Here is a 72,089-nt window from a genome sequence, read left to right as displayed (position 1 = left end):
CTGTAAATAATATTTGATTGAATTACAAAATGCATATTTTGTTGAAAAAATATTACTTGATCTATCTCTCACTGCATTCAAGCTACGTCACGTTGTAAGAAATGACGTCATATTGACAAGTGTATTGCGATCAGTGACTTGTTTATAACTTGTTATGTGGGATTTAACTAAAGACAAAACAACATGCTGTAGTAAGTTTTTATGTAGTTTGATGATTTCTTACTGGTTGAATAAGCAGATAAACTAATTTTGTGGTATTTTAAAGAAATGTTGTATGACGTATATTAAGTATGATGTCATAGTCAAGTTTTCCCGTACAAATTAGGCTCCGCCTCCTTTTTGTAACCTTAACTGTGCTGCGTAAGGAGTTGAAGGGTCGGCCCCTAAATATTTCTTTTGCGAATAACTCGAAAACGAAAAAGAAGCTCTGAATAGTTTTTGAACAAAAAGTGTTCAAAATCATAAGAGCTTTAAGTTGAAATCAATAAAAAGGGGCTGGGCAGTCAAATTAGGGGCCAAAAGGGGCCATAAGTCTTTAATCGATAACTCTTTATCTTTAAATGTTTTGTAAAACATTACTGAAGCAAAGATGTTTATCTCAACTATTTACAACTATATATTATGATTTTTATGTCGTATGGTACATAATTAGGGGCCACAAGGGGCCGGAATGCTAAATCTCTGACACATCTTATTTCGAAAGTGAGAAATATTTTGATAAGTAATATTGAACAAAAGATGTTCAAAATCATGTTCTGAACAATATGAAACCTTTCATTTTTCACTAAACGTCCCCATTAGGGAGTTGAAGGGTTGGCCCCTAAATATTTCTTATGCTAATAACTCGAAAATGAAAAACAATCTCTGAACACTTGTTGAACAAAAAGTGTTAAAAAACATGAGATCTTCAAGATGATTTGAAGAAAAAAAGGGCTGGTCCCTTACATAAAGGGCCAAGAGGGGCCAGAATTTGAATTTATGACAATTCAACGTTCAATATTTAAAAAATACCATTACGGCAGCACAATCGTTTTTCTTAAGAAAATTATCATTTAAAAAAAATCTCAATCAAAATCTTATCTTATCTCATCAAGAATCGAACGGAAGACCCACTCGTTGTTCACAACGAGATCTCATCTAGTTATTATTAATTATTCTTTTTCTCTGCACAAATTTTGTGCAGAAGATTTCTCAGTGATGGCTCGATGGATTTGCTTCAAATTTTCAGGGTTGATGCAGGATCATCTGAAGTTTATACCATTTTAAGGATTTTTTGAAAATCACTTCCGGTCTAGAGTTATCGCCCTTTTATTAAAATTTAGCGGACCTTCTTGTCCGTCATTGATCTCAGAAACGACTTGAGCTAGAGCGCTGAAATTTTCAGTGATGATAGAGGACATGTCCCCATGTTACTGGGAGTTTGGATAGTTTCCGGAAGTACCTAGTATGGAAGCTCGGTAGGGGTCAAAATTTAGGTTACAAATTATGACTGATTTTTTCAGACATTTTTAATGATATCTTTTAAAATAGAATTATTTTGTTAAAACATACTGAACAACATTTGTGCAGAATCACAAGATCTTTCATATGATTCCATAAAAAAAGTGCTGAGTCATCACATTAAGGGCCAAAAGGGTCTAAAAGTCTTTTTTCAATAACTCTTTTACAGTCAATATTTTGTTATACATTAATGAAGCAAAAATGTTAATCTTAACAATCTACAACTGTTTATTATGATTTTAATATCGTTTGGTACATAATTAGGGGCCACAAGGGGCCAGAATGCTAAATCTTTGACGCTTTATATCTCGAAAGTGAGAAATATTTTGACAAGTAATATTGAACTAAAGATGTTCAAAATCATCTTCTAAACAATATGCAACCTTTCATTTTTCGCTAAACGTCCCCATTAGGGAGTTGAAGGGTTGGCCCCTTAATATTTCTTTTGCGAATAACTCGAAAACGAAAAAGAATCTCTGAATAGTTGTTGAACAAAAAGTGTTCAAAATCTTAAGAGCTTTAAAATGAAATCCAGGAAAAGGGGCTGCGCAGTTATGATAAGGCTGTCCGAAGGCCTAAAATGCCTTAAAAACATACATTTTATTTTGAGCTAGATTTTAATTTCAATATGTAAGCCTTGTTTGAAATTGCAGTCAACTTTAGTTGACAGCTTAATCAGGTATTATAATAAAATATTTTTGTGATGTCACATGACTGTGTTGATCAAGTGACGGAGATTTATGACATTCCTAAACGTTGCACAAAAATCGCCTCGGCACAAGTGCAAAACAAAAATATTGTGCAAAGTTTGTTACCTTGATCGATTCATCGGGATCTCTGGTACATAGAAAGTGCTGGGGGCAGGTTTAATTTTTACTTGTTAAGAAAATATTTTACGAGAAATTCAACTTACCGACAAATGAGGGGGTATTTTCCATGCCTTCTCGCAATTCATACAAAAATGGAAAATTTACACTCAATCCCCCAGCAAAATTCAGTTAGAGGACATACTTCTCTTGTAGATTCACGCAGAATATCTTCAATTTATCCTTGTCTTTCACTTGTGCCAGTCCAATATAAACACGATTCTTAAATTCTAACTCTGTCTACCGAAGTGTGAGGGGAGAGTTTCACACATAGTTTTTCTCTATTGTTTGATTATGTGCATATCAGACAAGGAAAAGAAATAAGAATATTTAAATTTCAAATGTTCACCTTCATAATAACACATCGGAGCTTAAAAACAATCCTAACACTTGGATAAAACAACAAGGACCCAAAATAAATCTACATAACATGTACAAATTATGACACTTTCCCCGTCATGTCAGCTCAAGTATGCAGTGACTTGACGTCATATTCTATTGTGACGTCATATCTAGGTAGTTCGAAGAAGTTACTACAGTCTGAACAGTTTTATATTTTACGGACAGCCTAATCCTAGCTGCGTGGGTACTCAAATTAGGGGCCAAAAGGGGCTAAAAGTCTTTTTTCGATAACTCTTTAACAGTCAATAATTTGTTATACATTGATGAAGCAAAAATGTTTATTTCAACAATATACAACTGTATATTATGATTTTAAAGTCGTACATTACATAATTAGGGGCTACAAGTGGCCAGAAGGCTAAATCTTTGATGCTTTATATCTCGAAAGAGAGAAATATTTTGACAAGTAATATTGAACAAAAGATGTTCAAAATCATCTTCTGAACAATATGCAATTTTTCATTTTTCGCTAAACGTCCCCATTAGGGAGTTGAAGGGTTGGCCCCTTAATATTTCTTTTGCGAATAACTCGAAAACGAAAAAGAATCTCTAAATAGTTGTTGTACAAAAAGTGTTCAAAATCCTAAGGGCTTTAAGATGAACTCCAGAAAAAGGGACTGGACACTCAAATTAGGGGCCAAGAGGGGCTAAAAGTCTTTTTTCGATAACTCTTTAACAGTCAATATTTTGTAATACATTAATGAATCAAAAATGTTTATCTCAACAACTTACAACTGCATATTATGATTTTTATATCGTATATATCATTATTTGGGGCTACAAGGGGCCAGAATGCTAAATCGTTGATGCTTTATATCTCGAAAGTGAGAAATAATTTTGACAAGTAATATTGAACAAAAGATGTTTAAAATCATGTTCTAAACAATATGCAACCTTTTTTTTCGCTAAACGTCCCCATTAGGGAGTTGAAGGGTTGGCCCCTTAATATTTCTTTTGCGAATAACTTGAAAACGAAAAAGAATCTCTGAATAGTTGTTGAACAAAAAGTGCTCAAAATCCTTAGAGCTTCAAAATGAAATCCAGGAAAAGGGGCTGGGTACTCAAATTAGGGGCCAAAAGGGGCTAAAAGTCTTTTTTCGATAACTCCTTAACAGTCAATAATTTGTTATACATTAATGAAGCAAGAATGTTTATTTCAACAATCTACAACTGTTTATTATGATTTTAAAGTCGTACATTACATAATAAGGGGCCACAAGGGGCCAGAAGCCTAAATCTTTGACGCTTTGTATCTCGAAAGTGAGAAATATTTTGATAAGTAATTTTGAACAAAAGATGTTCAAAATGATGTTCTGAACAATATGCAACCTTTCATTTTTCGCTAAACGTCCCCATTAGGGAGTTGAAGGGCTGGTCCCTTAATATTTCTTTTGCGAATAACTCGAAAACGAAAAAGAATCTCTGAATAGTTGTTGAACAGAAAGTGTTCATAATCCCAAGAGCTTTAAAATGTTATGAAGAAAAAAGGGCTGATCCCTTATATTAGGGGCCGTGAGGGGCCAAAAGTCGATTTTAGAAGTCTTTATTGTTCAATGTCTTTTTACAGATTATGGAAAATCATTACTTTAGAATGAAAATCTCATTCAAAATCTTATCTCATCTCATCAAGAATCGAACGGAAGACCCACTCGTTGTTCACAACGAGATCGTACCTAGTTAAGGTCTTCCGTCTTCAGCGGAAGACCTTATTGTTTTTCTTCGGTTTCTTTTTCACTTTTATTATTATTGTTTTTTTTCTTACCGATTTTGTGCACGCGATTTCTCAAAAACGGCTCAACAAAATCTTATGAAACTTTCAGGACGTATGGAACATCACTTGAACCTTATGAGTTTTTTTCCGATTCGATGACGTCACTTCCGGTCTAGAGATATCGTCGATTTTCTGATTTTTAAGGGTCATTTTGTCCACAATTTTTCCGAAAAACGGCTCTAGATAGAAACTTCAAACTTTGAGGCTAGGTAGAGCTATGTTTGGAGAGGTGCATCAGGTATATCAAATTTATCGGAAATGACGCACGTTGGCGCTCGCTATGGCCCGAAAATAGACCTATCACAAATTTCAAAATTTCTCACACCTTTTCTTCGATATCTTTTTACCTGAAAATATTTTGTGAAAACATTATGAACAAAAGATGTGTAGAATCCCAAGATCTTTCAAATGGTATCTCAAAAAAGGGCTGGCCCCTAAAATTAAGGGCTTAGAGGGGCCGAAAGTTTTTCCTTTATATCTCAAAAAGTATTGAGAATTTGTAATACGTCAAAGAAGCAAAGTTGTTCAAAATGTCAAGCTTTATCTAATGGAGTCGTCAAAATACGTCCGGTGACGTCACTTCCGGTCAAACCGGAAGTAGTCCAAAATTGCATAATTTTGCTGTTCTTGACAGGTTTTTGGATATCATATGTCACTAGAAGCTTAAATTTTAATTTTTCGTCCGTCGACGTCACTTCCGGTCAAACCGGAAGTAGCCAAATATGGCTTAATTTAATAAAATTTAACACAGATTTGGAGAATTAAACCATTTTTGGACTTCATTACTCTTTTTTTTTAAATGAAAGTTACTTCCGGTCAAACAGGACGGAAGACCTACTCGTTGCTTTGCAACGAGCTCGGCTCTAGTTATTATTGTTTTTTTTCTTACCGATTTTGTGCACGCGATTTCTCAAAAACGGCTCGATGGATTTCGATGAAACTTTTAGGACTTATGTAACATCACTTGAACCTAATGCGTTTTTTTCTGATTTGATGACGTCACTTCCGGTCCGGAGTTATAAGCATTTTTATGATTTTTTAAGGGTCAGTTTGTTCGCACGATTTCTCCTAAACGGCTTTAGATAGACACATGATATTTTCAGGTATAGTAGACCTAAGTCTGTAGATTTGCGGAATGTATTTCATTTTTATTGGAAGTGCCGCACATCGGCGCTCGCTACGGCCCGAAAATAGTCGTATCGCAAAATTCAAAATTTTTAACACCTTTTCTACGATATCTTTTTACCTGGAAATATTTTGTTAAAACATATAGAACAAAAGAAGTGTAGAATTCCAAGATCTTTCAAATGATATCTTTTAAAAAGGACTGGCCCCTAAAATTAAGGGCCTAGAAGGGCTGAAAGTTTTTCTTTTATATCTCATTAAGTATTGAGAATTTGTAATATCTCAAAGAAGCAATGTTGTTCAAAATGTAAAGCTCAATCTATTGGAATCATCAAAATACGTCAGTCGACGTCACTTCCGGCCAAACCGGAAGTAGTCAAAAAACGCGTATTTTTGTCGTTCTTAACCCGTTTTTGGGTAACATATGTCTCTGGGAGCATAAAAATAAATTTTCCGCCCGTCGTTGTCATTTCCGGTCAAACCGGAAGTAGCAAAAAATGGCTTATTTTAACATAAATAATATATATTAAGGTGATTAAAGCATTTTTTGGTGTTATTACTCATTTTTGTACAAAATGAAAGTTACTTCCGGTTACTTCCGGTCAAACAGGACGGAAGACCTACTCGTTGTTTTGCAACGAGCTTTGCTCTAGTTATTATTATTGGTTTTTTTTTCTTCCCAATTTTGTGCACGCGATTTCTCGAAAACGGCTCGATGGATTTCCATAAAACTTTCAGGACTTATGTAACATCACTTGAACCTTATGCGTTTTTTTTCTGCTTTGATGACGTCACTTTCGGTCCAGAGATATAAGCATTTTAATGATTCTTTAAGGGTCAGTTTGTCCGCACGATTTCTCCTAAACGGCTCTAGATAGACACATGATACTTTCAGGCATGGTAGACCTAAATCTGTAGATTTGCGGAATGTATTTTATTTTTATTGGAAGTACATGTACCGCACGTCGGCGCTCGCTACGGCCCGAAAATAGTCGTATCGCAAAATTCAAAATTTTTAACACCTTTTCTACGATATCTTTTTACCTGGAAATATTTTGATAAAACATATAGAACAAAAGAAGTGTAGAACTCCGCGATCTTTCAAATAATATCTTACAAAATGGGCTGGCCCCTAAAATTAAGGGCCTAGAGGGGCCGAAAGTTTTTCTTTTATATCTCATTAAGTATTGAGAATTTGTAATACGTCAAAGAAGCAAAGTTCTTCAAAATGTCAAGCGCAATCTATTGCAGTCATCAAAATACGTCCGTCGTCGTCACTTCCGGCCAAACCGGAAGTAGTCAAAAACGCGTATTTTTGCCGTTCAAAACCCTTTTTTGGGTAACAAAAGTCTCTGGGAGCATAAAAATTAATTTTCCGTCCGTCGTCGTCACTTCCGGTCAAACCGGAAGTAGCAAAAAATGGCTTGTTTCTACATTAATTAACATAAATTAAGGTGATTAATGTATTTTTGGGCGTTATTGCTCATTTTTGTACAAAATGAAAGTTACTCCCGGCTACTTCCGGTCAAACAGGACGGAAGACCTACCCGTTGCTTTGCAACGAGCTTTGCTCTAGTTAAGGTCTTCCGTCTTCAGCGGAAGACCTTCTTGTTATTCTTAGGTTTCTTTTTCACTTTTATTATTAAGGTCTTCCGTCTTCAGCGGAAGACCTTCTTGTTATTCTTAGCTTTCTTTTTCACTTTTATTAAGGTCTTCCGTCTTCAGCGGAAGACCTTCTTGTTATTCTTAGGTTTCTTTTTCACTTTTATTAAGGTCTTCCGTCTTCAGCGGAAGACCTTCTTGTTATTCTTAGGTTTCTTTTCCACTATTTTTATTATTATTGTTTTTTTTCTTACCGATTTTGTGCACGCGATTTCTCGGAAACGGCTCGCTCGATTTTCATGAAACTTTCAGGACTGATAGAACATCAAACAAACCTGATATATAATTTTTTGCTTTGATGACGTCACTTCCGGTTTTGAGATTTTTGCGATTAAGTGATTTTCAGAGGGTCACTTTGTCCGCGAGTTTTCTAAAAAACGGCTGAGGATAGAAACTTGAGTTTTTCAGCAATGATAGAGCAATATATGTAGATGTGACATACGTATTTCATTTTCACCGGAAGTGCTGCGCGCCGGCGCTCGCTATGGCCCGAAAAAGGGCATGTCGAGAATTCTCAAATTTCTAACATTTTTTCTTCGATATCTTTTAACATACAAATATTTTGTTAAAACATATAGAACAAAAGAAGTGAAGAATTACTTGATCTTTCAAACGATTTTGAACTTTTTCCTTTATATCTCAAAAAGTATTAAGAATTTGTAATACGTCAAAGAAGCAAAGTTGTTCAAAATATCAAGCTTTATCTAATGGCGTCGTCAAAATACGTCCGGCGAGGTCACTTCCGGTCAAACCGGAAGTAGTCAAAAATTGCATATTTTTGCCGTTCTTGAAAGGTTTTGCGATAACATATGTCACTGGATGCCTGAATCTTAATTTTCCGTCCGTCGACGTCACTTCCGGTCAAACCGGAAGTGCAATAAAATAGCTTATTTTGAAGGTTTTAATGCAAAATTCAAATTATAAAGTCGCTGGAGATTACTTAGCTCATTGCTTTCTTATGTTGACGTCACTTCCGGTCAAAACCGGACGGAAGACCTACTCGTTGCTTTGCAACGAGCTTTGCTCTAGTTATTATTATTATTGTTTTTTTTTTACCGATTTTGTGTACACGATTTCTCAGAAACGGCTCGCTCGATTTTCATGAAACTTTCAGGACTGATAAAACATCAAACAGAGCTGATATATAATTTTTTGTTTTGATGACGTCACTTCCGGTTTTGAGATTTTTGCGATTTACTGATTTTCAGGGGGTCAGTTTGTCCGCGAGTTTTCTCAAAAAACGGCTTAAGATAGAAACTTGAGTTTCTGAGCAATGATAGAGCAATGTCTGTAGATGTGACATACGCATTTCATTTTTACCGGAAGTGCTGCACGCCGACGCTCGCTATCGTCCGAAAAAGGGCATGTTGATAATTTTTAAATTTCTAACACTTTTTTTCGATAACTTTTCACATACAAATATTTTGTTAAGACATATAGAACAAAAGAAGTGTAGAATTACATGATCTTTCAAATGACATCTCAAAAAAAGGGCTGGCCCCTAAAATAAAAGGCCTAGAGGGGCCGAAAGTTTTTCAGTTATATCTCAAAAAGTATTGAGAATTTGTAATACGTCTAAAAAGCAAAGTTGTTCAAAATGTCAAGCTTAATCTATTGGAGTCGTCAAAATGCGTCCGGCGACGTCACTTCCGGTCATACCGGAAGTCGTCTGAATATGCATATTTTTGCCGTTCTTGACATATTTTTGGGTAACATATGTATCTGGAAGCATAAAACTTAATTTTCTGTCCGTTGACATCACTTCCGGTCAAACCGGAAGTGACCGGAAGTAGCAAAAAATAGCTTATTTTTGAAGGTTTTAATGCAAAATCAAAATTATAAAGTCAATGGAGACCACAGCTCATTTGCTTTCATTTGCTGACGTCACTTCCGGTCAAAACAGGACGGAAGACCTAATCGTTGCTTTGCAACGAGCTTTGCTCTAGTAAAGGTCTTCCGTCCTCAGTGGAAGACCTTCTTGTTATTCTTAGGTTTCTTTTCCACTATTTTTATTGTTTTTTTTCTTACCGATTTTGTGTATACGATTTCTCAAAAACGGCTCGCTCGATTTTCATGAAACTTTCAGGACTTATAGAACATCAAACAAAGCTGATATATAATTTTTTGTTTTGATGACGTCACTTCCGGTTTTTAGATTTTTGCGATTTAGTGATTTTCAGGGGGTCAGTTTGTCCGCGAGTTTTCTCAAAAACGGCTTAAGATAGAAACTTGAGTTTTTGAGCAATGACAGAGCAATGTTTGTAGATGTGACATACGCATTTCATTTTTACCGGAAGTGCTGCAAGCCGACGCTCGCTATGGTCCGAAAAAGGGCATGTCGAGAGTTTTAAAATTTCAAACACCTTTTCTTCGATATCTTTTCACCTACAAATATTTTGTTAAGACATATAGAACAAAAGAAGTGTAGAATTACATGATCTTTCAAATGATATCTCGAGAAAAGGGCTGGCCCCTAAAATAAAGGGCCTAGAGGGGCCGAAAGTTTTTCATTTATATCTCAAAAAGTATTGAGAATTTGTAATACGTCTTAAAAGCAAAGTTGTTCAAAATGTCAAGATAAATCTATTGGAGTCGTCAAAATACGTCCAGCGACGTCACTTCCGGTCAAACCGGAAGTCGTCAGAATATGCATATTTTTGCCGTTCTTGACATATTTTGGGGTAACATATATATCTGGAAGCATAAAACTTAATTTTCTGTCCGTTGACATCACTTCCGGTCAAACCGGAAGTGACCGGAAGTAGCCAAAAATAGCTTATTTTTGAAGGTTTAAATGCAAAATCAAAATTATAAAGTTAATGGAGACCACTCAGCTCATTTGCTTTTATTGTTGACGTCACTTCCGGTCAAAATAGGACGGAAGACCTACTCGTTGCTTTCCAACGAGCTTTGCTCTAGTTATTATTATTATTGTTTTTTTTCTTACCGATTTTGTGTGCACGATTTCTCGGAAACGGCTCGTTCGATTTTGATAAAACTTTCAGGACTGATAGAACATCAAACAAACTTGATATATAATTTTTTGTTTTGATGACGTCACTTCCGGTTTTGAGATTTCCGCGATTTAGTGATTTTCAGGGGGTCTCATTGTCCATCATTTTTCTCTAAAATGCCTTTAGACAGAAACATGAGATTTTCAGCGATGATAGAGCAATGTGTGCTCTTTTGTCACACACCACTGTTTTTCTCCGGAAGTGCCGCATGTCGGCGCTCGCTATGGCTCGAAAAAGACCTATTGGGAATTTAGAATTTTTTAACACATTTTCTGCAATATCTTTTTACACGTTAATATTTTGTTAAGCCATATAGAACAAAAGTTGTGAAGAATGTCACGATCTTTCGAAAGATATCAACGAAAAGGGGCTGGACCCTACAATAAAGGGCCAAAAGGGGCCGAAATTTTTTCCTTTATATCTCAAAAAGTATTGAGAATTTGTAATACGTCAAAGAAGCAAAGTTGTTCTAAATATCAAGCTTTATCGAATGGCGTCGTCGAAATACGTCCAGCGACGTCACTTCCGGTCAAGCCGGAAGTAGTCCAAAATTGCATATTTTTGCCCTTCTTGACAGGTTTTTGGGTTACATATGTCACTGGAAGCTTAAATCTTAATTTTCAGTCCGTCAACGTCACTTCCGGTCAAACCGGAAGTAGCCAAAAATGGCTTAACATTGCATTTATTCATAAAGATTTGGAAGATTAAACCATTTTTGAACTTCATTACTCTTTTTTTTAAATGAAAGTTACAGGTGCACTTCCGGGACGGAACGGACGGAACAGGACGGAAGACCTACTCGTTGCTTTCACTACTGGACGAAAAAAGTGCTGAGAATCCCAAATTGTACTGATAATGTTTGATAATTACTGATACGGTGCTGTTCTTGCTGATAATTACTGATATTTACTGTTATTATTACTGTTGTTGCTGATAATTTTAGTTGTTGCTGAGAAATACTGATAATTACTGTCGTCTTTACTGTTGAGTCTGATAAATACTGATAAATACTGTTGATGTGCTGTTGTTGCTGAGATTTACTGATAATTACTGTGGCCACTTTTTTTAAGCTGGGAAGGAGCTAAAACAGAATTAAGGGCTATAAAAACCTTCAATTATTACTTTCTTTTATTTAAATAATCCTGACGACATTTCCCTATTTCTTTTTAAATGTTCTACTAATGACAAAATATAAACACTGATCTCAATTCATTACTACGATAGTGATGTGAAAATGCTGAGAATTATTTATTAAGTTAAATCTTCAGCGTATATTAGGCAAATGTTTTCTACAAATCTATGAAAATACTATGATTTATCTGTAAGGTAGATGAAATGGATTAATTATTGTATATTTTACTGAAGATATAATTTATAAAATTTTCTGTTATTAATAAAAAGAACATAAGACCATCTTTTAAAAAGTTAACTTTATCTATTCAAACTCTAAAAAAAAGGTAGGTAGGTCAGTGATGTTTATTAATCAACAATGAGAAATAATTTTTTAGTGGATGGGAAAAAAATCGGGATAAAATATGGTTATTGCAGGTTAGAAACACTTGATATACTGTGTTCACTCGGTCAACTGGTCAAGAGAGGACATCGTTCGCTTTTTAAAGATCACCTTTCATAGAGCTTTTTTTCCCTAAAAGAATTTATTTTTATATTTTACGTGTTAAGTTTTCTGGTCTCTTATTGTAAACGATTTTTAATTTTCTCGATATTGAAAACTTTAATTATCCTTTTTTAAAAATTATGTTAAGTTAGTGATTAAAAAAAGGGCGAATAATTATCATGATTATGTTCAATCTGAAGGCACAGCTTTCTCTTCATTTATTTTGAGTTTTATTTTTTTTAACTATTTATTAATTTTTGCACGTAACGTAGGTGTTTGTAGACCGGCCCAGAATATAACTCTTCTGCATGCACATGCCTTGTACATTGTTCACACACCACATGTGCAACCAGCAGATGGGGGCTGATTAAAATTTAGTGGTCAGAATCCCTAGTGCCGGTATACATGTAAGTGCAGAGGTACACAGGTGTTTAAACCTAAAATTTTGATATAGATGATTTATCAAATTTCATGACACAAAACTTGTTTATTCATTATGTTTTAAAATCTCATCATTTTTTTTTTATTTAATTTTATGAAATGAGAAATAAAATATGAGATCTAGTGTAATCTATTATTTTGATAATAAAAGTTAATTTTCAAATTGATGTGTTTTAATCTTAGATGATCAAATTGATTTTCATTAATCAGAAATCGATGATCAACCTGTGAATTGACTGTGTTGTGTACATGTCTCCTGCCCCGGGGTCGAAGGGGGTACAACTTGTATATTCCATGTGAATTGTAGTGGTCAGCGTAACAATGGGCACTAATCACCTATTGTTCTTCGTCTGCGGCTACCGGTGTACACAATAAACAAACTAACTACCTATACTGTACTTGCTACTTTGAGAAGGAACAATCTTCACTAGTTTTTGGAAATGAATTATCCTGTAATTTTAAATGTGACAAATAAAATTGATAGAAAAAATATTTAGCAAAATAGGACAGTGCAGTACTCATGGTACTAAAATAAAAAAAAAAATGAAGTTTCAATTGATGAACCAGGCGCGTAGCCAGCATGGAAATGAAGTGTACGCAGAAAACGGTCGGGGGTCTGGGGGCCGCCCTGAGGCCCCCAGTGGGTCCAGGGCAAAGCCCTGGTGGGGGCCCAGGGGGCGAAGCCCCCGGAAGCTCCTGGATTTTACGAAATTTTTCAGTCATTTTCTCGCAAAAGAAATCACGATAATATCACTTTTCTCGAGCAAACACGTAGCTATAAGTTAAACTGCTTCAATTGATACTTCGGGAAGAGAACGATAATTTATCAAATTAATTTACGCATATATAGGTAATGGAAAAAAGTTTCCAAGTGTATCAAGATAAAACAGAGTAACAATTTCAATATCTTTATCATTGGAGTTTAAATATTTCAAAATATAAACGGGGTTGTTGTTGTCTTTTGATTACCTTCATATTTGATAGCTGAAACGATTCGAGAATGCTTCAATTATAATATAATTCTTTAAATTGGTAACATCAGTAAAAGAAGCTATATTATTATTTATTTTGTTCACCATAATTTAAATTGTTTAACAACATTTATTCATTACCTCTACGGACATTAAATATCTTGGATAGTCGTCCAAGACCTTTGTAACTTTTTCTTTCGATCAAAATCCCTTGGATCGCTTTCCTTATCAAATATTTGTCCGGATAATCATGATTACGCGGATTAACAGTTGAACATTTTGGTTCAACAATTTTTTTTTCCTCAAGAATGTTGAAATATGTTTTTGGAATTGATTTTATAAAGGACTAAATTTGAATGTGCAGACATGCTGAAAAAAATTGCATCGAAACAATAAGACGCAAAATAATTTGAAACATGGGTAGTGCCTCTTTTTCCCCGAATAAAATTCTCTCTTTCTTTTTTCCCCTTCTTTTCTTTTATCCCTCTTTCTTTCTTTCTTTCTTTTTTTGGAAAATGATGTGTACGCACTTGCGTACTTGCGTATAGGCAGCTACGCGCCTGTGAACATTGTGCAGATTTAATAATTGATTAAATTTGTATAGTCTATCTATCTAAGCTCAGTCATTTATTTAATTTTACCCACATTTCTTCTTGAGATAAATCTAAAAAGAATACTCCGGAGAGGTGTGTTTTCGGTTAATGATGGTTTGGGGCCCGTGAAACGGACACGAGAATTCATTGATAGGGAACATTTGACTTCATCTTATAAATTAAAGAATTCTGCAAAATGTAAATATAAGTTCAAAAGAATTAGAAGGTTTAATGTTAGCAAGAAACAAGGAAACTCGACAACACTGAATCAGAAACAAAAATCAAAATTAATTTTGAATGCCGCTGATTATCGCACTCATGAATTAAATTAATGTTTTGAATTTTGTATCGTTCATTGATTCTCTAAATTAATTTTATGTACACGTGTACATGTATAAAAATATTAAATACGCAATTCAAGCATGTATGATTAATAAAACATAAAATTAAAGAATCAACTTTTCACCGTTAGTTAATATACAGCATTTCACCGCCCCCCCCCCCCTACAATTTCTGTGCTACATGTACATTCAAATCATGTAAATAAGCGCCAAGCCTGTACAAAAGCTCCGGACAAGGTGAAAATGGAAATGAAAAACAAATCATAGTCTCAAAATACAAAATTATTTTCGAATTTGTTGTACGGCATAAAGAATGTACTAGAAATTGACTCGATTCTCAAAACGAAAGAACAACTTTTACACGTGGTTGCCATGAAGACGGCATGTATGGAAAAAGAAACTTCCAGTCTTATTCCATTTTTTTTAAAACTGATTGGCCATGTATAACATGTTTTAGGAGTTGTTTATTTAATAAATTGATCTCGCTGCTACCTGCACATGCAGATGTACAGACTACAGTACAAGGCGAAGCCATACTCCCATTCTATGTGTACTACTTATATATTACCAAAGAAAGACGCATATTTTATCAGCTGAAAATCCCATTGCATAAGATTTATAGTGTACTGATGGTTTAACAAATAACTTTTTTAAAGCGAAAGAAGTGTTGATACCTCACAATGATACACTGTATAAAATTCGAATGGAGGGAATAATCAGAGATCAGAGATCTAGAGCGCTATATACGATATTATAATTCATAAAATTAAAGGCAATTTAATATTTCATCGTATGAACTTGTCACGTTCTTCAATGAAAGGGTATAATGTATGTTTCATGATTAGTTTTTTTTTAGAAATAGTTATTTACATACTGTCTTGTGAAATTGAGAATCCTTTGTAAATCGAAAGGGAGGGAGGGGGGGGGGGGGTTGCCCATAACTAAGCATGTACACATGTATATGACTTGTTCAGTTCTCCTCGAGAAATAATAATTACAACCATTGACAAAGATGCCCCCTAAAAGTTTTTTTTATGGTTTAATTTGAACATTATGATAAAAGATTGGTCATAATGAATTAAAACAATCATTAAATATAAAAACAAATAAACATCGCGATGACTTTAAAATATCATTTAAAATAATTCATTTTGCAAGTATACGATGATTATTTTTAATAAAATACTTTTCTTATATATATATATATATATATATATATATATATATATATATATATATATATATATATATATATATATATATATATATATATATATATATATATATATATGAGTTGCGTCAAGGGAAAAGGGACCTTTGTGACAAAATTTTGAAAATTTACTTTTTTATTTTCTTTAAAGAGTGAGTCCAGCTGAGTATTTTGATACCAATAATTGTTAGTTTTTCGAAAAGTAAACCTATAAAATTCGTATCTGAAACAAAGTGATGAATTTCTTTTTTTAGCGTTATATGAACGGTTTGTAACGTCAAAAAACGTCATTTTCCCTGTAAAACAAAAGACTAGATACCTGTCATTGGTTTAATTTAACCAATGAAGAAAGCTTTATTTATAACAAATTCTTAAGCTTGGAAATTGTAACGAATAAGAATTCTTCAAGTAAGGAGTTGCACGTACAAAAATAGGAACATATATTTAAATATAGATTTGTAATATTACTGTTAGATTTCATTCAAATATAGCAACAAAATGTTCAAAGTCCATTTTCTTGTGCATTTCATTCCTCGGGATTTGGACATGTCATCTCCTTGTAAGGATCCCTGACAAATGGTCTGACCATACGGTAGAGGTACCGTTTTCGCTCATGGGAAATCCCTCCGGGTGGTATAATCTCCGGCATCACGGCAGCTGCTGTTAAATCTTCGGGTGTAACAGAAGACTTCAGCAACTCAATTTCCGTTTCTGCGTCGTCCAGGGTTTCTTTAACGTATACTTTTCCTGTGAATATATTATTAAATTCATATATACCCATTAAAATCAACACATGCATATTAAAAAAAATTACAGGATTTTTTCCTCTTAAAATCCTATCGGGAGATGAGAAAGAAAATCGGAAATGATGAAACTTCCTTATGCCTTTCACTGGAAGAAAGTACTGGGAATCAAAAGCCTTCCATCGAACCATTCCCAGCAGTGCTCTCCCGCCTCGTTCAAATATGTAACTGCAGTATTTGATTTGGCACTCTTGTTGACGACTTCCACTAGTCCTGATAGACTGTCAACATCAGTTCTGTGATAGAGACACTTAATGTTTGCAAACCCAGCATCCACTAGACAACGACCGTGATATGGCACTTGCATTGAAAGGGTAATATTGTTGTGGAGGCCTAACAATGTTCTCCATGACAGATACCCCAGGACATATCTGTTTTTATTCTCGCCTGTAGAAAATAAATAACAATATATATATACTCAGTACAATGTACGAAGTCTTTAATTAAGAAAAAAACCTATCGTACACGCTGTCATTTTCCACTAATTCTAATTAACTATATGAAAATAATTAATAAAAATGAATACGTTTATAAACATCATATATATATCACTTTATAATGTTTTGAAACATTGATTTACCAGCACAATTATCACAATGGATTTTTCTCCAGATCCAAAGGTTGAAAGGCAGTGATGAAGCATGGAAATAACGCCATTCGATCCTTTAACTCCAGCTCAATTTTCACCAATTCCCTGGTCTTCGTCAACAACATAGTTCACCTCACTGTAATTTCCCTCTATGGCAACTCCAAAAAGTTGCACTTTTCTTGGCGTCAAAAAATAAAGTGGCCCCTCTTGTCTTGCATGATGTGGAATGGAAAGTGCTTGCGAGAAGTCAAAGGTATAGTGTACATGCTGAAGATCTGTTGAACAGGGAGGAAGCAATCCCTCTGGTCTAACAAATGCCCCCATCTCCTCTCTCGTTTTTTTCACTGCATCGTTATACGCCTGAAAAATTAAATTTTATGGAAAAGGTCTTATTTATTATGTTAAATGAATTATGATGGTTGAGTGAGACATTATATCAAAGCAAACTTTTGCCTGTCGCTCCATTTCAACCTTAGACAAGTGTTCTGTGAAAATTCGCAGTTGCTCTTGCTTCTCAGCTAACCCAACTGCCGTTGAAATTTTGGCTCTACAATCATCACATCTTGGACATATATCCGAGCGGGGCGTCATATATTTAATATGGGGACAGCATTCTTTCCACAGAAGTTTGAAGGTAGTTAGCCCAACTTTCCTCTCTCCCAGCTCGTCACAAGAAGCAGAAAACGAAGAATGGAGTGATGTTTTGCTGCCAGATGAAGGTAAAAAAGTTACAGGAATACTCTTGTTTTTTACTGTCGGTTGTGGTAATCCGAATTCTTCAGCGTAATTCTGAATATAGTCGATAGCTCTTTTAAGGTCGTCAAATTAAAGGCATTTGGTGGGCGTCTGCTCTTGTTTTTGTGGGTACGAGGTACCTGTCCATTTTCAATCATGTGAGACACTAGATTTTTAACGTATTTGGTCCCAACACCATGTACAAAAAGAAAGGCTCCTTTACACACTTCTTGATTTTGGAAATAGTATGCATACTTCTTTCTTTTCCTCTCCTTCCCACGCTGTGTATGAATGCCAAACCCAACACACGCCAGTCTTCCCATGATGAAGATATCTTTTTCATCTTTAGTTAGTTCACTTGTGGTCAGTATTGAGTTTTGTATTTCTTCTATGGCAACGTTTTTTAGACAGTTTTTGTCACACGAGCATGCTTTACTAATGTTTTCCTGTAAACTCTGAAGGTTGTTACATCCATTACATTCTATATCTTCCTCCTCACTGTAACTCTCTTCATTGTTGTCAATGACACAGTTTCTACCAAATCTGTCAATCTTGTCCCTGATATCGTCTTCTTGAACAGATTCTTTGTCTATGTCGTCGTCACTGTCATCATCGTTATCCCCAGGTACATTTTTCTCGCAGCTGTTTCTCGATAATCCGGTGGATCTACATGCATGAGGAATATAGTCATCATCCAAGTGTTCCAAATCCTGCAAAAGGGGAAGATCAGGATTAAAACAACAATATATGACATAAATTATTTGCTGTAAACATTGTTGTACAAGAAATAGGTCGTGTTGTCGAATATATTTATTTATTCTTTAATCACTTGGATAAATGCACCTCTAAATACCACAGAAGTATGTCGGAGACACAGGCACAATGCAAACTCGCTTGAATTTTTGACCCCATAGTACCAAGGAGTGAAAAATTCAACTGAGTTTGGTGCATGTGGTAGGAGATATTCCCAATTAGGTGAGTACATGTAATACAATTAACGATCAATCCAATGGCATTCACCTTTACTAATTTAATTATATTTTCTTACATTGATGTATATTATTTAATGTTTATTACATTGATTTATTTTGATATATAAATCGAATGAATTGAATTTCGTGAGCTGTTTATAATACAAATTGTGTCGAGTATATTTTAAAATTAATTTAATAAAGATTATAATTTTTTATAATAAATATTTTCAAAGAAACGTATGAATATTCTATAAAATAAATATAGTTGCCAATTAATTCTAGAAAACTTAGGTTTAATAAATTACTTTAAAAAAACAAGAAAAGAAAGAAAGAAAAAAAAAGAAAAAAATTAGCCATGAAGTGAGGAATCGAACCCGGATCGCACGTTCAAAGGGCGAGTATGTTTCCTCTACGCAACAGTCGCACTGTAAACCAAAGTATTAAACAATTACAAATCATTTGCAGCAGAGAAAAAAAATTGTAAACAACATATAATCTACATTCAAAATAATAATTTATAAGCCCTCCATTAATTATTTTCTTATAATTTTACTTTCATTTACTTATAAAAAGAGTTATATAATCAATATTACGGTAATATTGCATTTAGTGTTTATAAAATGATGTAGATCTCTGTCGTCTGTATTAACAAAGGCCGATGTTACGAAAATACTGCAGTTTTTATCTTGTAAAGACTTCTTCTTATAAATTACATTTTATCACTTTTATTTACGAAGTTGTGACTACATAAGAAGGCACTGTAAATGTTCTATAACTGGGGAAGTTTCCACTCTGTACGTTTTCTGCGCGCAACATATTTTATTTCAATACCTCATTACATGTAGCACAGGAGTCGGCAATTTTGTCAATAGAATCGATAGAAAATAAATGGTGAACAGGTAAAAATGGTGAATAAATGGTGAGCGTACGCTCGCGAAGCTCACTGGTAGAATTTATGCTTAATTACCATTATTTTATTTTCTATTTATTGACAAAATTGACAACTCCTGTGCATGTAGCCATGTACATACAAATACATGTATATAGTGTATAGACTTAATTAGTGCATAATTTAGAGACAGAAATAAAAAAAACATAAAAATATCATTTAAACTACATTACCTTAAGATCCATGAGATGGCAAAGGGTTCACCTTATCCTCTCTCTAGAAATCAGTTGTGAATTTAGTTAGGCTAAATCACGTTAAAAATTCATTTTTTACGGTAACAGTCGGCTGTAACGTCGTGACATTAGAGATCGATTATGACGTTATTCTATTCACGTCACGAAAGTCCCTTTTCGCTTGACGCGACTCATATATAATAACTTTGCATTTACTCTATGTGAAATTTTTTTCCATAATAATAATATAAGACATATGTTGGTTGTTAGTAGAATGAAAATATATATTTTATAATGCAAAATGTATTTACAACACTGTGCCGGATAATTATGCCACCTCAAAGATGGCATTTTGGCGCCCGCCAAATTCTCATTTCACATAAAAATCATGTATACCAAGAGTTAGACCATCACTCACAGAGTTCATAACTACCTTTGTTACAGGTAAATCTCACCTGTCAGGTGAGATAATCACCTTTGAACAAAAAAAATTCCATAGGAAAAATAAAGTTCCTGTAGGTAAATCTGAAATCCTAACGGATATTATCAAAATCCTGCAGGATTTCTTAATTTCCTGCAGGACATTTAAAAAATAATAAATAAATGAAAACAAATCTGATATCATTTTTCTTGCCAAAGCATGATCTTTCAAAATATAAAGAGATTTAAAGTAAAAAAGCGGAAAAAATTATCTCACAGAATGCTTCCATTATCATGTTGAACCGAGTAAACTGATAATGGTGTGTTCCCTTAAATGGTCTTATCTTTTTTTTATTTTCAATTAAATAAAGACAAATTTGGTATTATTTTTCTTGTCAAAGCATCATCTTTCTAAATATAAAAGATATAATGTCAGAAAGCCCCTCGAAAAGATTAATATCTCAAAGAATACTTCCATTATCATTATGGACTGAGTAAATCGACAATGGCGTGTTCCCTTAAATGGACATATCTTTTCTATTTTCAAATAAATAAAGACAAATTTGGTATTTCTTCTTCTCAAAGCATGATCTTTCTAAACAAAAAAATTCAAAGTCAAAAAGCCAAAAAAAAAAAAAAAAAGATTATATCTCAAAGAATGCTTTCATTTTCATGTTGAACTGAGTACTATAACTAAATCAGAAATGGTGTGTTCTCTAAATGGTCATATTTTTTTTATTATTTTGAAATAAAAGATGACAAACTTGGTATTATTTTTCTTGTAAAAGCATGATCTTTCTAGATATAGAAAAAGATATAATATCTGAAAGCTCCCCCCCCCCCCCCCCCCAAATAAAAGTATATCTCAAAGAATGCTTCCATTATCTTGTGCTGTTTTCCTTGTAAAAGCAGGTCACCCTTGTGGCACTGTGGTTAAAGTGTCTGCTCTTGAGATGCTAAGAAAGAAGTTGATGTCATGGGTTCAAATCCCAATGTTGGACTTGGAAACCAGTCCTTCGAATGGGACCTATAACTGAGGCCTGTGTCGCTGTAGGTGCCACTTCGAAAATAAGATCCATCACTGCTTTAATATAAATAATGGCCCTATATATAAGAGCGTGCCGGGTAAAGGACAAGATTTGTAGCTCTGCACCGATAAGTGGTGGCGTCTCCATATGTGTGAAAATTCTGGAGATTTTTCACACATATGGAGACGCCACCACTTATCGGTGCAGAGCTACAAATCTTGTCCTTTACCCGGCACGCTCTTATATATAGGGCCATTACTTATATTAAAGCAGTGATGGATCTTATTTTCGAAGTGGCACCTACAGCGACACATTTAAGAGAAAAGTGAAACAATATACAACCAATCTATCTAAATATAAAAAGATACAGTGTCAGAAAGAAAAAAAGAACATTAATCAACATGTTTGTCTCAGTAAATTGCTATTAGTATATTGATTTTCTTAAATGATCATTATTTTTTTTACACAAATTATTACATGTTGAATTTGGTCTCACACTGCTCTACACTGCACTGATGATAATATATTTTCTTATAAATATCATATTGTGGATAGCTGAGAACTGGAATGAAAGTTCATATTGCAACCAGCTCTGAAAAAATACATATACATTGACAATTAATCCATTGGTTTGAAATTAACAAACATGCAAGAGGAATGTGCTTTTCAGGAAAAACACTCTAAAATATCCGTTCTTCAACAGCTATTAGCCTGCATTGTAAGAGAGCAAACGTTTGGGGGTGAATCCACTCATTTGGGGACGAATCGATCAAGGTCTGCAATGCGCTTAATTTTCGGAGAAAGAATTTGAAGAAAGAATTGCAGGACTGAATGATGTCAAAGATTTTAAGAAAGCTCAAAGTACAAAAACTACGGATTAATTCACGTACATTTAAATCAATGTAGTCTCTTTTATACTCACTTTATTGAGATATTGGTTTAAAATACCTGAATTATTTCATTAACATTACAATCGGATGCAATAACAATCGTGTATCATGTAAGTATCAACATGATCAATGCATCGTATTATTCTACATCCCTATTAAGCTCCTATAAATAATAAATAAAGTTAAAGTTATGTAACAAGTAAGCTAAAAAAAAATTTCAGCAGCCACTATTTCTTTGAGTACCCATCATCTTGTGTTACATGTAGAGTTAAACAAGTATATTCAGTGGTATAAATTGTGTTTATAAACATGTAAAAATTAAACATATAAACTGATAATTATTCACGTGAGTTATCAATAGGCCTACAGTTCAATATACACATACCTTATGAAAAGTATGAAAGACAAGCAGTAACACAATAACTTCATATTGATTAAATGATTAAAGGTAGTTGGAGGTACTATACATTTTTGGTAGCAAGTCTTGCCACTGTGGATTAAAGATTATCATATTTTTGCGAATTTGAAGACACAATATGAAGACATTGCAAAAATGAAAAAAATCTTGTAATTTGTTCATTACTGATTTAATAAGTAGGCATTAAAAATTGAATACATTGTTGCTAGGAAAACATTATATAAAACTTTCTGGGGTTCTTTTTTTAGAAGTTGACAGTTATGATGGGATTTGTTTTCAATGTGTGCGAATTAATAATTGGTCAGCTGCAAAATGTTATTTATCAATATTCACTTGTAAATGTGTGTTTTCATCTATATTTTTTTCAAGGCATTCTTTCTTTTGACGCAATATAAGGTATATATTGCTGATTTTTAGCTGTAGCTACATGTAAATGTATTTGAATCAAATTCATATAGAAAAAGAAGAAATCATATAGGAATGAAAAATTTCCTACAGGATATTTTTCTCCCATGGGAGCAGGTAAATAATTCAAATGTGAAAAAATGTCCTACAGGAATTTCTGACTGAAAAACAGAATCCTGCAGGAATATAAGAAGTCCTATAGGATACATTTTTCCTAAGGGATTTTTTCTCTCTCCCATAGGAAATTGTATTCCTACTGGAGATTGAATTCTCCCATAGTAATTTAGTTTCCTGTAGGATTACTTAAATATCCTACAGGAAATTAAGAAATCCTACAGGATTTTGATAATATCCCTCAGGAATTTTATTCTTCCTATAGGAATTTTTTGTTCAAAGGTGATTATCTCACCTGACAAGTGAAATTTACCTGTAACAAAGGTAGTTATGAACTCTGTGAGTGATGGTCTACCACTTGGTATACATGATTTTTATGTGAAATGAGATTTTGGCGGGCGCCAAAATGCCACTTTTGAAGTGGCATAATTATCCAGCACAGCGTTTTAATCTTATCGAATATTCGATTATCAATTATTAACATTGTTGACATCTCTAATGCAAAGTACATCTTAATGCATAAGGTATCCGATCCATATAAGCCTCAGATTCAATAGAATTGAATGCATAATAGACATGAATGGGCTGAATACTCGGTGTAGTTAGAACTAATTTTCATCTTTTAGTATAAGAATGTAAGAGTAGGACATGTCCTAATTTATGACCTTCTCCTGCCCTTGACAAGTTATCTCCCTTTGATTTTACTCAATAAAAATTAATTTAAAACAAAATATGTCTGGTAAAAAAAATTATTTCTAATTTTTTTTTCTATTCCCAATAATCAAATACATCTTCCCACCATGGCACTTTTTGATATTTGAAGCATTTATTTTTTTATCTTAAAAAACTTACTTCCTTCCATAGACTTCAATGCAATCTTCAATAATTAATGTCTACTTAAGTAATAAAATTTTTGAAAATTTCTCTTGGTAAATCCCTTTCTATACTAAAATGCTTTAAAATGATATCAGGATATTCTACAAACATTGATACTTAAAGTTAGAAATTTTGGTCCTAATATGGGTCGGATACCGACAACACAGATTAAAACAGATTTAAATCAGCAAAGTAATTTCATCTAAAAATTAAATGACCAACAATAAGAACAGAAGAAAACACGTCCTTATCATTAAATTTATGCAAAGAGAAATTATGTCGCTTGTTCCGAAAAAAATACACTTAAAATCCAACTTAACAAACAAGTGTACAAAGGGCAAAGTGTCATCAATTTACATTACTCCTTTGAAAAAGTTGATTGTGCCATGAATTCGTCAAAGCAACAAATACTCCTTTGCCTGTTGAAAAAGTCTCAAAACCGTAAAAAACCCGTAGTATTGTAAAAGAAGTCTAACAAAAATATAGAATTGTCTGGAAAAGTTAAACTAGGTTATAACGAAGTCACGGGGACCTACAAAATTACTTCGCTATACCCGTAATTCGTTATATCCATATAAGAAATTCATTAAATGTGTATAGCTAGGGATACAAGATAACTTCGTTATATCCGTAAATTTGCTATATCCGTGTTGTAGCAGATAGAATATGAAGATAATGTAGCAGATAGAATATGAAGATAATGAACAGCAATTATTTTCAGAAGTCACTTTAAACAATAAAATCAGGACCAATGCAAACAAAGACTCCAAAATCAAAACATCTGGAATGAAGTGCCATAGAGGAGTGAGCTTTCTTTCTCTTTTCCTGTATTAACAATCTATGAATGTACATTACCTTACAGGCAATTTACAATGTAAAGTAACAGACTGTAGCACATGGCAAAACATTAACCAGAAGGAGGTGTGAATTTTCATAATATTTAATTTCCACATAGTTAAAATTTGGTATTGAATTATTGCCAAGAAAATTCTTTGCAGATCTGGAAAAAAAAAATTAAGAGAATGAAATAAATTTTGAATCGAAATTCCATTAAGCAATATATGCAAAATCAAAGCAAACATGAACATTTAAAACATAAGAAGTTGGATCAGTTGCTATGGAGAAGTGAACATCCACTGGCGACCGATCGAATGCACTGTGTCCATCTTGTTAACAAAAAATATGAAACATGTCAGGTTGCAATTGACTTAATGAATAATATCTATTTACTGAAAAAGGCATTGATTCGACCTTAGAACTTGCGAAATGATGATTTCAAACGATATTGATTACATTCCCGTCTCTACAACTTGATCGTCGATATTTTACCTCGTTTCAAATAAATAAAATCCTATTGCTAATACATGTACCTTTGTTTTATTTCAAAATAATGACAGAATTTATTTCAATGAATATGTGAAAATAATTCTACTGTAACATCATACATGTACATTGTATATTCTGAAAGAAAGAATCACCTATTGGTTTTTTCTTATTTTGCCTCTTCAAAGAAACTTAAGTAGATTTATAAGATAAAGGTTATTAGCTATTACAGAGGTCACAAAAAAAGGAATGTCTGTCTTTAAGTAGGGCAAAACCCCACATGAAAATTTCTTATAATTTAGAAGCATACACTCCAAGATCACTCATATGGAAATCTAGATGGAAGCTTGACGGTGTACATCCTTTGATGTTTCAGCCAAGCAATTTTGGTAAGGATTTGGCTATTTGTAACTTTAGAATGAGCATGTTTCAAAACTTTGAAAAAACTTTGACCTGTTCATTTATACGGAATATGTAGGTAAGATCAAGCATCTGAAACGAGCCCTTTAGCATGCATGCTTAAATATATCATCCATGCAAAGGTTTTACATGTAACATAGACCTTATAGCAACTTTGTATTATGATCTGCACAAACTTATATAAATATAAATATTGTAAATAAAAAACGCAATAAAATGTATGCAGATAAATAAAAATCTCTTTAATGTTAACGTTTGTAACAGAATAATTTTGCAAATGACTTTTATTTTAAGGTATCTAAATGAACGTGTTTTATTTCTGTCATCGGAAAAAGCAGCGGTAAGTGTTTTCAAAAGCTCCGAGTATTCATTTATTGTCGAGATTGGTTGTACAAAGTGTTAAAAAAGTCGTACGATTTAGTATTATTAAAATTTTGCTTTTCTGTTTTTAATTCTTTCTTTTTAAAAAAAAAATCCTTGATTTTTTTTATCATTCATATTTGATTTTCACTACCCTTTAATTTAATGTTGAACAATATTCCTGATATTCCCGATGACTTCTGTTAATAATTTGTTGAGGAGTAAAGAAAGAAACTTAGAAAATCATTTTCTTAATCTTTATGTGACATTGTTACATGTAAATAGTCATAAATAAAGAAAACTCTTACAAATGTAAGAAATCCACTTGCTGACATAATTACCGAAGACGAAGTGTATTTCGACAATTCAAATCAAATACGGTTGTTTATTTGATAGCGAGTGCTTTGGGTTCAAACCTCGAACGCGACTGATGTATGACAATAAAAGTAAATGGGAAATTCGCCTTGCTTCTTGCATTATGTGAAAGAAAAATGACGGGTCTTTCGAGATCAGTACTATAGCAGGCGTTGGAACAATAAAAAAGAAAATTCATTACTCAATGACTCCAAGTGGGGAATAAAGGTCCAGACTTTAAGCCTTTTAACTGTATACGTTGACATTTCTTTAAGTAAAAAAAATTCAAAAGAGGATATTTTTTTCAGATACAAGCATTCAATCAATTGATAGACCAGATTAATCTTACATACATAAATACATAAAGTAAAAAATAATATTTCCCTGCATCGTATGATTTATATTGAATTGTGTTTTGTGTTATTTTTACTGATGCATAGAATATGCTATTTTCCCGGAAGAAGGTGAACGTTTGATTGTATTCAAACAATACGTACATGTAAATATAACAGATAACTGGATATATACTTCTTAGAAATGATCATGCAGAAGGTTAAATGATGGACTTTGGTATTTTGGGGGGAAACACTTTATTTTGAAAGAAAGTTTCCGGAAAATATATCTGATTATAACTACTTAAAACATATTTTTTTTTAAATTGCTTCCCGATGCACAAGGAAGCAATATTTCCAAAAATTAATCCAGTATCATTCAACAACTTAGATAACACAATAAGATGGGTACCAGAGTAAAACGGTGTAGGTACTCGATTCAAATTCATCTGCACGCAAGAGTTTGGTTCTTGGTTCCGTGATGCATAAAGGTTAAAATGAAAACGTAGGTAATTATTGTTCCTTCACCAAATGTCTAGCACAAGTGAAAGTAGTGAGGTTTTGGATGAAACATTCAAATTCAGAGTCCTATGTCATGTTCAATTTGGCAGAATACTGTGGAGAGGGCTTATATAGGCCATACTTGCTGCCCAATCCATTTATATATTAATTGTTTTATAAAATGTGTTCAAATCAAAATCGAATACCAGGAGGTGAAAACATTTTCATGCTCCAAATTTAATAATAAAACCAAGCATTTTAGATAAAGATTAAGATACAAACTACTTTTATCTTAAGTATGAAATAATAAACGCTCCGATGAAAAGTGACATTATTTTGTATACTTTTATTATTATATTTGCTGAATTAAAAAGAAACGTCTTTAACAAATGTGTATTGCGTTGTAAAATTGAGCTGCAGTTGTCTGCATTTAGGGTGTGGTCACAGCTAATTTGATATAATATAAATGACACAAAGCATCTATTTAAATGTATGATATAAAACTGTCAATAAATAATTACTAAAGAGTAATCAGATACATATTTAAAATTGAACTATTTTTTGTAAATAAAAAAAAGTATGTATATTAACAGTGCAATACTAAACGTTTCTTGAATAAGTCAAGTAATGCTTCAAAATTGTACAATGCAAATGCTTAATGTTGTTTTTTGACCGGAGAATTGGGCACTTCTATACTTTCCGTTTTGAGTTTATAAAAGTAACGATTATATTTATATGTTGGCGGATTGCCAACTTAAGCTTGTGATAATGCCTTTCCTATATAAAAGGCATTCAGAGCCTTGTGACAAATTACTAAAATCCATCAGTGATTATGCATGAGGTAAGTATGTTTCAGCATCAAATAATATTTTTCAAGGTAAAAATGAAAAGAAAAATGATTTTCCTTACTTATGAAAAAAAATAAATTGAAGGAAGAATCTTTCATTAAAAGTCTTTTATAAACTCGACAAGTAATTCCTTAAATGTAACCTCCGCTTTCAACAATGATGGTTCTGTTTGGTTGAGAAATAATAAACAAATAATGCACTTTATTTTCTAGGAAGTATTTGCTTGATTAATAAGCAAATATTTGTTCTGGTTATATGAGCCATGCTCAGTATCTGAAATGTACGTTTTATGACTTGTTCTCTACATTTTGTTGTGTTGCTTTTTCACTCAAGATTTGTTGAATTATAGAGACATCAGAATAATGAATGCAATTGCATAACTTTCAATAAGATAGGGGTATTTTAGATGATATACTTATAAGGAAATTTGAAGATCGTTTTGACTTTTCATTACAGCTTTTTTGGTAAAGGGGCAGTTGTAGAAGTCAGATAGCTGCAAATATGAAGAATATGAATATTCAACGTACCTTTATACGCATACTGATTTTATTTTGTTCAAATACTTGGCTATATGCAAAAATTTGCAAGTAAGCATATTTCTTACAAATGGAATAATTAAATATTTTAGAAGAAAGTTGTGTCAGGTATTCTAACATCAATCTACGAACATAGTCTTAAATAATACATGTATTTTAGTATATGTCTGCATGATAATTATTTCCCACATATACATTTTAGCACATAATGTAACTTCATTATAATTTAATTGAGTATTTCCTGTAATATCGTGTATAGTTTGAACATTTATGTCCACAAACATGTTTAACTTTGCTTGGAAAGGATAAATTACATTTAATGTTTATTTTCCTGATTGCTTTAATATATGTATATATGAAAATAGCATGCCTTTCAGGGAACAAGGAATAACCAAATGCTGTTCGAATTACTTTTTTAACACCACGACAAATCAATGTCAAAGTAAGCAAGTTTTCAAAAGTGAAATATTAAGCTTAATTTTTTTCAACATTTTACTGATACCCGATTTCTTTACCAGTTTGTCCTAGGGGATATTTTGATAGAAACTGTAGCAAGAAATGTTTTCTGGGTTTGTTTGGAAAGGAATGCATTAATCGGTGTCCAACTGAATGCAACAATACTTGCAATTTCATCACTGGGATATGTCCAAGTATATATTAATCTTTCAATAATTTAAAATAAAATCAATTGATTGAAATCATTAATGAACATAAAGAAGGTATATTATATAAAAAAAAAACACAATAATTATATTTTTAGGAAATAGCAGTGGAATTGCAGAAAACGAAACATCAACAACAGTAAAGTCATCATTAGTAGGAAGAAGTTCATATAATTTTATGAACAGGTCTAATTTATTGACATTAAGCAGGGAATCCAGCACAATGCTTACAGTGTATGAACCTCAAACAGTAAACATGAAAACATTCAAATATGGACAACAAAGTCATAAATCTAATACAGGTAGCATTATTTTATATATAGGAGTAACAGCTGTAGTGATTTTACTTTTCAAACTGTTAGCAAATGTTATGAAATACTGTAAAAGTTGGAAGACAGATAATTCAGAAAAAGAGAGAAATTGTAATCCATATATAGATCTGCCATAATACGAAACAATAGAATTATCAAATATGACGCAAGATTTTACGGTGCTATTCAGGCAAACTAATACTTCATAAAAGATTACCTATCTATTCTTTCGAATGATACAGAAACAAAGAATTCCTTTTAAAGAAATTACAGAGCATTATGATATGCATTGAAATAAGTTTGTTGAGTTTTCTTCACTCAGTACATTTTTTTTTCGTGACTGTGTACATCACCTTGGAAATTTCTAGCAATCTGAGTTTTGTACCTTATTCATATATTTGTATATAGATTTGTTGAGATTGAACTTGTGTGACCTATCATGTTTCCCAAACTAACAAAATATATTTTGAGTACGTTTTTATTTTTGAAATGGGACAAGTTTTCATGAAAAAATTGGTTAAACCTTTTAGAAAACATTATTGTATAGATAAATATAGTGACTACTCTCAAGCTTTTTCAACAGGGTTCAAATTACTCAAACTGCAAAAAAAAAAGTAATAAAACTTCCACGTTCTTGTATATTCCAAGTCAATTTTTTAAACGATTTTCTTCCTTTTCAACGGGATACGTAAGTGTTCAAGAATACTAGAATTCCTCGCAAAAATAGCTTCACTGAACTGGTACAAAAGTTGCTGACTGAAATTATTACATTCTTTAATTTGAGATCGAAAGCGACATTGTACGTGGATGTTGGCAATGTGATTTCATGTAATATTATGTGATTTGAAAAGCATTTTTTTAAGTCATCATAACGTTAAATTCTAATGTAATTGTTTTGTCAAACACACCCTGATTGGCTAATGCATCGATGTTTAAGCCGAAAAACGAGCATTAACAAGAGTGAAAGCGTTACATTGTGAGTACACAATAGAGCGACGCAAAAACACAAAGCTCCATGACATATTTCATATAATGAAACTCAACAAAATGAGACGTAAACAACAAAAAAAAAAAATGCATGAATTGCATTAGAATGGGAATAACTAATCTCCTAATTTGGTATTTGCAACCGTTAATGCTGATTTAACGGTCGCAAACATCCGTTTTACCGGTTCTGCTAACGCGTAAAACTCTGTTTTCGACCGTTAAACAGCATTAACGGTCGCAAATACCAAATTAGAAGATAATTATTCCCTAATTTATAGTTTATCTCAAATGAACTCAGTGCGATGCGAAATTTCCTTGTAATCAATTACACGTAAATGCTGACAGTCCACAATACTACATGTATATGCATTTATTCGTGAAGAATAGGATTTATGTATTAATCTGTGTCGTGCATTTTGTATTAGCCACGAGTGACTTGCTTTTCGAAATACATATTATCTATAATTTTCCCCCGTAGGAAAGGGAAATTCCGAATGAAATATTTTGGAATAGAAAGAAAAAATGCGAGTTTGATTACTATGTAACTTAATGATTATCTGTATTTTAAAGTAAATCCACCAAGAAAATACTCCAAAGTGGTTAAGATGTCCTGGAAGATTTATGAATTTGTAAGTGCATGATAAACAAGCCGTGCATTACGTCAAGTTTGAGCAAATAGTTCAGTCAGCCTCATTGGCGAAACAATCGGGAAAATACGCAAATCAGAAAAATAATTAATTTCTCTTAACTTCTGTTTCTGCCTTTCTAGCCATGACGTCAGTGAAACATACTTCTATATGCATATGAAAAATGAACATTTTTTTTAATCACATCAGGTATGTGGGCGATTACGTTACGAATTATGAATGAAAGAATATAAAGTAAAACGTTTTCAAAGGATTTGATAATATATTAAACTCTCAAGATCCAACATACAATATATTATCACCTGCACACGGTGTTTATGTCTCTCATTTGACTTGATTTGCCAGAGGATGATCTATAGATTCACAATTTCTAAAACAGGATAGATAATTATCAAACAGTTGTTCGAACAAGGACATCAGCGGTTTCGTTTAATGCCATTATTTTGTTAGTGTTATTGTGGATACAATGACCATGTCAGCAAAATAAGCAAGTGCAATTTAATAATGAGTCAAATGCTGACTGTAGTTTTTCAGATTGACTGTAGGTTTATTAGTTGAAAGGGAATTTTCCGAATTGTCGACTGATTTCCCCGTTCTTTCCTGATCATGACGGGGAACACATGGCGTTTGCGACCGGTCGGTAGGAGATGATCACTCCCCAATAGAACCTGATCTCACCTCTGATGTTTTGGAAGTCCCTGTTTTCTCGGCCTCTAATTTGTATTGTTAAATGGACTTTTGAGTTTTGAGGCTATTCTTTGTCTCAGTGTGTTCCATTTTACATTTAAAAAAAAATTGTGGGAAAAAAATTGATCTGATTAATGTGGGTCCACACTGAAGCATAACGATGTAGACATACATTGTTAAAAATTACGCACGCATAATTCATTTTTGCTAAACTTACATTTAGTAACGAGAAAGTCTTACACACATATAGACCCAAAGAATTTACTTTTACACTTACTTTTTGATTATTTCAAAGTGTTTCTTGAGCAATTGATAACTCTTAAAGGCCAAAAGGGTGGATAACAAGTCCCTGAAAAAGCCATATACATGTAATACAATAAAGTTATTACACAGAAATAAGAAAGAGTTTTTAAAAAGTAAAGAGCTAGCACACATAATGGGAAATAATCACATTAATATATTGTAGATTATATAAAATTTTTATATATTTTCAGAAGTCTTAAGTAACTGGTATGAAATGAATTGATGAAGTTGCTTACATTTCTATATTTTTTTTAAAGACGTAACTATGTGAAAGTTCACGATTTTGTTTTTATGGGCTAATAAGGATACACATCGACTAAACTCTTGGTGACCTAGAAAAGGTATTCCTTGATAAAGCTTAAGTGGTATCAGCGTAGCTGTGTGCGGGTGGAAGAGGGTCTTAATCATAACTTATTTTGGTTTTCAATCTAAATGAATATAACAACCGCAAAAGTTTTGAGAGGAGACTGTACTGCACATCTATTTTGATCCTCGCATACATTACAGGAATCCTTTTTGAGTACATCCAAAACATGGGCCTAACAATTTTGGTTAATTTAAATAATGAGACATTCATTTTTTTCGATAAACAAATACATGCACTCGGTGACATTGATCACTAATTCAAATAACACTATAAATAGATTATGATATAATTCACAAATGTTTTTATACCCTGACTTAAAATAAAAAAAAAACAGAATTATCGGATAAAGTGAAAAAAGCTCGGATTTTTACATGCGAAACAAATTATTGTCAATTAGTTAGAACGATAGAAGAAAAATGATAACTTATATCTAACAACATAGTACATGTCCAGTTATAACAAACAAGTCAGTGTATATTCAAGCAATTCTTTTTTTTTTTTTTTTTTTTTTTGCTTGAGGTTAAAGCTGGTTATCAAAAATACTTCAATTTAAAGCCCAGAGTTGTATTAAACTAGGTAGTTTACAGAAAAAGGTGAAAATGTAGGGATTTATATAAAAAAGATATCAGTCAGGGCGTACACCTGAAAGAATGAAGCATTTTAAATCAACCGATGCCTTTATTACTTCTTCTTATATCTGAATGCCGAGTTTTTAAAATCACACTGTTGGAATTAAAATGGTTTCTATGCATAAAAATTATCACAGATATCCACTTAATTTTGCTATAAAAATATTTTCCAGTAATTGTGAATAAAGTACATTTTAACGTTTTAATACAGATTTAAATCAGCGTAGTGTATGTACAGCATTTAAAAATAAAATGGACAAAAATAAGAACAGAAAAAAGGGAGAAAAGTCGTTCTTATTAATGTTTTTAAGCGAAGCTTAAAGCTTAAAAAGTTATTCCACTTACTCCCAACAAAATATGCGGGCTCCTGTACACCAATAAAGAGTGAAGAATCGTCAATTTACTCCATTAGATAATGACTGGGGTCATTTGTCAAATCCCCCAAAAATATCATTTTCCTCTAAAAAGTATCTATATTTTGAAAAAGATATTTAAAAAGGATATATTATGATAGGGGTAAAAGTACGAAGAAAATGCCTTGAGAAAATATCTACACTTTGTTTGTGTTAGGTAAGGTCTAATGTTGAAATTCTATAGAAATTTGTTAAAAAGATAAGAAGGAGATTGAGATCACAAACAGTATTCAATACCAAAGTCTATAAAACAATACAAAATAGGAGCAAAGCAACACGAACCTCCGAAACAACAGAGGTGGGATCAGGTGCCATGGAGGTGTGAGCATCACCTGCTGACCGGTCACACCCGCCGTGTGTACTCCTTGTCATGATCGAAAAAAACGGAAAAATCCGTCGTCAATTCAGTGTGTAAATAATGGACTAACAATTGGTATAAAAAAAGTCAGTTAGCATTTGACTCAATGATAAATTGTATTTGCTGACAAGAGGTCATTGTATCGACCATAGAACTTACGAAAAGATTACTTTAAACCAGACCGCTGATGTTCTTGTTTCATCAACTTGCTTGTCAATAATTTACCTCGTTTTAGAAATTGTTCATACGTAGAGCACGCTCTTGCGTATTGAATCAGCTAAGATATATAAACTTCGTATGCAGGTGATGAAGGTATATTGCTGCATAAGTAAAGGAAGTTGACGATAGAAACGTTTAATTCATCACCTTTATGACATAACTTGGTTGTAAGATTACCATAAAGGTCTTTTTCAAGTAAAATCTCAAAGTTGAAACAGATGTGTCAGACTCTGTGGTGTCTTTTATCTTTAATTCACCAGGATTTATCGTATCGACATAGGAATGGAAATTACTATTGTTAATTGGCAATACGTCGTCGATATATCTAAATGTCGAGTTGAAGGCCACAGAAAGTGTTTTCTTCTTTTCAAGCATTAGATTTTGCACAAATTCTGCTTCATATGAATTTAAAAATAGGTCTGCTAATAACGGAGCGCAATTGGTACCCATGGGAATTCCAATAGATTATTTGAATACCTCGTCTCCGAAATCCATATAGACATTGTCAATCAGAAACTCAAGCATTCCAATAGATTATTTGAATACCTCGTCTCCGAAATCCATATAGACATTGTCAATCAGAAACTCAAGCATTTCTTTGTTGTCAGCTTCAGAATACTTATGTGTGCAATCAGAATGTGTTTTAACAAAATAATTTTGCAAATGATCAATGACTAGGTAAGTAAATTTACGAATTCCATTTTTATTGAAAAAGCAGCTGTCAATGATATCAAAAAGCCAGGACTTTAATTTATCGTGGAGAATGGTTGTGTATAAAATTGAAATGTCGTAAGTTTTTAAGCTGTTGATTTTGGTAAAATCTTGTGATTTCAAGTTGTCCAAAAGTTTTTGAGTATCCACATCTGATTCACACAACTTCTTGAATATATTGTTGCATGCACAGTACTCTTGAAGTTTTTCCTTCTTTACTTTCAATAGAGGCTTGGTTGAACATTTACTGGAACCCACAACGTATCTGTTATTTGCAAGGATTTTTCTGAAGTTTCGGAATTCAGTATATATAGGGTATAGTTCAAATTCCTTTTTGCTCTTTGGGATATTAAAAATATTTAAACTGACATATAATTTTAAAGAATATCTTCCTTAGAAAGGGAAGTATGAGTATATGTATGATTACCCCTTGTAGAATTAAATCCAAGTTCTTCTACAATACAATTTGTATAATGAGCCTTACAAACGAAGACAGTCAATGTTGTTTTTTCTGCTTTGTCGACAGGGACCAGTACATGTACGTACTGATCATGTAATCTATCTTATTTATATTTTCACTTCTGGATTAATGAGCAAAAAAGGAAAAATGTTTTCATATTGCCCTCAATAATTTAATACGCGACTTTAACATGGATCTGATACATTAAATCCACTTTGACAAGGTGTCAAAGTCTTCTCTTTAATATCTGGCCCATCGTCTGGAGTAATTTTCAACAGTATCCATCATATATATGAAATTCCGACTCCTGTTGGAGGATCGGGATTCCCAATATTTAGGTCCTTTTAAAATTAGTGATCTAAGGTCCTCATTATCAACCATATTTACGTCACCTGTAATTACGTGTCCAACACGACTATAGTTATAGAGCAAGAAAGAACATGAACACGATGGATGATAATGCTTTAAATACTCGGTATCCTGGCCATGTAATGTTTTTTGTAATTGAAAAGTTTGGAAGAAATAGTCGATGTAAATTTGCAGGAAATACAAGGAGTAGTCTTTAACTTGAAATATGGTGGAATACAAGACTGGACCCTTTTGTGATTAAGAATATTAATTATATTAACTGCGTCAATACCTTTATTGGCATATTGAAATTTAAGGAAAAGACGGATTATTTTAGCAGCTATTTCTTCTGTAAAACATGCGGGTTTAAAAAGAAATGAAGATAATTCGTAGAATATTTACTTGAACTTAGTATGTGCATTTGTTATATTAAATAAACAGAAAATAAAGATATTCATACAAATGAAAGCAATCAGATATAAATGATTTTGACAGGGTAACTGAATTCAAAGTGTTTGTCGATGATTCAAAATCAATGGGGTATCGCTGTGAGTTCGATCACCGAACGCGAGAGACGTACATGTATATTTAATTTCGAAAAAGATAAGAAATCTGCTTTAACTGCTTTCGGTATATGTGATAAAACTGGCAGGTCTTTCAATTGAAATTTAAAATCGATGATCAGTGTCATAGCAGACTTTAAAATGATTGAAAGATTCCTCTCTTCTCTGAGTGTCGAATAAAGCTAAATTCGAACGATTTTACCGAAATCAACAGCCTAAAAACTTCCGACTTTTCAACTTTATACAAAACAATTCCCCACGATAAATTAAAGTCCAGGCTTTTTTATTTCATTGTTAGCTGTTTTTTTCAATAAAAACTACACTCGTAAATTTACTTACCTGGTCGTTGGTAATTTGCAGAATTCTTTTCTTGAAATACATTCTTATTGCACACACAAATACTTTGAAGTTGACATCAAGAATATGCTTGAGTTTGTGATTGACAATATCTGTGTGTATTTTGGAGACCAGGTCTTTCAACAATCCATTGGTACCAATTGCACTCCTGTATTAGCAGACCTATTTTTGTGTCATATGAAGCAGAATTTGTGCAAAATCTTATGCGTGAAAAGAAGAAAGCACTTGTGGTGGCCTTCAACTCGACATTTAGATATATCCACGACGTATTGTAAATTAACAATGGTAATTTTTATACCCCCCGCTTGAAAAGTGGGGGTATATAGTAATCGGTATTTCCGTCCGTCCGTCCGTCTGTCCGTCTGTACGTCCGTCCGTCCGTCCGTCTGTCCGTCCGTCTGTTACGCTTTGGGGTACCCATCTCTTATCCGCAACTCCTCTCATACCACTGAATGAAATTTGATGAAACTTTCACAGAATCTTTATTACATGTTGCCATTGTGCACCTCCTATTTTACTTTTTGATCCGACACATATTTTGGGTTTCCCGGCCACAGGAAAACATGGACTTTTTCACCAGTTATAACCATATGGGAGGCGGGGGGTATCATTTAGTGAGCTCATCGCTCACAGTACCTCTAGTTATTCCTACTGCGATACGATATATCCTGGTGAGGTTGAGATAAAAAGGTACCACTGAGTCTTACAAATCTGTTTCATACTTGGATATTTTACTTGAAAAAGACGTTACCGGTAATCTAACATCCAAGCTATGTAATGATAAACTTGATGACTTTAACTCTTCTATCGTCACATTTCCTTAATTATGCAGCAATATACTTTTATCACCTGCATGCGGAGTGTATCTATCTCATTTGATTCGATACGCAAGAGCATGCTATACGTATTAACAATTTCTAAAATGAGGTAAATTATTGATATGCAAGTTGATGAAACAAGAATATCAGCAGTCTCGTTTAAAGTCATCTTTTCGTAAGTTCTATGATCGATACAATGTACGACGTTTTTCATACTAATTGTTAGCCCATTATTTATGCATTGAATTGACAACGGATTTTTTTTCGTTATTTCCCGATATTGAAAAGGAGCACACAGCGGGTGTGACCGGTCAACAGGGGATGCTCACTGATCCATGGCAGATGATCCCACCTCTGATGTTTTGAAGATTCGTATTTGCTCTGCTCCTGTTTTGTATTGTTTTATGGTCTTTAAGACTAAATACTTCTTTGTTATCTCCATTTCCGTATTTTTAGATGCAAGTTTTTAAGCAATTGATGAAACAGATCTATATTATTTGCATATATCCCCGTTTTATATGATTTATACTGTATTGTGTTTTGTGTTATTAAAACTAAAGCATAGGATATGTTATTTCCCTAAAAAAGACAAAAGTTTGACTGTACTCTAACATAACGTAGAAAGTACTTATAACTAGATAGACACTTATCACAGATGTTCAGTCGGAAAGTTAGATGCATATGATAGACTTTTATGTTTGCGGGAATCACTTGTTTTCAGAAGGAAGTTCCTAGAAAATGTATCTGATTTAATGTTTCTGATTTTAATTATTAAAACAATATATTTTGTTACATTGCTTTTCTGTTGTACAATTTAGTAATATTACCTTGTGATAGGTTACTTGTGATGCATGAAGACATTTTTTTATGGAATTGATTTAAAACACTGAAAAGGAAAATCACACAGAATCCAGACCTGATTTTTTTTTTCATTTTAAATTAATAATTCTATTTGATAAGTCCATGAGTCTGATATGTGTTTAACAGAAAATATATGAAACATTCCAATTAACCTTCTTGTCACAAGCCTGCTTCAGTTAATTAGTGTGATTGAACTTCAGATATGCTCTTTCGTATCGAATCAGCTGGGAAACATCACCAAACGCAGATGATAAGTGTATGTTGCTTGAAACATAGAGGATGGTTGCGATAGAAATGTTGAAGTCATCATGTTTATCTTAAAGCTCAATTGTTGTCATTCATCAGTACGTTTCATATATCCATCTATATCTAATTAATTCCGCATTATTGAATGCTGTCCATTATCCATTTGTTGATTTTCTTTTTATTTTGGAAAATATTTTTCTAGAGATTATATATTTACCTTAACAATATTTAAAATCAGCTTTAGAGAGTGCTATGAACTTATTGTATTTAAAGTTGGCTCACTGTACTGGTTATACTGAATTTATGTACTGTGATAGTTCTCCAGTACTCTCAATATTTAGATGAGATAACAATACAGTCGTCCGATATGTTTAAATACATGTATCATATACAAGGTTAATAATATTAATGTTTACAAGAAAATATGGTAAAGGACTTACAAATAGCAGTATCATATAAAAATTCGTTTAAAAATATTTAAGAACACAATTTCGAATCATATAATTACATTTCATCAGACATAGACTATACGTTGTCTTATGTTTTGTACACACCAATATCTCAATCAAAGAAAAAAAATCCACAATATATATGTAGACATATGCAATGCGTTGAACTATTTCTTTTATGTTAAAGGGTATCCATTTCTAAATGAAACTTAAGAGTAGGTTTAAAAAACTTAATAAACAGTTCCTTATATAGTTTAATTAAGAATAAAAAAAAAAATAATTACATTTTATAACTGTATAAAAAGTTATATATAATAATTTATAATAACTTTCTACAGCTGTATAATACAATGTAAGATAAAAATCCAAAATAATATACGTGTACAAATTCCATAGAAACACACATAAAACTGTTTCAAATTCGAAATATTTTCATGATAAATCCTTTTATATTCAGCACTTCTTTCACTGTTCCGTAAGAAAGTTGTGGTCAATTTGTTCATAAAGTGTAGTGACTTTAACATCTGTCTGGGATTGAGACCTTCCTTTGAAACTGAAAACAAGCTGGAGAGGAATCATCACCAGGAATATTACAATGAACAATGATCGAAGATCCCGTCCCAATTACGATCCATTTAACAAATAAGTAAGCATTTTAAGGCTGTGAGTTAAAATTTTTTTATTTACCCGTATTGACATATATCTGATTTCATCTTCATATTATGAGAAAGTAATTACTCTCTTAATAACAACAAATACATGTCTGTAAACAGAGCTTTAACAAGGACACAGGGAAATTCTGGAGAGTTAGGATTAGGTTCATTGGATGTGAAAGCATACCTGTTGTCACACACACTGTGGGCCCAACGTAACTGATAAAGAAGACGGAATACTCCAAAGTCAAAGACCTTACGATTGATTTATAACTAGACACTGATTATATAGAAAATGCTCGGTACGAATCAATTCTTTATAATCTCAAACATTCTTTTCACAAGTGCAAATTAATTCCATTCCCAACAAATAAAAGTTGATTTTTCCTGGCTAACTTTTCTAAAAACATAACCCTAATTTTGATATTAACGTAGGTGATGGCACCAAAGCAACTACATGTATTGTTAAGAGGTCGAAGGAATAAAATTTAAATATTGACTCAAACAGTACTTTGAAGACGCTTTAGTCATTGTTAGGAAGACATAGTTATTCTAACTTTAACTATGTTCGGATAGGTAACAAATAAGAAGATAATTCGCAAAACCTCATCTTCTTTGGTTTTATCAATATTCATTGAGCACTTATTTTCAAGGATTTCTTTGTTCAGCAGATCCACAAATTCAAATGTTCATTGAATGAATAAATATGATGTTCATTTGTATAGGCAATGCTTTTGTCCACGAAATTACGTATCCTCGAAAATGTCTGTTTCACAAAATCCACGAAAATTGATGCCAATGAAAATTGATGAAACCACAATATTATCTTCAGGATGGTAATAAACAATTTTGTTACTTTTCACACTGCTCATATCCACCGCCTTTGAACGTTGTATTACTTGAACTTGAAAATTACCTCTTATTATCATTTTTGAATATTGTATAAAATACAAAATTTTACTGCTAGAAATATTATTCGTCATTTTACTCAATGTATAACTATTTCACGTCATTAATGTTGTTCTTAAACTTCTGTGTTCTTGTCAAATACAATTTACTTTTTTTTCTTTAAAGCAGATATCAATTTTAAAGAGCAAACCAACTTTGCATTTGTTATAGAAAGTAAAAAAAAAGTTTTATTTCAGAATGTCATTAGTTAGGGAATGCTTTACAAGACTACATGCGTAAAAGAAAAAAAATACATTCATAAGGTTGTCATCTAAGTTTGAGTCTTTGTACGTTGAAAGTCGGTTTTCTATAAAGGAATTCCCTGCCTTAATACCTCATCCCACATCTACAGTTTTCAGGGGTCTGTGTTTATATCAACTAAACAGATCTGTAATCTTTAAAGAGTTTTTAGAGATCAAAAACTGCTTGATATTTGCATACTTTTCAGTTAGTTAAGTTTAAAACTGTTTTACTGGTTGATTCATACATGAAAAGAGAAACAATCAAAGAGACATGAGTTAAAATATTTTAAATTTAAAATTGGCGTCGGTACCATAATGTTTGATTTTTTTTTTTTTGCCAATACCTTTCAGCATGTTAATTAAACCTTGACAGGATCCATTCACAGCATTGCATATGTTTTTGGAGCAATTACAGTCATTCTGACAGCCTATGCCAAAGGTTCCTAGTGGACATGTTTCATTGCAGTTGATTCCGCGAAAACCTGCCTCACACTCTATTCCAGAGTTGTACATAGTATAAGGAAACCGTATCAATCTTTATCATGTACAAGTATTTTTATATTATTAGTAAAAAAATTCCTCTTTTAAATTTCATTAGAATAAGTATTATGTTAAATTCCTACAAGGAACGCTTACCATATACAAATATTTCAAATTATTATTCAATCATTTTATTATTTTTTTTCATGAAGTTCAAACAGTTTTATGTTAAAGTCCTACGACATTTGAGAACAACCTGCTCATATTTTAGACGTTCAAAAAATATTTCAACATTGCTTAAACCATAACTTAAAATAACACTTCATAGAATTAGACATACCTTTACAGGTCTGAGTTGTATTATCAAAGTATTCCCCATTACAGCATGGAATCTTTAACATCCGCCTTTATACAAAAATACTCAGTTATCCAATAATTACTAAAATGCAAAAAATAACAAAAAAATATCAAAGAACAGTTTTCTCCATAACTTTCACCAACTATCCCCATAAGATGAAAAAATAAAACAGCCATCTAAGATATTATGCATTCATAAATGTTCTCTATGATATTTTGATTCTCATTTCATGTAACTCCACGAAGTTTCGTTTTGCAAAATTGATATGACACGCACTAACTTTCATGTTGAAAAAGAACACCTTTTCCAATGAAGTTATACAGAACCATCAAACATGTACATGTATAAATGTTGTACTTTAGAAGCAGTTTTTTATATTCATGTTGACAGAGTAACAATATTTAAATCTGTTTTAGAGTAAAATATATCTTTTTGAATTATTTCAAGAAAATATTGATCATTATCAAAGTACTTTCTTTTGAGTGCTAATCATATCTGCAAGTTTTTAGACCTTTGTTGCAATTGTGATCTTTTTATCATATTGCATCTTTGCTTAAAATTTCTTTTTAAAAGCTCGAATTAATAGTTTTAATTTTTTAAACATCTCTTTCAACAATATTCAACTCAAATTTAGACACCCTCACAGGGCTGTGAATTTAAATGCATTATGATTTAACATATATTCCTACAAAAATGGCGGCGTTTACATTCGCAATTCGATCTATATATTTATAGGGAAAATAAAGTACAATGTAGTTTATAAATAGAAATTGGAATTTCGGTAGTTATTATTTGTAACATTTTTGATCATTTGACATTTCATTTGTCACGTTATTTTATTGTCGTCTACTGTGTAATCAAATCTGAATCAGTTGAAACAAGATGGGTCGAAAAGGGAAGGAGTTGAACGGTTAAAAGATAATTCACTGCTCAATAACTGGTTTTAAACCTTTCCAGTGTATACTTTGACATTTCCATAAAAACAGAATTCGAGATAGAACGTATTTTAGATAAAAGCATCCATTCAGTTGATGAAACCGATTGATTTTACTTACATTTATCTAATATTTAAAGAAAAAAATATTTGCATTCATCATATGATTTATATTGTATTGTGTTTTATACTATCTTTACTAAGGCACAGGATACTACTCATAGTATTTCATTTCTCTTTATTAGGTGAAAAATTGATTGCACTGTAAGATAATATAGAAAGTACTAGTAAATGAATTGGCACTTTCCACAAATCAGCAGTAGGAGATTTAATTAAAGACTTTGAAATTTTGGGAAAAAATTGTTTTCGAAAGAAAGTTCCCGAAAAACTTATCTGATTGTAATTACTTAACCCAAATATTTTTTTCAATTGTTTTCCTGGTGCACACGATAGTAATATTTCCTTGTGTAAAGGGTTGTGCTTTTATGCAAATGATATGAAACGCCGAAAAGGAATATCACAGAATTCAGACCCGGTTTTTTTTTTATTTTCATTTAAGAATTTTATTCCATAAATAATCGTATCATAAATAGAATATTTGATACGCTCCAATCCACCTTTTAGTCACAAGTCTGTTTTAGTTTTTTAGTGTGACTGAACTTCAGATATGCTCTTCCTTATCGAAAGAAGCGTATCGTATACGGAAACATATCCACAAGCAGGTGATAAGTGTATGTTTCTTGACAAATAGAGGATGTTATGGATAGAAATATTGAAATCATCATGGTTATTTTAAAATTCAATTAGTATTTTTCATTAGTGCTTTTCATATACATGTATCCATCTAGATCTAGTTGGTTCTGCATTAGCGTATGTTGCATGCCCATTATACAATTTTTTTTTTTAATTTGGTACATATTTTTGTAGAGATTATATTTTTAACTTAAGATTTCAAATCACCTTTAGAGAGTGCTATGAACTTATTATATTTAAAGTTGGCACTTGTGATACTGAATTTACATACTGTGATAGTTCACAAATACTCTCAATATTTGGACGAGAAAGGAATACAGTTTTCCGATATGTTTAATATATGCACGATGAAAATATTGGATTAAAAATGTTAATGTTTACAAGAAAATATGATAAAGGACTTACAAATAGCAATATCATAAAAATATTCGTGAAAAATATTCTAGAACACCATTTCCAATCATATAATAACATTTTATCGAAGACTTGACTGTCTGTAGCCTTAGGTTCAGTGCTCAACAATATCTCAATCACAGAAAAAAAAACACATGTATGTCTAGGCATATACAATGCGTTGAATTATTTTTTACATGTAAAAAGTAATCAGTTTTTAAATACATCTTAAAAGTATCTTACAAAAAAAATCATAAACAGTTCTTAATTTAGTTTTATTAAGATTTGAAGAATAGATACATTTTTTAACTGTATCAAACGTGAGATATAATTGATAACAGCCGTATGTTAACATGTAAATTCTAAATAACATGCATGTAAAAATTCGAAAGCAACACTCATAAAACTGTTTCAAGTTTTAAATATTTATCATAAATCCTTTTATATTTGTCACTTCTTTCACTGTTCCGTGATACAGTTGTCGTCAATTCGTTCATAAACTGTCATGACCTGAACATCTGCCTGGGTTTGAGAACTTCCTTTAAAAGTAAGGATAAGTTGGAGAGCAATAATCACAAGGAAAAATCCCAATGAAGAAGGATCCTGTCCCAATTACGATCAATCTAACAAATGTGCCATTCATCTCTGTCAATTCACTGTCAGTTTTGTTCGAGGTAAAAACTTAAAAAAAAAATAAAACAAAGGTATCATAAACGATTGGATACAAATTTTACCACATACATGTAAGCGTTACATTGATAAAAATGCATTGTTTGAATTTTTTAACTTCATGAAAATCTTGGTGGAAAATGGGTTGGTAAGATAAATTAATATATAAAGATATAATGTCCCGCTTGAAAATTGGACAAATGAGTAGACATTTTGGGCTGCGTCTTAAGATTTAGTATCTTCCATCCTTGATATACCTCTAACCACATTCTCCTATTGTGCGAAAATAATTCTTCTCTTAATAACAACTAAAGCGTGTCCATACAGAGCTTAAAAGAGAACACCATGAATGCTGGAGAGGTAGGATCAGGTGCATAGGGCGCGCAAGTATTCCCTTTGTCAAACAGAGTGTGACTAATTTAACTGATCAACTGGATAGAATATTCCAAAGTCAAATAAAATTAGAAATAACAATAACAAAGACCTGTTGACTGATATATAATAAGTCATTAATTACATTGAGGTTATTTGATATTAAACTATTTTTTAAGCGTAAACATTTAACAAGAGTGAATTAAATAATTCGATCATAAATAAATTCTTTCCAGCTCTCTTTCCTGCATTCCTACCGTAATTATGATATAAACGTAGGTTATTGCATTATAATAACTATTGCTGGAAGATGGAAAGGGATAAAACCCAAATCATTGACATTTTCAGGTCTTTTTTCTCATTGTTTGGAAGAAAAAGTTATTCTCACTATAACGATGATCGTACAGGAAGGCAATACTGGTATAAAATTAACCTGCAAAACGTCATCTATAACCTCTTTATTGGTAAAAAAAAAAACAAACAATATTATGTCACTTTTCACAATGCTAGTATTCCCGCCTTGGAACGTTGAATAACTTGATAATTTTGGAATTAACGTGGGTTATTGCCCCGAATCAATTATTGCTAGAAAGGAATAAAACTCAAAACAATAACTCAAACAATATTTTGAGGATTTGTTGAAGACATTGTTAGGAAGAAGAGTTATTCTCACTTCAACATTGCTCGTAAAAGTAGGCAATAAAAAGTATGTCCGAAAAACTTCATCTATTAACTTCAAGCTGGTAAAACAATTTTATTTCTTTTTACACTTCTATCGCTTTACATGCAAGGTCCCCGTCTTGGAACGTTGAAGGAACTTGAACTTGGATATTACCCTATTGAAATATTACTTTTATGTATTGGCAAAAAATACTGAGTATCACTGCCAAAATTGCTTTTTTAATCATTTCTCTATGTATAATTATCCTTATTCCCTTTATTCGTTATAAAACTTCTGTGTTTTTGTCAAAATGAAGTCTGAATAAATTATTCAAATACAGCTATCAATATTAAAAGAAACAACAAAATTGCACTTGTATTTAAAAAAAACCCAGTAAATTCCAACATGTCATATAGTCTTGGGAATTATGAAGTTAAAATACATTTATTTTAATATAATTCTCATCTCAGTTTTATTGTTGTACATTGAAACGCGTTTTTTAATAAAAGAAATGAAAATAAAGGAAGGATACTTTCTTTTCCTAAGCACTTGATCTACACAACTGAAATTTCAAGGGGACTGTTTTATACCATCTTAACATATCTGTCTTCTTTAAAGAGTTTTTGGAGTTCAAACAGTGTTCGTTATCCCCATACCTTTTCTTATTAGGTTTACGACTGTTACCCTGATTAATTCAAATGAATAAAGAGATCATAGAAGAGACTTGAATTAAAACATTTTAAATTAAAAATTGGCGACGGTACCATTTTTTTTTATTGCCAATACCTTTCAGTACCATACCATTTAATTTTACCTTGACAGGCTCCATTCACGAAATTGCATGTGTTTTTGGAGCAATTACAGTCACTCTGACAGCCTCTGCCAAAGGTTCCTGATGGACATGTTTCATTGCAATTAATTCCGCGAAAACCTGCCTCACACTCTGTTCCATAAAAGTACATACATATAGTATAAAGAAACCGTATCCATCTTTATCTTATACAAGTACGAGGGGCTATCAAAAAAGTGCGCTCAGTTATCGATTTATTTCTCCATGTTTTTAAAACTGTAGTCTCAAAATATAAATAAACATATGTTCCTAGCATATTCTTTCACTGTTTGCACAACTAAACATTCCTCAAAATAGTTGTTAATAATCCTCCTGACCCTGATATTGTTATTATCGAAAATTTCGCTGATTCGTACTGCCATTTTGGTTTCAAAGATAATTCGGTCCAATATATGCTTCTTTCAGAAGTCAACTACGAGAGTAATTGATAGAAGAGAAAGGAATTTTTTGAAATCTTCCCTTTTTGCAAATGAGGTTAGAATTTAGAAGAATTAATCAAGAACCGAGCGCACTTTTTTGTGCACAATAAATATACAGTTTTTTCAATGGGTGGCACTGTAGCTCTCCGGTCTATCAATATATTTTTTTTTTCGGAGAGCTACAGATCTGCAGCTACATAAAATTAAAACCACTTTAGGTACATCAATGAATTATAAAAATAATTATTCATCATCATCTTTTCTATCTATAAAATAAACCACAATTATTAATGTTATGTTTAAATAAATTACTAAAATTTTTGTAAGCAATGGTATGTCCAAGCTGCGCAACCTAGAAAACGACTTGTTCAGACTTGAGTGTAACTACGACAAACTATTTTGATATGAACATCTGACATCCAAAAATCCCATTAATTTAGGTATTTGTTGGGACACTAATGTTACATAAAATATGGAATCTTTACCTCACTCTGGAAATTCTATGAAATTTTATCGTAAATTTTACATGGAGTATCCAAACGAATATTGCCTTGAAAATGAAGTCAAAGGGAGAGGGGTTTCATTTTCCAACGTTGCCCCTGGAAAAACTGGTATACACCTAGGAAATGTTTAAACTGGTTACGGAGAAAAAAAATGCATCCAGATTACTTTTTTTAATGCCAAGATTCAGAGAGAAAAGGAAAACAACGTTAAAGTGGATTTGTAGTCATTTCCGGTTTGAAAAATTTATCACGTCAAATAATTACATGTACGTTGATCATGTGTTTTAGCTATATTGAACTCCAAACAAAATATGCTGGCACAATCAAGCGATGATCTCTCCTAATGTATATTCATTTGCAATAAGAAATGCATTGAAAGTTGCTGTTCATGACATTATAAAGTCATAAAAAAGACGGGTTGAAGTCCTCACTCTGTTATAGGGAATCTCATCAAAAAAAGTGTACGAGGTAGAAGAGGCAGACATTGAAAAATAATGACGTCGTCGGACGTCATGAAACTATAAGCGGCAACGGCGCCAGGTGATCATATAATGTCATTTTTATTTTATAATAATTTGGGAAAAAATAAACATATCAAGCTAAAATGTTCAACATTTCTTTTGTTGTTGTTGTTGTTGTTTTATGTTCCATATAAATTTTGTAAGCGTAGATTACATAGTTCTATCTTTATAGCCACAGTCCACGAACTTTTTGATAACCCCTCGTATTTTATATTATGAGTCAATAATTTAATTTTGTTTGTATTCTAGTCTCTCATTGGTTGATTACCAAAAAGGATCGCAAATTATTTCTTAATAACCTGGTTTGGTATGGGGACACACCCCCTTGACAACCAGCTGAATCATCTGTATCGATACAATCCCATCATTTCCAGTCCTTGGAATTCATGGGAAATTCCAAATTTAATAATTGTACCTTTATTTTCAAACAGTAGCTCGATCTTACCTCGTGTAAACAAACATCATGGCTGCTAGATCTGTATATCAGTTATTACCTCCCCTTGTTTCGTATCACTTCCGTTACTAGGGATGTATTATTGAGCGGCAAATTTGAACTCATAAAAAGTAACACAATTTTACATCCACAATTGTTTAATCATTTTAAAATTAAATTATAAGGAATGACTCTAATTCTTGGCCAAATTATTCGATGATAACCTTGTTTGGGTCAGTTTACGCTTTATAATACGCGAAGCGGATTATAAAAATGCGTAAACTGGCCCAAACTAGGTTATCATCGAATAATTTGGCCAGAAATTAGAGTCATTTCTTAAATAATTTCCTTTTTTTTAATTTCATAATAATAGTTTTATGTTAAATTCCTACAAGAAATGCTTACCATGTACAAATTATATATACAGTTATTTGTCAATCATTCTTGTTTTTTTTTTTTATTTTCATGAAATTCACACAGTTTTATGTAGAATTCCTACTACTTTTGAGAACAATAGGCTCCTATTTTAGACGTTCACAAAACATTTCAACTTTTCTCAAACATATCAACGTGTTTTACAGCCATAAAATTTAAAAAAAAAAGGCATACCTTTACAGGTCTGAGATGTGTTATCAAAGTATTCCCCATCACAGCATGGAATATGTAACATCCCCCTTTATACAAAAATACTCAATTATCCATTAATTACTAAAATAAAAAAAAAATCAATTAAAAAAATAATAGAAATTGACTTGAAACTTATCTAAAAAAATATTTGGAGAATAGGTAAAAGAATATATTATAAATGTTACTTTGTCAAAGAACAATTTTCTCCATAAATTTCACCAACAATACCCATTAGATGAAAATACAAAAATAAAACAGCCATCTATGGTATTACACATTCATAAATGTTCTCTATGATGTTTTGAAACTCACTACATGTAACTCCACGAACTTCCGCGTTTCTCTTTAATATTGAAAAAGAACGCTTTTTTCCAATGAAGCTATAGTGAACCATCAAACATGTACATGTATCAATGTTGTACTTTAGAAGCAGTTTTTCACATTCATGTTGACCGAGTAACAATATTTAAATCTGTTTGAGAGTCAACTATATCGCTCTGATTTATTTCAAGAAAATATTGATCATTATCAAAGTACTTTTTTTTTGAGTGCTTATCATATCTGCAAGTTTTTAGACCTTTGCTGTAATTGTGATCTTTTTATCATATTGCATATTTGCATAAAATGTCTTTTAAAAGCTCGAAGTAATAGTTTCAATTTTTTAAACATTTCTTTCAACAATATTCAACTCATATTTAGACACCATCACAGGGCTGTGAATTATGATTTAACATATATTCCTTCAAATTGGCGGCGTTTACATTCGCGTTTCGACTAATATATTTATAAGGGGAAATAAAGTACAAAGTAGTTTATAAATAGAGATTGGAATTTTGGTAGTTATTATTTGTAACATTTTTGATCATTTGACATTTCATTTGTCACGTTATTTTATTGTCGTCTACTGTGTAATCAAATCTGAATCAGTTGAAACAAGATGGGTCGAAAAGGGAAGGAGTTGAACGGTTAAAAGATAATTCACTGCTCAATAACTGGTTTTAAACCTTTCCAGATAACATTTTTTATCATGTCACATTTCATTTGTCACGTGATTTATTGTCGTCTTCAACGTAAACAAATCTGAATCCGTTCGGTGGAAACAATATGAGGCGAAAAGGGATGGAGTTAGGTAACAAGGTAAAAGAAATCGCTTGGAAATTATTACAAGAAGGAAAAACTAACAGCTACGTTTCAGAAACATTGGATGTGTCAAGGATTACAGTCGCAAGTTTTAAGAAGCGTGTAGAACATCGAGATTTCATAGAAAACATCCCGAGACGAGGCAAGAAACCCATCGTGACAGCCCGAGACTACCAAAAGTTAAGAAGGCTCATAAAAACCCAAAGAAGAGAGAGTTTACAGGATATAACGGACAAACTAAAATGACAATAAAGAAAGGCTTATATCTAAACGAACTGTACAATAACTTCTGTTGAGACGGATAGCAAAGAAAGAAACGGGCAATTCGAGAGGTTAATAGGAGAAAGCGTTTATCGTGGTGTCGAGAAAAGAGAAAACTCACTGTTGACAGCTCTGGAGAAAAGTTTTATTCTCCGATGAATCTAAGTTTGTTTTGGGACAAGACTCTCGTCGCAGCACTGTTAAGGCCTACTATGAGAAATCAACGGAAAATAGACGTGCAAAAAAGGGGGACCTTTTTAAAACTGAATTTATTTTAATTAAGCTGTTTTATTATCACAGAACACAAATACTTATTGAAATAGCATAGTATAACCCACTCTGTACAGTATGAAGTTTGGTCCCATCAATGGACAGTCACGTGATGAATGCATAGTTCGTGTACTGAATGTAGGTCATGAACAAATTTCAATATCGCAAGGGCAAACACTAGTTGAAATTAAAAATTCAAGTTATTATTTGTATCTGCATACTTTGTAGTTTCTGAAAAGTGCTGCTGCTTTGAATAGATTTTGCGTTTTAATAGTTAAAATTTCAGGTAAATAAGCCAATGTCGAAATATGTTTGACTTTTACCAAATATTGTGTGTACTTATAAAATTACGCCCTCGATTTAAAGAAAGCAGCAGCATTTTTCAAGTTAAGAAAAGTATCCTTTATCTATATTCGAAAAATGGTTAAGATCTATGAAGTGTATGCCCTTGTGAAAGTGCGATTTCATGAGGCATCTCGATGTAAAATATACGTAACCTGTACATAAAAACACGACATAATTAATAAATCACATTCTCTTGATAATTAATTGATAATCGCACTAAACAAAGGATATGTATTGGTATTAATCGACTATTTAAAACCTGTAAATAATATTTCGTTTAATAATAAAACGCATTTTTCATTATTAAAAAATCCCTCAATCTGCCTCTCACAGCACATGAAATACGTCATTTTTACCAAAATGACGTCATATGTTTACAAGTTCATCGCGATCAGTGCTTTGTCTATAACCAGCTAAACGGGATTTAACTAGCAAGTTTTTTAATGCATTGATAAGTTTTATTGTTGTCTATTATGCGAATACAGTTAAAAGTTGCAAACTATTTCATTTTCAGGTACAATGAGAAATACATAAAAGTCATATTTTTGTGTGACGTCACAGTAAACTTTTCCCGTATAAATTAGGCCCGCCCCCTTATTCAAGCCGTAACAATGCTGCGGTGTGTAAATTTAAAGGAATCGAGGGGGATATAAATATGGAAATATAAGTAAGGGATACAAGACGAAGATGGTCTAATATGTCAGATACGGGACTGGGACGAGGTGCTAAGCACCGAGTCTCAGTCCCGTATCTGACATAATAGACCATCTGAGTTTTGTATCTTACTTAAAACATTTTTTCAATGCACTTTTGTATTGCTATTGTCATAATATGATACTTGTGACGGTGACCAAACCAGATGGATGGGGCGCTTAAGGGTTTCAGATATTTCTTTCAAAGGGATGAATAGATTTTGATTTAAAAACCTTTATTGAACCCCAATCATATATTATTTAGCGTTGCGACACTCTACGGACGCATTAAGGAGAGCTGAGCAACTTCATGAAAAAAAGCGATTCTGGGAGTATTGTGAAGGATCTTTTTTAACGTTTGAAGATTGTAAGTGACCATTAGGCAAATAAATTCCAGGAAAGTGTCGTTCTTGTCCCTTGGATATCGAAAGCACCACATGTTTACTCAAACGAATTTGGAAATATGTTGTGAAATTAAATTTTCCGGAAAAAAAATCGGAGTTCAACGGGATATATTAACAGATCAAGTGTAAACTTGTCCGAATGTAATGTTCTACAATGGACCACTTTACGGGGATTTATTTGGATGTGTTTTCGAAAAAATCACAAATATAAGATAAGTGCTTCGATATCGGTCGTTTCACAATCAGTGAACTGTCTGGGCGGAGTGTAAATTCTACTGGATTTCTGAGATACTCCTATTTTGAAGTTTCGTTGCATAAATTGGTTTCCATAAAGTTTAAATTGATTGCTCCATTACTTGAATTGGATTACAAGATTGTTGATTTCTATATAAAATGCATAATGTTTGTTTATTTTCTGCCTTATTCATTCGCTGTGCAAAATCCTTTGTTTCACACAGTCCAGTATCATTTTGGAGTACAATATTAGATGCAATAGTTATTGTATATTTATTATGGTGTATCCTAAGTTATTCGGACGAAGGGCGGTGACGATTGCGAAGCACGAGTCTCTGCCTTCGTCCAAATCAATCAGGATACACAATAATAAATATTCAATAATTTTCTTGTATCATGGCCAATCAAACGTCATGTCACAGATTTTCAGCATGATTTTTAATTACACCAATAGAAAATATAGTTTTTGTCAGGTGACCGCATTGATAATCTCTCCTTCCTGTCAGTATTTCTAATAAACATTTTACGTGCCTGTGTTCATGAGAAGGGGCGTCGGATTGCAGCATCCCAGCCCCCCCCCCCCTCCCGGATTTCCTTGTCAACTGATCTGGAGGCCCCCTTTCTTTTAAATGTAGCTACGGACTTAAAGTGGCAGAGTTGTGATTCTGGAGGTGTGATTGTCTGCATGAGTGCTGGGGGCACCAACCTGGAGCCTCCCCCTTTCAAAAATTGCTGGATATCGATCCGCCCCTGGATTGTTAATGAAATTCTCAAGAAAACCTTTGGATATCAAAGAAGAAAAATTCGAAGTTGAACAAGGTAAATTCAAGTGTTATTCGAAAATCAAGAAAAAAAATACCCGTTGATCATTTGACATATTCGAGAGCTGTCGTATTCACGAAAACGCTGTGTCGGGGTCAATTACTCTTCATCTGTTGATGCAGTACAGCTTAAGCCCTATATTACAATAGATGGAATATTTTAATATATTTCTGTATGGAATTCATGTCAAGAATTTAATTTCTAGTTACTGTGGATTGAATGTTTGAAGAGATCCGTAAAATCATTTCGTAGTTCACTTAAGAATATATACGTACTGTAATTTATGTGAAAGGCTTTTATTTCACTTGCAGAAATTTTGCATTAGTATATTACAAAGCCCATTCATTCGTAAGATTCAATATACATGTAAATTAAAATGATGAAATCGCCTTGGTGTTCAATAATTTATTTACACGGCACAGTTTTGGCTGACTCCGCCCATCGGTGTATCTCCAGTTATTGTACACTTGACTTCAAAGGAAAAACACCGCAGCCATAATACAAATAATATTGTACTCCCGACAATAATATTGGACTATAGCTAGTACCCTCTTTGAAATACGAGACTGTCGAAACAAAAGAATGACGTCACAAAAATGTTTTAAATGCTGATAAATATAAGAAAATCTTAGACGACAATCGATGGCCAGTTTTTTCGGTCATTTTCGACTAGAAATTATATTTTTCAAGACGATAATGCTCCTATACACCTTGCACATTCAATGCATGATTTTTTGCACTGGAACGGTATTACAAAGATGAGCTGGCCAGCACAGAGTCCAGACTTAAAAAATGATTGAAAATCCGTGGCTCCTTATTAAAAGAAAACTTCAAAGAAGGATAGGGAAAAATGAGAACAAAGACGATCCCTTCCGACATAACACCGGAGTTTGTTAAAAGCATCTACAGGACCATTCTGAGCCGGTTACTGTGATATAAAGAAAACTAGTTACAATGATGACTTACTTTCGTCGCGAATTTAATCACGCCACCATTTTTTTATGAAACATATTGCATCATACTGTATATACATGTACTTGGTGCATTGTACAGTGAGGGTTCCTTTTCCTAACATCATGAAACATATGAAGGTAACGTCAGTATTCACGATCAAAAGTCCATAAAACGATACAAAATAGAAGCAGAGCAAACAAAAAACCAAAAAATCAGAGGTGAGATCAGGTGCCATAGAGAAGTGTGCATCCCCTTCCGACCCGTCACACCGCCGTGTGCTCCTTGACATGATCAGAAAATAACGCAAAAATCCGTTGTCAATTCACTGTATGAATAATGGACTAATAATTAGTATGAAAATCGTCAGTCAGCATTTGACTCAATGATAAATTGTCTTTACCGGGTACTGACAAGTTCATTGTATTGACCATTGAATTGATAACTTTAAACTAGCCTGTTTAAAATCTTGTATCATCTACTGCGACAAAGGGTCTATGTTTATGCGCAGCATTGTCCAAAAATTCCATTTCCGAGCTTTGCAATGGGATTTGAATCGATGATGCAAATTTAACTCGTACTTGTATAAAAGCTTTAACTATTATGCAACCTGGCAACTTGTAGAGAATTAAGAGATGATAAAAAGTAAAAACAGGTTATTGGGAATATTTGGCAATCAATAGTACAAATAAAAAATTGATACATCTGTTGAGTCTGTTTTATATTTGGATATTTTACTTGAAAAAATAAATTTATGGTAATCTAATAAGGAAACTCTATGATAAATGTGCAAGACTTTAACTTTTCTATCGTAAACTTCTATCGTAAACTTCTCTTACTCATGCACCTTGATCACCTGCATACAAAGTCTATATTTCTCAGTTGATTCGATAAGCTAGAGCATGCTCTATGTAAGTGCAATTTTCTTCAGGGGTAGGTTGTTGACAAACATGTTGATGAAAAAAAGAATAAAAGCAATTTCATTTAAATCGCCATTTTGTAAGTTCTAGTCGTAACAATGACCTTGTCAGGAAATACAATTTACCATTGAGTCAAATTCTTACTGCCGTAGTTTCAATATTAATCGTTATTCAATTATTTACACACTGAATTGACGACTGATTTTTCCGTTACTCTCCGATCATGACAAAAGCAAACGGCGGGTGTGACCGTCTGCATAGGATGCTCACTCCTCCATCGTACCTGATCCCGCTTCTGATGTTTTAAGGCCCGTGTTTGCTCTGTTCCTATTTTGTATTGTTTTATGGATTTTTGAGCTTGATCATGAATACTATTCGTTATCCCCATATGTTTTATACAGGTATGTGCAAAAATATACGGATAATGCCATATAAATCAATAATCAACATTATCAATATTATTTATGAATTTGTATTTTCCATTCACACCATAAAATAGTGTAAACATGTGTTACTGCTTACAAGTCTGAGTTATCGTTGCTGAGCTAGATCGTCTGATAAAAGAAATAGTTCACCATACTCAGCCTAAGAGTGGATTTTTAAGTCTCTCTTAAAAATATGTATTGTATATCAAATTATATTTATAAAACAAGAGAAAAATAAGGGAAAAAAGAAATGTTGTTCAGGTGTATCTACATAAAATTACCATAAGTACATGTATTTTGCTTTTTAGAATTTTATTGTTAGCCTTCATGTATTTTAACATGTTGTAACGATATTTCTTTCAGAAGGTCCTCTATTTTTCATGAGAAACGAGACAACTGTAAGTACAATTACATATACGATGGCAACGGTAATGAAAATGGCTGTCATACTCTTTCCTTTTCCATGTTTTGTCCTGAAAAAAAAAATCTGTCTGAGGTAAGTAAGATAAAGTGGAGAAGATTAAGAACATGTTTAATTAGACATGCTTCGTTGTAAAAAGTCACGGCAACCAACAAATTAAATGTTTTGTCAAAAATAAATTTATATTTATTGATATTTAAAAACGTTTATGAAAAACTCCTACGTCGTTTTCTTTTTGCTAATGTACTTGCAGAAAACACATTTTTTAATATCACCTGAGCTGAAAGCTCAAGCGAGCTTTTCTGATTACCCATTGTCCGTCGTCCGTCTGTCTATCTGTAAGCCTTTCACTTTTTCAACTTCTTCTCAAGAACCACTGGGCCAATTTCACCCAAACTTGATACTGAGCTTTCTTGAGGAAAGGGGGTTTAAATTTTCAAAATGAAGTGCCTAGTTTGCCACAAGGAGAGATAATCAAGATAACACAAAAATAGGGTTCAGTGACTACAAATATTCGTCTTAAGAACTATTTGGCCAGAAAAGCTGAAACTTATGTGGAAGCACTGTGAAGAAGTGGGGATTCTAAGTTGTTAAAATCATGACCCCCGGGGTTAGGGCGGGGCCATATTAGGGAATCCAAGTTTAACATTGAAGTACATGTATATAGGAAAAATCTTCTTCTCAAGAACCACTGTGGCAGAAAACCTTAAACTTATGTGGATGCATCCTGGGGTAGTGTAAATTCTAAACTATTAAAATTGTGACCCCCGGGCGTAAGACGGGGACACAATAGGGAATCCAAATTTTACATTGAAATATATAGGAAAAATCTACTCATGAACCACCGAGCCTGAAAATCTTAAACTTATGTGGAAGCATTCTAGGGTAGTGTCGATTATACATTCTTCAAATTATGATCCCAGAGGGTAAAACGGGGTCACAAAAGGTGTAACAAAAGGGAAATCTTAAAAGAATAGTATGGCCAAAGTAAATAAGGTGAACGATGTGTCCCATGGGCCTCTTGTTCCATTTACCAAACCTTCCCGTTATCAAACAAACATATTGCTTCTTCTGCGGTTTTTCATACAAATTTTATAATCAAATTTTTATAACTGAGATCAACAGAAATACAATGTCATGTGTAATCTTACTGTGCCTCTTAGACATAATCAAGCCTACATGTTGTATGTAAGGAATAGTTATCCAAAATACCTTTTGGGTTTGAACAAAGTTCCATTGATGTGCAATGAGTACGTTAGATTTTTTGAAGACATTATTGTGCTAGATGCTGGAATGAGTAATGACGTCAATAATAAAGCTGGTGATGGGGATGATGATGACGTTGTGGTAGTAAATGATTCCATAACATAACCATAACATTCTGCATCTGAAGAGAAACATGCGCTTAATAATAAAGCAAGTTTTACTTGATATTTAGTACTATTACAAATATTAGCATTTCTAGATCTTATCAGCATTCAAATTTACAGTTTTTGGAAGGCGTGTATCTGTATCTTAATATATGTTAAAAGCGAATTGATTAGAGAAAGAGTTCTGTTAAGCACATGTGCATGTACATATTAATGCAATAAGTCACATAAATCGATCGAGTGCCAAGCCGCCATGGTATTCCTCAATACAAAGCAACGGTTACCCGCTCTAAACTATGGATACCGGCACTTACATTTGTATGAATCTTCGGATGAATAAGAATTAGGACAAGGTGGTTTAAATTGGCTGCAGTCAGACAGAAAACTACTTCTTATGCTTTTGTATCCTTCGTCATAATTAGCACACTTTCCTCCTGAAAAGCAAAGATATATTTTTCAATTGTTGCAACAAGCTTTAAAATTCAGGTCCAGTAGACATCTTCCTGAATTCTTGATATATTTTTTAACAATACAATTTTACATTCATGGACGTTGCACGAATAATTAATGAAAAGACGGCTTTGCTACTTAAATATTCATAAACATGCAAAAAAATACACTTAAAATGCCGGTACCGATTATTTTAATTGGAGAGGCGCAAACTTCCAACAATGAGGTTCTCATGCTGTTCAAAACACAGTGGTAGGTGAAGCCTTTGCAATCGTTCTTTATAAGGTGACATTGCTTTTTAGCTGCTCTCTGTTCCCATTCCAGGTTCGTGACAGGACAACTCTTCACGTGTTCAAGGGTTTGTGTGGAAAGGTTGCAAGGTAGTGAAAAACTGTTCACATATTCTCTCTAAAAATTTCTGAGCTGGTTTCAGTATCCGGCATCCATCAACATCAAATTACACAGAATGTGCAGAAATACCATCACCATCCAAGGATAAATACATATTGTAAATATGTAGATCGAGAGAAGCACTGCTCTACTTTACTTGATTCAATTGATCCAGATCATAATTTTTACTTGCTTTTAAGCATGTTGTACATACACATGATACATGCATTTAAAAAATCTTTTCTAATGCAAACAAAGAGATCATAAAAATGATGATAATATTTATGGATACATATTGCAGGCTAAGTGCAGTGATTGATCATTATGGAACATTTTTTTCTAATACTGTCCACATCTGTATATTTAATCATGTTTAGTCTGTCTTTGATACTTAAGGAATTCTACTCTATACCACAACCAGGACTAAGAGATTGAATGAAGTGGTTCTGGTCCATGCAGTTTACGAAAAAAAAAATTACTTTTAAAATCTACTATTCATATTTTCTATGATTATAATGTGGTGTTTATGGAAAAATAATCCTTCGTTTTTACATGTAATATTGTTTCACAGTTGTATTGCTTTAACAAATTACCATGAATACAACTGTTTCAGCATTTCGTTAAGGATTATTTAATTTTTTCAAAATTCCATGGAAGGTTTATATCTGTTTTCATTCATGAAATTCGGAAATTACAACTAAACTGTTCAGTAAATTCTCAAATTTGATTTTCTTTTTTGTGATTTAAAAAGAGTAAAAAAAAAAAGATCGTTCTTTTTCCTTTGTCTCTTTGAAGACATCATTAAAATTTGCATCGCATGCCTATTTAAATTTATCAAAATCAAATTAATTACTGATCAACAAGGGATACTTTTGGAATGACCCTCTTCTCAAAAACAATTTCTCTTCTTGTAAAGTTCTTCCGTATCAAACGGAACTGTTTTTTTTTTTCTTCTGATTTTTTCCCCAAATCTTGTCGGCAAAATATTTCAGAGATGGCTGGACAGATTTTCCTGAAATTTACAGGTATGAGAGAGAATGAAAAAACCCCGAGACCTTTTTTTTATTTACTGAGTAAGCGAATCCATTCCGGTTGACATTGTCCGCCGTCATTTCTTGACGTCCAAGTAAGCGATGAAAAAAATCAAAAAATTATATATTTTTTTGGAACATTTTTGCATCACATTATCCCTCTTATTTGTACTTTTAATAAATGTCAGTCTCATTAGAAAAACAAAAACGGCAACTTCCGGTTAATAGAGAAAACCTGTATAATTTGAGTATTATACATGTACTATCTATAAATATCTGTTATAGATGTATGATTTGAAATGATTTTTGGATATGATATTCAGACTACAAATTTCTAGAGTAACGTCAAATATCTTTTTTTTTTTGTTTATCTTTAATTTTTAGTTTTTTTTGAATTATTTCTATCTAGACATGGTCCTTGCATGAATGTAAATCGATTTGTTCAAAAGAAACGAGATGTGTTTGTATAAAATTGGATTCTGTGTATAACAACTTATGGCGTGGTTTGAAGTTACTGAAATGCATGTCAGAATCTAATGGCCAAGGTAAAATGGTAAAAATAGATTACTAGTAGTACCCAAAGAAAGGACTTGTTTCAAGGAATAGACCCGTGAAATGTGAAAGTCCTAGATCTTACTCTTCAAAAGTTAAGGCCAAGGTAATTTTTCTATAAGAGGAATCAAGTTCTGGGTGTAAAGGTCAAAAATGTTATAGCCCCGTGGGGATCCGGGTTAGAATAGGTCTTCAGTACCCCCTTGCTTGTCGTAAAAGGCGATTAAATGGGGCGGTCCTTCGGATGAGACCGTATAAACCGAGGCCCCGTGTAACAGCAGGTGTGGCACGATAAAGATCCCTCCCTGCTCAAAGGCCGTAAGTGCCTAGCATAGGCCTAAATTTGCAGTCCTTCACCGGCAATGGTGAGGTCTCCATATCAGTGAAATATTCTGGAGAGGGACGTTAAATAGTATACAATCAATCAATCAAAAATGTTATACTCACTGAAAGGTTTTGTCAAAAAAAAATGGTAGCCCAATCTCCAACTGTTCGAAAATCATGATCAAGGTTAAAGTGTGGTATTTTTTGTGAAAACTCCAAAGTCAAGGTTAAGAGGTCAAATTTTGTCGAAACCAATAAAAAGTATTTTTAAAGGGAATACACTTGTGAAATACGAAAGCCTTAGCCCCACCAACTAAAAGATTATGTGAAAGGTGAAAGTTTTGGCAGACAAACAGACACACAGACAAAGAGTTAGACAGAAAAAAGGCACACAGCTTCATAGATATCTATGTAGACAGACAGATGATCAACGGACTAGACAAAACATACTCCCAAAACCATGTTTACTAGGGCTTACAAATAAAACTTACCCACGAAATTAGGATAACAGAACTAAAACATGTTATCAACACAGCTTTCTAAAATGAAAGAAAATTTCATAGGCTTCATATTTAATCGGTAAATTGATCGATAAAATATGTAAACAGTAAACATGTATACATATGGAATAGAAATACATTTTTTTTTCATTTTATATCACCACAGTATTGTTAACGCTCAGCGAAAGAGAATCATCAATATGCTTTCCCTAATTTTCATACAATGTTTTGGAACATAGATAAAAATTAATGAAGAGAGGGAAGGCATTGATTTTGTATCATAAAAGCGTTTGTAAGAGAGTGCCTTGTCTATTTAAGATCCAATCTATCTGCAGTTTTATTTTCAGATCTTCAGTAATTTTGTTATCTACATACATTACAATTTATTGGAAAATAAATTGAAACACTTATTGAAAAATACCCCGATCTTTCTTTTTATTTATTTCATACCTACCGATACATTGAAAAGATTGTCTAATCTTCACTATATGGTTTAAAAAATCAAATGTAACTTTCAATAGTCATGCATTATCACATTAATCTTGTCACTGCTAAGAATTTAAGTTGACATGAATTGTTTAACTTCTATCTTTAACTACGGCGGCGGAGTTATCATCAAAAGAGAAATATTTTACTTTCGGTTTCATGCAAACTGGGCTTATTATACTTAAATATACCACAAAAAAGATGCAATTCCAGGACTATTGTTTTTCCTTAAATACATTAAACCTTGACCTTTAACAAAATCAGAATATACACACATACTTGTTGAAACATGTCCGGGCACGCTTCTAAACAGGAAAAAGTAAGAAGTCAAGGGGATTTTCCAAAAACTTTAGAATGAACATCTGTTTCCGGAAAAATCAATAAATCGCTAGTACACATGATAATGGGGGCATAAGTGCAAAAATTGTCCCCATTATTTATTCTAGTATAAACTTTTAATGAAAATTAAGTTATATACGTCTGTAATATGTGTCATTTCCTACAAGCAATGTCTGAAATCTTTAAGGTAAAATCATAATAGTGTAATATAACATGAATTATGGCGTCATGTATTATATTTCTGTAATTACAAAGGAAAACTATTTTACGTTAAAACTCTTCTGTCAATAGCATAATATAACTTTGAATCTAACCAGTTTTATAATTTTGAATTAAAAGAAATACTGAATATGAGCTTAGATATAATATATATAATTTTAATAACGAATCTTATATTAAAAAAGAAACAAGGATACCTTTCATACATGTACATTACAGTTTAAAATTTCAACAACATAGATCTCAATTTCAATACATGGTAAAGCTTAAGAGAATCAACAACAAATTCTTGCAACTATAATATAACTTTTCTTTTCTTTTTCTTTTTTTTCATTTTAAGTCTATTATAAATTTGATTGATTGATTGTATGTTGTTTAACGTCCTTCTCGAGAATTTTTCACTCATATGGAGACGCCACCACTTGCCGATGAAGGGTTACAAATTTTGTCCTATGCTCGGACCTTAGGGCCTTTTAGCAGTGTGGGATCTTTTTCGTGCCAGCACCTACTGCGACACGGGGCCTCGGTTTATACGGTGTCATCTGAAGGACCGGTCTCCACGTCCCACAGTGGGATTCGAATCCGTGACGTAAGGATTGACCCCTTACTTCGCGACTTTAGAGAAGACGCTCTAACCACTGCGACACGCGGGCGACAATTATAAATCTGATATCAATATTGAAAAATTCTGCATTATAATCAGTAACCTGAAATAAAACCCGTTTAAAATTGTTTTGGGAATAACATTACTTTTTATAGTAATTTGATTTGATTTGATTAGTATACGTATCGTTTCCTGATTTTTATTTAAAAATTAAAATAAGTACACGACTATATACAGCCGTTTACTTATTTTAATTTTCAAATAAAAATCAGTAAAGGACAAACGTAATGAAACATGTGTCCATATTAGCATATTGGATGTCATTAACAGATTTTTGCTACATTAAAGGTATATATATATTAATTGGTACCTATATATATATTTCGTCATATTTCACATCTATAGTATGATCATTGATGATGATAAAATTGTATGTAAAGATACGTCAAACAACATTATTCCTGAAGGAATATTGGTCATTTAAGCATTGCTCAAGTGCGCACGTGCATGGATATACGTAATGACAATATAATCATATCATCTTACCTATATTCCACTTTAACTGTATAATAATCTCATATTATAAATATAAGGGCCGTTAATCAAAAAATTACAAAAAAATAATAAGCTAAATCAAACCTTTTTTGTAATTTTTGTATTGCACGTCCAGCACGTGCATGATGAACACTCCTTTTTATATGAATCTATTGTGTCTATCTCTGTTCATTCAATTTTGTTGAAAAAAGGTGGTTATAGCAATTTAAAATTAAAGTCAATCAGATTGCAACACACGTGCTTGCGTGTGCGTGTTTATGAAAAATTTCATATTTCATATTGTAGGACATTCTAATAACGTTTGACTACGTTTAAAATTGTCAAAAAACAAAAACAAGATATTGAAATAAGTGCTGTAGCCAATTTTAGAAAACGCACATGTATGCGCCAATGTCCATGCTTATTTGACCATGTCCTTACATTTGGTACATACAAAGACAGAGTCTTTTGATATGAATTCCAGTGGTGGGTACATGTACCAATTTACCTTTTTAGAAACAAAAACAAATGAAACTTTCATTGTATCATTGTGTCATTGTATGTGGCAAAAACAAAACACCTACCGAAGCGTACAACTCGACATTTAGATTAATCTAAGTCATTTTATCAATAAAAAAAATGTAATTTTGAGTTATTGATTCATGAACTGAGCTTGAAAAAAGTATACATGTACCATTGCCTAACATTTTTTTCCAATATGGATATTTCCCTAGAAAGTCTACATGTATAACAGATACATTTTTGCAACAAGAACACTGAAAGATAATTATAGTATCGTTAACAATTCGTGTGTCAGTTTAAATAACTACATTATGTAGCAATATCCCCGCATCACCTATATTATGTACGTATTTTATGCTTTCTAGTTAATTCTATAGTCAATATCATACTTTACGTACGAACAATTAGAACCATTGCCAGCTTAGTTTGGACTTTCATTAGGCGTGGCATTCTCGACGTTACCTAATTAGCTTCTGAACTTTACACAGGTTCCCTTCATTGTTGAAATATACATAGGATAGAAATTTACCCGAATGTAAACTGCTGTAGTTACGAAAGCCCAGAAGGCTCATTCGAGATTCGAGTTTCAAAATACGAGATTCGAAATTCGAGATTCAAAATTCGAAATTCGAGATTCAAAATTCGAGTTTCGAGATTCAAGATCCAAACGAACCAATCAAAAGCGGGTTCAACATTTGATTATTTCCCTTTATTATGTTTTTACTATCAAGAAATAATTCAATATAATTATATCAAATTATATCAAATGGGTCATTTCATTAAATTACAATGCAAGAAAAAGTGTTATATATATTAGAGGGAAATTTAAATAATTAATGGATTTTTAATCCGCAATGAATATTTCAATTTATATTATGGATTCTTAAAGATTAAATAGATTACATATATCAGGAGTATATAATTATATTTTTGTATTGATGATAAATTACCGGCCGCCAGGAGATGGTCGGTTATATGATATGAAAGTTCGAAGTCGCTGTGCGTTTCTGCGGAGTTAACACAATTTAAATAAAAAATATTTAACATTAATATAATAGTATATTAAAAAGACGGTTTTAAGGTTAAAAAAAAACGCACAATAAACATAAAATTAAAAATTCTTATGAAGAATGAGGTAAATAATTCATCCAATACTGACTTAGAAATTTAGATATGTTTGAAGTGCGGAGAAACATGTGTTGGGCGTAGTCTAAATCAAAGACCGCGTTATGTATATTACACAATTTTACTTTCTCTATTCAAACGGGATTTGTTGTACGTATTTATTTTAAAATCACGTGTACATATGTACACATATAAACATTTTGAAAAATATGGTTAAATGTAAATTCATTAAAAGACTTAGTAGACTACAAAATATTACAAGATTTGGCCCTTAGCAGACGAGGATAATGCACGTTTTACAATGTGCCAAGAATTTTCCCGCAACAACTCAAAGAGAAGAAATGAAGTGGCGGATCTAGAGGGAGTTCAGTTTTTTCCTCTAAGAGAGAGCAAGGATACCAACATATTTGCTGCATTTTTATTAAATTAAACTACACTGCATATCTAGTTGTAGATTACATTTAATTTTAGTTTTAAACTTTTAATGTAAATGCCATACAGGCCCATGGTTCAAAAGTTGTTGACGCAGAGTACCAGGGGTTAATACTGAATATGCATTATATAATTAAGAAAATCATGCAATGTAGAGCACAAGCTTTTAATATCACGAGGATATATATTAAAAGATAAATATAAGATATTTTAAAAACAGACCACCATAGTCTTTAGTTGCTTCATAAAAGGAACATTAATTGGTTTGCGGCCGATTTTTGACGCTTACGTCAATACATGTTTCTTGTCTTAATTTTTAGAAAAACACAGGTACGTGTGGACAAGACCCCCCCCCCCTTGATATTGAACCCCGGGGCTTATTTCTCTGTTATGTGTAGCCTTACAATACGAAAAAAATCGCTGGCGTAAAACCCCCAGAATAATCGCTCAACCAAAAAAAAACAAAACAAAAAAACACTATTTATTACCCCACTTTACAAGAAAGAAAGCTGTTTACGGAAAAAATGTGGGATTATTACGTGATGCAGAGTCAGTCCGATAGCATGGACTAAGACAGAAATCAGTGGCAGATTTAAGGGGGGGGGGGGGCGCACCCGGCGCGCGCCCACTTAAAATTGTCCAAGTTAGCATAAAACATAGTTTGTCGAGAAAATGTTTTAAATGTCTACTCTGTAGACTTCATTTTTACCCTACAAAACCTCTAGAATCCAAGAGCTTCCGGAGCCTTCGCCCCCTGGGCCCCCACCAGAGCTTTGCCCTGGACCCACTGGGGGCCTCAAGGCGGCCCCAGACCCCCTGCCTGAATCTGGCGCCCCCTTACTTCAATTCCTGGATCCGCCCCTGGAAATACATTGTATATGTAGAGACAATGTGAATCGACATATAAAGTTAAAACAAAATAAATGCATTTAACACCAGTGGGGGTACAACGTAAACAGACTGGAGTGGCATATCCTTCTCTTATAATGTATAGTGGGTATTTGGGGGGGGGGGTGTTGAGCGATTATTCTGGGGATTTTACAATTTTTTGTTATTGTATACATGATGAATAAGTTTAATAAATAAAACTTGTGAAAAAAATGTCCAATAAGCCCTAGGGTTGAATATCGAGGGGGGGGGGGGGGGGTACCTTTCACAAGTACCTGTGGTTTTCCTAACACAGGAAATGCATAAAAATTAAGTTTAGTAGACAATTCAAAAATATATATACTCCTGATATATGAAATCTATTTAATATTTAGGAATCTATAATATAAATTAAAATATTTTTGGCTGATCAAAATTCCATTAATTATTTAAATTTCCCTCTAATATATATAACACTTTTTCTTGTATTGTAATTTAATCAAATGACCCATTTGATATAATTATGTTGAACTAGTTCTTGATAGTAAAAACATAATAAAGGGAAATAATCAAATGTTGAACCCGGTTTTGATTGGTTCGTTTGGATCTTGAATCTCGAAACTCGAATTACGAATCTCGAATTTCGAATTTCGTATTTGGAAACTCGAATCTCGAATGAGCCTTCTGGGCTTTCGTATGTAGTAAATAGGCAACGCAGCTAGGTTAAGGCCGCCCATAGGAAATAAGCCTTAAAATATTCCGAAAAAATCAATATAATGTTGATATTTTTTTATTAGCATGAGTTTTAATTTAATGCGAACTATACTAATGTACATGTACGTATGGGGTCTCAACCGAGTTCGGCCAACGCGACTTCACGTACATCAGCTGTTTGTCACGTGACATGTTTAAAATCAGAAAAAAAATATGTACGGATACAAAGATCGTAAAAGTTCAACGATATACGGATAATTTTTCACCATGAAATTGATTGTGTTTTCTTTAAGACAAATTTCTTAACCCGAAAAGTGCTGGGAACAACTTCTCCATGCCCGGGAAATATATAAAATTTAGCCGACTTTTTATAAACTTTGTACATTTACACTGTACGCATTGAAGAAATGTAAAACTACGGAAAAACTCAACAGCGCACAACTTGCTCCCAGCACTTTTCAAAATAGAAGGGACAATAGCTACATGTGTATAAAATATAATAATTTATAATCAAGCGGATATCGTTGAACTTTTGAGATTTTGGAGGGGATGTACATGTGATTGTAAAGTACGTTTCTGTATTTAAAAGTGCATGACTGCGGTTTTATGAGACCTAATAGTTATCAATTAAATAAGACTGTGAACTATTAATAAATGCATTCAAAAATATGAATCAATTATGGTCAGTTCACGCTTATTTAGATTTAATTTTCAGATTTTCAGTTCAGCTAATAGCTTTATCTCGTCTCAAGTACATAGAAACTGCGTGTCAAACTAGCCTATGACGTCATATCTGTTAGTACAGCGAGATCAAGTTGGCTTTGATTTTACATTCGAATAGTGTTGTAATGACAAGATAAGTTACACATTGATTCATATTTACAATTACCATGAGAAATCAAAGTATGTAAGAGTATATGAAAAAGAAAATTATTATTTATTCGCAGAGATTCATTTGTACAATTTCACCGTGACGTCATTATCGAATTCCAGAAGGCTCTGCATACACTGACCTACCTTGGGTAGCCCTTAACCTAGTTGCGAATTAAAAGTTATCTCAAGGCATGAGACGTGAGGCATAAGTCGCCTCATCATTGTCAACAACAATTTTAAGTTCCTGATGTTATTCATTTCTTAACCAATGAGGATCGACTAGGGTTTGCCAATTCGTACTGAAAATCCAAACTAAGGTGAAAATCGTCCTATTAAAGACATTAAGGAGCAATATGATAAAATAAGAAGGATATGGAGATAACCAACAGAATTCAAAATTAAAGTCCATAAAGCAATTCAAAATAGGAGCAGAGCAAACACGGACCTCCGAAATATCAGAAGTAGGATCTGGTGCCATGAAGGAATGAGCATTCCCTGCCGTTCATCGTCATGATCGGGAAATAACGGGAAAATGCGTCGTCAATTCAGTGTAAAAATAATGGTCTAACAATCAGTATGAAAAAACGTCAGTCAGTATTTGTCGCAATGAGCAATTGTATTTGCTGACAATGTTATTGTATCGACCATAGAATTTACGAAATGTTTTGAAACGAGACTGTTGATATTCTTGTGTTATCAACCTGCTTTTTAATAATTTCCTTCGTTTTAGAAATTATTCATACGTATAGCATGCTCTTGCGTATCGAATCAAGTGATATTTATACACTCTGTATGCAGACGATAAAGGTATATTGCTGCATAAGTAAGGGATGTTGACGATAGAAGAGTTAAAGCCATCACGTTTATAATAAAGCTTGGTTATAACATTACCAATAACGTCTTTTTCAAGTAAAATATCCAAGAACGAAACATATGTGTCAGACTCTGTGGTATCATTTATCTGAAGCTCACCAGGATATATCGTATCGATGTAGTAATGGAATGGAAATGACCATTTTTTATTGACAATACGTCGTCGATATATCTACATGTAAATGTCGAGTTGAAGGCCACAGCAAGTGTTTCCTTTCACGCATTAGATATCCTCAATTTTGTTTCATAAGAATATATAATAGGTCTTTGCTAATAACGGAGCACAGTTGGTACTCATGAAAATTCCAATAGATTGTTGGAATACCTCGTCTCCAAAAACGACGTAGATATTGGCAATCAGAAACTAAAGCATCCTTTTGATGTCAACTTCAGAGTACTTGTGCGTGCAATCACAATGTGTTTTAACAAAATAATTTTGCAAATGACCAATGATCAGGTAAGTAAGTTTACGAGTTCTATTTTTATTGAAAAGCAGCTGTCAATGATGTCAAAAAAGCCTAGACTTTAATTTATCGTGGGAAATGGTTGTGTATAAAGTTGAAAAATCGTAAGTTTTTCAGCTGTTGATTTGGGTAAATTCATGTGATTTCAAATAGTCCAAAAGTTCTTTGAAATTTTTGAATATCCACATCTGATTCACACAACTTTTTGAATATATTGTTGCGCAGTACTTTTGAAGTTTTTCCTTCACTTCTGTCCATATCTGAGTGAGGAGTACCGAAAGAGGTTTGGTTGAACATTTACTGGAACCCGCAATTTATCTTAGTTTGTGAGGATTTTTATGAAGTTTCGGAATCCAATATATGTAGGGTAGTTCTAATTCATTTGGCTCTGTGGAATGTTAAAAATATTTAAAACTGACATATGATTTTGAAGAATTTCTTCCTTAGAAAGGGCAGTATGAGTATAAGTAGAATTAACGTTTGTAGAATTAAATCCAAGTTCTTCTAAAGTACAATTACCGGTCACGGTAGCCTAGTGGTAGAGCGTTCGCTTCGTGATCGGGAGGCTCGGGTTCGATTCTCGTTCCCGGCGCCGCGTCATACCTAAGACGTAAACAAAGGTAGTGACTGTTCCTTCGCCAAGCGCTCGGCACTCGAAGTGAAAGTCACGGGTCTTTCGGATATGACCTTAAAAACGTAGGTCCCGTGTCACGGTAGGCGCTGGCACGATAAAGAACCCTCACTGCTCAATGGCCCTGAGTGCCGAGTATAGGTCTAAATTTGAAGCCCTTCACCGGCATACGGTGACGTCTCCATATGAGTGAAAAATTCTCAAGAGGGACGTTAAACAATATACAATCAATCAATCTAAAGTACAATTTATATAAGGAGCCTTACAAACGAAGACTGTTGTCAGAATTCGAGATTCGAAATTCGAGTTTCGAAATTCAAGATCCAAACTAACCAATCAAAAGCAGGTTCAACTTTTGATTACTTCCCTTTGTTACGTTTTTACTATCAAGAAATCGTTGAATATGTTTAAAACAAATGAATCATTTGCTAAAATGATAATGCAAGAAAAACTGTTTTATGTTATAAAACGAAATAAAAATAAAATTTGGATTGCATTTTGAAAAAAAAATACATAAATAATCTTATTTTTCTAATTTAACAAAATAGTAAATACGTATATATGGAATATTATATGGTCTTATCGTTGACTTGCTGAAAATGTAGGTCAACTAATTTTATTTCATCAGATCATTGCTGATGGAGAATGTTGCATTTAATTTTAATTAGATATGAATTATTCTGAATCGTATCTACACTGCACAATAATTTAAGGGTATATATTTCATTACATTTATAAATTGTACATTTGTGCAGTGAGACTTGACTGCTGAATCGAACTGTAGCGTTATACAAGGTTTTATAAGGGTATATTTTAGTCTTTAGCCATAAAGCTATGGTCAGAGACTAAAATATAACACCATAACGCTATATAGTTCTGCATGTAATTTAGACTCATCTACTATTTGATATAAGATAAAATAAATGCCGCATTCATTTTAATTAATATCGCTAAGCTGTAATGTAGATCTATATAATTTTTAATTAATTCAAGAAATCAAAGCCTTAGATAAAGATAAGTAATTAGATACTTATTTTTTATGTATTTCCTCTATCAGGAAAACGAACGCGATTTTTCTTTATCAAAACCACGTCGTCTTTCAAGTTTCAAGCCTTTCTGTGTTTTGAAAAATGGGCAGGCGGGGTGAGTAGGGTGGGGTTATTGTTAACCTTTAGTCACTTGCCGCGTATTCATAACTTTATTTATATGTCGTCAAACCCGTAAACAAAGTAGACAATAAAATTATATACATATATATTCCTGATATATGTAATCTATTTAATAATAAATGACTTATTTGTTATTTATATATTAAACGATTTCTTGATAGTAAAATCATAATAAAGGGGAGTAATCAAATCTTGAACCCGCTTTTGATTGGTTAATCTGGATCTTGATTCTCGAAATTTGAATTTCGAATCTCGTATTTCGAACCTTGAATCTCGAATGAGCCTTTCGGGAGCTTTTGATTGGTTAATCTGGATCTTGAATCTCGAAACTTGAAATTCGAATTTCGAATCTCGTATTTCGAACCTTGAATCTCGAATGAGACTTCTGGGCTTTCGTAGAACTCTTACTTTATTTTACAATGTTTTTTTTCTAATATGTCATAACTTAATCGATAACGGCAAAATATAGACATACTAATTTCAAGTGTTAATGGGTGATGTTTTACTATCATTAACAAATCACATGCAAGGTAGTAGGGGTAACAACATGATGTTTTAAAAACAGCAATTAACACTTTACACACTGACCAATTACCTCGTGACCTCAATCTGGAGAGCTCTTAATACCTCAAAATTACCTCTTAACTAGAGCCGAGCTCGTTGCAAAGCAACGAGTAGGTCTTCCGTTGGAGCTGTGGACAGGAAGTACAGACCTTGGGTCAAGGTCACTGCACTTTCTTATGTCAACAACATTTCTTCCCAGCATGAGCCTCCAGTAAATTTTAATTATAAAGTTATGCTTAAACATTTTTTTTTCTTTGTCAGTGACCTTGATTTGCCAGAAAGACATTTGATCAGGGTCATGACAAAACCTCCCATCATAAGTAATGTATGTTTCAAGTAAGAGCCTCCAATGATTTTCATTAACTAATTCATAGCGTAGTAAAGAAAATATTTCTTCTGTCAGTGACATTGATCTTAACAGAATAACCTTGGCTCTGTGTCAAGACAAACACCTTTTAGTGATTAGAAGTTCATATCCTTGACAGGAATTTTACAACTTTTCTGTCAATGGCCGATCAAGATGTTTGAAATTTGCATTATCTCGCACCATTTTGTCACAGGTCAGAAAAACAACATTGAGGTATTTTAAAACATCACCGGATATTAATATTCAAACAACATGGAGTTACTATTTATGAAAGATAGACGGGGTTGAAAGTCCTTTCCATAATACGTATTTTATGGTAATAGCTTTACTTTCAATAAAATTAAACTCAAAAGTCCACAAATAAAATATCTTTCCTCATTTATTTCAAAGTTTGGGTAAAGGGGGGTGAGGAGCATGGGGATGTCATGATGTATACGTAATACATTCGAGGTTATTATTCTGTTAGACAGGAAGACCCGAGGAGTTGTGATTTGCTGATCATGATCTAAAATACGTTGACAAACCGAAACCTCATAGTTTTATACATGTTATTCAATCAATTCATTCATAATTATTTTCCTTGAAGGAGGAATGCATGGATAAAGGATTAAAGAAAATTCCCGATGTACAATAACATCCGTGCATGAACTTCATTTTAGTACTACATAATGATATTGTGTTTGAAGTTGAATAAAATCATCAAATAAATTAAATTTAGATAGGAAAGGGAGATTATGTTTAAAAGAATAAAAATTAGACAATACTTGATACAGGAACTCGCTGGTAAAAACTTGAATGTACTTGAATAAAATGCCTCTCACTCGTTTTCTCTCGTACGCGTATTTTTAATCCAAGGAAAGTAATTTGCGCTAGATATAAGTTCATCATTTTAAAGAAAATACTGAGTTATATACGGTAAACGATACAAATGGTTTGACTTTGGTGCCGGTTATGATTTTAACAGTTTAATTTAGGTTGTAAAAGCGTTTAATTACATGATGTCTGTAATATTCAGATAACATTGTTACCCAGG

The 72,089-nt window shown here is 32.8% G+C and overlaps 3 protein-coding genes and 2 pseudogenes across 4 annotated transcripts; 1 reads left to right on the top strand and 4 right to left on the bottom strand.

Annotated features, from left to right (window-relative positions):
* Nucleotides 1–16,036: 16,036 nt before the first annotated feature.
* Nucleotides 16,037–17,227, bottom strand: LOC134264859 (uncharacterized; annotated as a pseudogene).
* On the bottom strand, nt 16,922–19,866 carry LOC134264863 (uncharacterized; annotated as a pseudogene).
* Nucleotides 19,867–28,483: 8,617 nt separating this feature from the next.
* On the top strand, nt 28,484–30,024 carry LOC134264862 (uncharacterized). Its single transcript, XM_062747128.1, has 4 exons — nt 28,484–28,610; nt 28,937–29,001; nt 29,078–29,209; nt 29,320–30,024. The coding sequence occupies exons 1-4, from the start codon at nt 28,525–28,527 to the stop codon at nt 29,667–29,669; spliced, it is 633 nt and encodes a 210-aa protein (XP_062603112.1). The 5' UTR covers nt 28,484–28,524; the 3' UTR covers nt 29,670–30,024.
* A 14,036-nt stretch (nt 30,025–44,060) lies between these two features.
* On the bottom strand, nt 44,061–48,815 carry LOC134264861 (scavenger receptor class F member 1-like). The gene is made up of 3 exons (XM_062747127.1): nt 48,754–48,815; nt 46,233–46,361; nt 44,061–44,397 (listed from the first exon to the last, which is right to left on the bottom strand). Exons 1-3 carry the CDS (start codon nt 48,812–48,814, stop codon nt 44,258–44,260), a joined length of 330 nt encoding a protein of 109 aa, XP_062603111.1. The 5' UTR covers nt 48,815; the 3' UTR covers nt 44,061–44,257.
* A 6,747-nt stretch (nt 48,816–55,562) lies between these two features.
* On the bottom strand, nt 55,563–61,107 carry LOC134264860 (uncharacterized). 2 transcript variants are annotated; one of them, XM_062747125.1, is made up of 6 exons: nt 61,039–61,100; nt 60,265–60,312; nt 57,662–57,884; nt 57,341–57,460; nt 56,869–57,043; nt 55,563–55,708 (listed from the first exon to the last, which is right to left on the bottom strand). In XM_062747125.1, exons 1-6 carry the CDS (start codon nt 61,048–61,050, stop codon nt 55,570–55,572), a joined length of 717 nt encoding a protein of 238 aa, XP_062603109.1. In that variant the 5' UTR covers nt 61,051–61,100; the 3' UTR covers nt 55,563–55,569. The 2 variants fall into 2 exon arrangements, with proteins under 2 accessions (XP_062603109.1, XP_062603110.1); XM_062747126.1 differs by lacking the exon at nt 60,265–60,312 and having other exon boundaries at nt 61,039–61,107.
* Nucleotides 61,108–72,089: the final 10,982 nt, after the last annotated feature.

This window comes from Saccostrea cucullata, unplaced genomic scaffold (assembly GCF_032062105.1).
Source record: "Saccostrea cucullata isolate Sc308-1 unplaced genomic scaffold, CSIRO_AGI_Scuc_v1 ctg389, whole genome shotgun sequence".
NCBI classification, from domain to species: Eukaryota; Metazoa; Mollusca; class Bivalvia; order Ostreida; family Ostreidae; genus Saccostrea; species Saccostrea cuccullata.
Note: the sequence above shows the minus strand (reverse complement) of the source record. Positions and strands in the feature narration are given on the sequence as shown.

What these genes read in the sequence shown, in the direction of transcription:
- LOC134264862 (XM_062747128.1), top strand. Translation starts at nt 28,525, where the DNA reads ATGAAGAATATGAATATTCAACGTACCTTTATACGCATACTGATTTTA. An exon ending in CTATATGCAAAAATTTGCAA is followed by an intron (nt 28,611 to 28,936) that starts GTAAGCATATTT and finishes CATGCCTTTCAG; the next exon opens with GGAACAAGGAATAACCAAAT. An exon ending in CACGACAAATCAATGTCAAA is followed by an intron (nt 29,002 to 29,077) that starts GTAAGCAAGTTT and finishes TTTCTTTACCAG; the next exon opens with TTTGTCCTAGGGGATATTTT.
- LOC134264861 (XM_062747127.1), bottom strand. Translation starts at nt 48,814, where the DNA reads ATGTTACATATTCCATGCTGTGATGGGGAATACTTTGATAACACATCT. An exon ending in CACATCTCAGACCTGTAAAG is followed by an intron (nt 46,362 to 48,753) that starts GTATGCCTTTTT and finishes TTTATGGAACAG; the next exon opens with AGTGTGAGGCAGGTTTTCGC. An exon ending in CGTGAATGGAGCCTGTCAAG is followed by an intron (nt 44,398 to 46,232) that starts GTAAAATTAAAT and finishes TTTTTTTTTAAG; the next exon opens with TTTTTACCTCGAACAAAACT.
- LOC134264860 (XM_062747125.1), bottom strand. An exon ending in CTCTCCAATTAAAATAATCG is followed by an intron (nt 57,461 to 57,661) that starts GTACCGGCATTT and finishes TTTGCTTTTCAG; the next exon opens with GAGGAAAGTGTGCTAATTAT. An exon ending in ACTTTGTTCAAACCCAAAAG is followed by an intron (nt 55,709 to 56,868) that starts GTATTTTGGATA and finishes TTTTTTTTTCAG; the next exon opens with GACAAAACATGGAAAAGGAA.